The sequence below is a fragment of the Taudactylus pleione genome, unplaced genomic scaffold, assembly GCF_031769625.1.
Source record: "Taudactylus pleione unplaced genomic scaffold, aTauple2 ptg000706l, whole genome shotgun sequence".
NCBI classification, from domain to species: Eukaryota; Metazoa; Chordata; class Amphibia; order Anura; family Myobatrachidae; genus Taudactylus; species Taudactylus pleione.
Window position 1 is genome coordinate 324,504 of NW_028285108.1, and position 72,089 is coordinate 396,592.

General features: G+C 43.5%; 1 protein-coding gene and 1 long non-coding RNA gene across 2 annotated transcripts; both read left to right on the plus strand.

Moving 5' to 3' along the window:
- The first annotated feature begins 28,637 nt into the window (after window positions 1-28,637).
- GPR61 (G protein-coupled receptor 61) lies at window positions 28,638-32,589 on the plus strand. Its single transcript, XM_088456452.1, has 2 exons — window positions 28,638-28,707; window positions 29,267-32,589. The coding sequence occupies exon 2, from the start codon at window positions 30,087-30,089 to the stop codon at window positions 31,410-31,412; it is 1,326 nt and encodes a 441-aa protein (XP_088312578.1). The 5' UTR covers window positions 28,638-28,707; window positions 29,267-30,086; the 3' UTR covers window positions 31,413-32,589.
- A 19,945-nt stretch (window positions 32,590-52,534) lies between these two features.
- LOC148477609 (uncharacterized) lies at window positions 52,535-58,508 on the plus strand. The gene is made up of 3 exons (XR_015872493.1): window positions 52,535-55,008; window positions 55,293-55,385; window positions 57,520-58,508. It is a non-coding gene; the product is annotated as an uncharacterized LOC148477609 (long non-coding RNA).
- Window positions 58,509-72,089: the final 13,581 nt, after the last annotated feature.

Sequence of the window (72,089 nt, forward strand, 5' to 3'; positions counted from 1 at the left end):
AGTGTTTTACATACAAATTGGGAATCCCTGTTGGCAATTGTAATATAATCCAGGCATTGATCTACACAATTGGATTTGTCTGAATCCAAACAGGTTTTAGTTTCATACCCAGACAGGATGGTTTAGTTTCACAGCTGGAGATCACATTTGCATTGCAGTCTGAAACTGAGAGTGAGGAATGATATGTGTGTGTATGTATGTATATATATATATATATATATATATAAATATATAAATATGTTAAGTCCATCATAGATGGAATCTCATGCATAAACACCACACATTACGCACAATTAAGCTGCTAACATGACGCCCAGTAGCGAATGCACAATTATTAGCATCATGCGATTGCATCTTTCACCATTTCACATACACACATTATGCTTAAGACCCAGAATGAAAATACCGTTTAGCAGCTAAATGCGCACGCATCTGTCCCCAGTTAACTAGCGTCTTCATATCAAACCCCGAATACTAACACATTACATATTCACACATACGGTTTAATAAGCTTTAAAGTATATGATTTAAGTTGGTTCAGTTAGTTTAAATGCTGAGAAATAAAGATATTTGATAACTAAGGTTTTATACATGCTAAACAAGTCGTGTTTGGTTTTGTACTGATGCGTACTCTTTTTACAGTATTCCGGTGTTATCGGTGGGGAGGTCGCATCATGAATTCTCAAGTTATGGATCGCAGAGGCTACAAGCAACAAAATGTATATTTCATGAACAACTGTTATGATGTTACAGGGGGCGGGAAGGGAAAGACACCCAGCTGTTAGAGGCAGGTAGAGTCTATTTGAACCAGCCTGTTAAATGCTTTGTAACAGATGCTTCTCCCCTGGGAACCAATGACATCAGCAGCAAACTTCTCTATTGTCCTGTCTATTCTGGGGGGGTATAAATATGTGTGCTCAAACGCTGGGTTCTTAGTCTTCATGCTGAATGCTGAATGACGATGGGTCTCTTGCTGATGCCTATGTTCGGGTCCGGAAGCACTGCGTATGTATACTGTACTTGGGTCTGTATAATTCCTTTTGCGCCTAAATTGTGTCTGGATCAATTGCGTGTAACTGTCTGAACTTTTACTTAAATAACACTTGTGCTTTGGAACCACAGATTCCAGGCCTAAGTCTTTATTTACTGTATGACTGCGTACGCAAATTAGCGTCATCCTTAGAGGTTTATAGGAAGGATTTTAGAAGGTACAGGCAGGGGTATATAGAGGTTCTTTTTAATATCGTTAGCTGTTAGTGACTGTAGGGTAGGGGTAAGAGTTATTACAGTGGCTGTAGTAGCCTGTGTCCAGACTCCAGGCTGTACTGTTAAGTGGCTTTTGCCCATCTGCTCCAGTGTAAAAAAAAGTAAATTTAATATATATATTTTTTTTAAAGTATAATAAAAGGGAAAAAAAATAATATATTATAAAAAAATGTTGTCTTGTATCCCACTGGGCAGAAGTTCTCAGTGTGTGTAAACACCGTGAATAATTGGGCAGTAGCCCTCAGTGTGTGTAAACACCGTAAATAATTGGGCAGAAGTCCTTAGTGTGTGTGTAAGCACCGTGAATAATTGGGCAGTAGCCCTCAGTGTGTGTAAGCACCATGAATAATTGGGCAGAAGCACTCCGTGTGTGTATACGCACCGTGAATAAATGGGCAGTAGCCCTCAGTGTGTGTAAGCACTGTGAATAATTGGACAGTAGCCCTCAGTGTGCATAAGCACCATGAATAATTGGGCAGAAGCACTCAGTGTGTGTGTACGCACCGTGAATAATTGGGCAGTAGCCCTCAGTGTGTGTCAGCACCATGAATAATTGGGCAGAAGCCCTCAGTGTGTGTGTAAGCACCATGAATAATTGCCAGTAGCCTTCAGTGTAAGCACCGGGAATTGGGCAGAAGCCCTCAGTGTGTGTAAGTACCATGAATAATTGGGCAGTATCCCTCAGTGTGTGTAATCACTGTGAATAATTGGGCAGAAGCCCTCAGTGTGTGTGTAAGCACCGTGAATAATTGGGCAGTAGCCCTCAGTGTGTGTAAGCACCGTGAATAATTGGGCAGAAGCCCTCAGTGTGTGTAAGCACTGTGAATAATTGGGCAGTAGCCCTCAGTGTGTGTGTAAGCACCGTGAATAATTGGGCAGCAGCCCTCAGTGTGTGTAAGCACCGTGAATAATTGGGCAGTAGCCCACAGTGTGTTTTCAATTTTCTTCAATATGGATCACGACAACCAACTGAGTGTAGAGAAGAAGCAGCAAGAAAACGCTAGCAGTGCAGCTGCTGGAACCAGTCATGATGACGATACTAGTCGTTCACTATCATCTAAAGCTGATGCTCAAGGGCATAGAGGCTTTAAAAAATTAGGGTATCTGAAATAAGAAAATTGAGATTTCACACGGGTAAACACAAAAAAAAGGCTGAGGCATTGGCCTTTATATCTTAATGGTGGTTCTGCACCTGTCAGTAAGGCATCTTCTGCCTCTAATGATGACAATGAAAGACCTTTTAGAAGAAGTATAAAAAAACCTGAAAACTACTAAGGCAGTAGATCAAACTGTGCGTTCAGAAACACAAATGTCAGAAATGCCTGAGGAGAATCTAAGTGTGTCCATGAGTGCTATGTGTGAGCCTGACCTTTCAGAGGAGCCGCCATCCACAGTTTCTGCTCCCTCTGTATTTGTGGGGATGAGCAGCATAAGTATTGCTGATGATATAGAAATTGAGGATGCCAACGTGGAATTGCAAGAGGATTAGGAGGATATTCCTGTAGCTGTGTAAGTCAGGCACTGGTGGAAGCAGCTCTTTGCCATGATAAGAAGGCCATTGTCATGGAATTCTTTCTACCCAAATCCTGACATTTGTCAAGCCATTTGTAGCCATTGTGGAACCACAGTAAGTAGAGGTAGGGACGTTAAGCATCTAGGAACCTCCACGCTATTCCATTATCTGCAGCGAGCTCATGACAACTATTTTATAAGAACAGAAACTGGTGCTAAAAAAATAACAGCAAGCAGTCCAGCATCAGCTAGCTCCCTTCTCTGTACTAGTTCCAAGCATCTGCAATCTCCACCGCCAACACCCTCATCCACAATATCCTCAGTAATGATCAGAGGCAGTCCAGCATCCAATTTGCTAGGTGACTCATCCCCTTTCCAGGACTCCTCAGAAAAATCCTTGACCGCTAGGCCTGTTGCTGCTGGGGTGGATCTTCAGCCCAGAAGTGGACCAAGAAGACTACTAGTAGTAGTTTAACAAAACAATTGACTGTTAAAGAATATCTTGCAAGGGGAAGCAAGTATGACAGCTCTCACCCAGTCGCGCAGTGGATAACTGATGCCATGACAACTATGCTGGTATTAGATCTGCATCCAGTATCCACAATTAATACTGTGGGTTTTACAAAGTTAATTGAGGCCTTGTCTCCCCGGTACCAAATTCCATCTGTTTCATTTTAATCGAAAAGCCATTCCTCGGCTGTACCAGGACATTAAAAAGAACCTAATTATTGTAGAGATGAGCGGGATCGGATTCCAGAGATCCGAACCCATCCAAACTTAGGGGATCCGAGTCATATCCGAGCCGGCCCGGGTTTTCCCGTCTGACTCGGATCTCAAAACATGATCATCCCGCTGTCGGATTTTCGCTGGTTTTGGATTGTATAAAAGGTTCCACGATCGCCGCCATTTTTCATTCTGGCAGTGGAGAGTGAAGAGAGAGGGGGCTGTGAAACTGAATGTGCTGTTGCTGACGCTGTGCTTAGGGGCTGGCTACTGTTGTCATTGTCACTCAGGGGCTGGCTGCTTATGTCCATAGGGGGTGGAGCTGGCTGTTTTCCATATATAGGGGCTGGCTGTTGTCTAGTCCACTCCATAGGGGCTGGCTGTTGTCCATAGGGGCTGGCTGTTGTCCATATAGGGCTGGCTGGCTGTTGTTCTGTCCATAGGGGTTGGCTGGCTGTTGTCCATAAGGGCTGACTGTGCTGCTGTGTTGTCCAGGGGGTGCTCTGTCCATCAGGGGTGTTCTTCACCCCCAGTGTGAAAAAATATATATTTTATATTTCAGTGTGTGTGTGCACGTTAGCCATACTTATCAGCAACGTAGGTGTGCAGGGGTGCTGTGCTGCCTGTGTCATTTATCAAGTGGCTGCTGCCTCATTCAGGGGTGCTTCTCCCCAGTGTGTGTGCGCATTAGCCACATTTATCAGCAACATAGATGCGCAGGGGTGCTGCCTGTGTTGTTTATCAAGAGGATGCTGCCTCGTTTGGGAGCTCTCCCTCCCAAGTGCTCCCCAAAAATGAATTCAATCAATCAAAATCAATCAATGTGGTTTTTTTTGTGTGTGTGCGCGTGTTAGCCACACTTATCACCAGCAACGTAGCTGCGCAGTGGTGATGCCCGTGTCATTTATCAAGAGGCTGCTTTCTCGTTCAGGTGCTCTCCCTCCCAAATGCCCCCCAAAAAATTAAATCAATCAATCAATCTGGTTTTCTTTTCTATGTGTGTGTGCGTTAGCCATGGCAACACAAAACGCCTCTGCTGAGATTTGCATAAACATTTTCAAAGATGAAAATAGAGGATATGGCTTAAAAAATAGAATAAAGCAGCTAAAACTGCATTCTCTGATTATAGTATCCCTACTCCCAGTCCCTGCCCATGGCCCCTCTACCTGAATTTCAGCGAGGCAGAGGGGCAACTACATGCAACCGTATTCCAGAGTGCAGCTGCTCCTCCTGTAGCCCAGATCAGAAGATGTGTACGGGGTGCGGTGATGACATGGACTAAAATGGAGCTCACATCCTCTAAAGTGGACAATGAATCCCCAATCTAACAGGGCGCACAGCTGTAATTTATACACAACACAGGATGGGATGATTATATTGGCTTGGGTGATGGTATAATCTGGGGTGATGTATGCATCATCCTCTTCACACAATATTAATTTGCTGGAATCCACCAATACAGGTGCCTCTGTAATTTTTGCACATAATTGACAGTAAAGGTCTTTCTCGTAGAATTTGTAGTTCATTTTGATGGACATCATCTTTTCCACATTTTGGGGAAGTAGTCTCAGGCCGATTACTGACAAGGTACCTGGCTGTGCTGAAAACTCTTTCTGAGTACACACTGGAAGGTGGGCAGCTCAAGTAAAGCAAAGGCAGTTTTGTGTAAGGGCCTCCAAATTGCCTCTTTTTCCTGCCAATAGTGATTTACATGTATCTCTTTCAATTCAGATCTGTGTCCATTGGGAAGAAAAAAACAATGTCTTCATCCCTACTGGGATGAAAATCCACTCCCAGCAGCAAGCATGGCGCTCAAGAATTCCGAAGAAAGACACAACTTAAGGCCTTAAATTAGGGGTAGCCAACCTTGGTCCTCGAGAGCTACTAACAGTTCACGTTTTCCAGACCACCTAGCTGGTGCACAGGTGTATTCATTACTCAGAAACACATTTAAAAAGATCCACAGGTGGAGTTAATTATTACACTTGTGATTCTCTGAGGAGACCTGGAAAACATGCACTGTTGGTAGCTCTTGAGGACCAAATCATAGATCTTATGCTTGTCCAGATATCTGTGCTGGTTAAGTGGCATTTTGAGGCCACTAATTATGTTTTTTTAATGTCCCTGTACAGGTTGGGAATTGTTCAATGTGGAAGCTTTGCAAAGGATTATTTTACAGTCAATTGTTTTGGAATGCAGTATTCCTGGTCCCCTTCTGGGATGAAAATCCACTCCTAGCAGCAAAAGTTGGTGCAGGATTCTCAAGAAAGACACAACGTAAGACCTGAAGGGGTCAATGTAATTTACTTAAGTGAGAGTTTTTAGAAGTGCGTTTTAGAAGTGATGTTGCTTGCCCATAGAAAATAATCAGGTTCTAGCTATTATCTTCTAGAAAGTGCTAGGTAAATGATGTTAAGTAGAATCTGATTGGTTGCTATGGCCAACATCACTTCTAAAATGCACTTGTAAAAACTCTCACTTTAGTAAATTAAATTTATACCTTAATATCTTTGTGCTGGTTAAGTTGCATTTTGGAGGCCACTAACTAAATGCTTTTTTAATGTTCCTGTACAGGTTGGAAAATGCTTCTTCATGTTGAATGCACTACTAGAAGAACAAGTTATCTCCCAGTTTTTTCCAACAGAAAAGGAACTCTAATGAAGATACAGGTCTGATATCAAATAAAATGTGGCTACCTACTCCTTTGAAAGGTTGCTATAAATGTGGCAGAAGTAAATGTATCACTTGTAATTACATTAGTCACAAGATACATTCTTTCGTCTCTCACTCCTTAAATCAAGAGTACAATATTGATCAATTTATCAACTGTTCATCCAACTTTGTTATCTATGTTATAACGTGTAGGTGTGGCAAACAGTATGTAGGTCGGACAACACGGAATTTGAACACTCGTTTGGAACACAGGAGAAATGTCATTAAAGGCATAAAAACACATAGCCTCTCCAGACATGTTTGGAGTGAACATAATGGCGATGATAAGATGTTGAAAGTTACTGGCATTGAACATATTCCTGTCACATGTAGAGGAGGTGACAGATATGGTATACTTTGCAAACGCGAAGCTTATTGGATTTTTGCCCTGCGTACACTATTTCCCCAAGGGCTAAATGACAATATAGAACTAAATTGTTTTTGATAGGAAGATAATAGTCACTCTATGTACATCCCAATTATTCCTTCTTTTCCCCTACCTCCTTTTCATTTTTTCTGGCTTATTGTCACATCTGTATTTAGGAATATGGTCATAAATTTTTTATCTACACACGTATAATCTTTGTGTGGTCTACACAACATTTGATCATATCATTTTTTCCTCTAGGCAGGATGTTGCATGAAATAAAAATGTATAAAGATTCAATCCATTTTATTGCAAATTATGTAATGTTATATATTAAACCTAGGATTATAGGGCTAAATATACTAGCAGCATCCCCCCTCTCTGTTATTACTAATATCACTATATATTAAGGAAATTGTAGACTTACTCTCTCACAATTTATCTTATTTATATGTAAAAGTATTATTAAAAAGAAAATAAAAGAAAAGGAAAAAGGGAAAAAAATAAAGGAAAAAAAAAGAAAAATTCGGTTATGGCTGGGAATTGAACCTGGGTTGCCACAGTGCTAGATAGATGCTCTGCCTTTGAGCTAGTCTCAAGCTGCACTGACTGAATGGAGAAGTGCAGTCCTTTTAACTTATGTTATTTATTTTTAAAGGAAATCATTCTCAATGCCAATTAAATTGATACTCTTTGCTGAATGCTGAATACTAAGTTAATGATGGTACATATAATATATAACTGTTATTGTAAACATATTATGATGTTCTGTGATACATATATTTTTATGAATTAATTTAACTATTAAGTAATGTAGATTACGATGAATTGAAGTATGGAAACACACTTGCACAGGTGATCCAGGTGCGATTTGATTATCATGAGCTCCTTATTGGATGACCTAAGTTTAAAAGCACTCACAGGATCATATGGAAACCTACCCTCTGACGAAACCGCCATTCAATACAGCGGAGAAACGCGTAAGGGTTTCCCCCTTCAATATACCAACTTGGTCTTCTTTTTGCTCCGGCAGCCAACAGTGATTCAAGTACTGCAGTGCATTTGCACAAACAGCGTGAGGAGTAACATCCATATCTTGGCATGTAACGACCATGGAATACTTGCAAATGTACAGAGAGAGTTCCCCTCCACATCAGCTGGTCGGCGGTAAGCATTAGTATCTTGCACAAGTGGGGGAGAGCTGATTGCTGTTAAATATACCGACAGACGAACTCTGCTATTTGCACTTTGGTAAACTGTCTTCTATACTAACACTCTAAAGATCAAAGCATATGTTGCTGCATGAACTGCTATTTGCACTAAAACAGACTGTTCTCGATGGAAACATTCTAAAGACCAAAGCATATGTTGCTGTGTGAAGTGATCCATACTAATCACGGTGATCAAAACTACAAGTGGAATTAATTATACTGACTAAGACTGTGACTGGAATGTATTAATGCTTTGTCCTATATGAGAGGAAAGATATATTATCTGTTACCATTACTTGATTAGCGCTGTGTGGAGCTGGAGCATATATGGCTATATAAATATTGTATTCACTGTATGTTAGAGACACCTACTGCAGGGATGAATCTCTTCTCTTCTATACATACAAGCCAACTTACATATTTTTTTCCCAATTGGTATTTTATAAAAAAAAAAAAAAAAAAATTGTGTGTGTCTATATATTTATCCTTTTTATTTTTTCATTATGTGTCAGATTTATTGAAATTTTTTTTTAACCGTGTTAATAAATTGCTATATTCTTTTAACTAGCGCTCTTTGTCTGATAAATTGATAATAACCATTAATAACACTGATTACTAGTGCTATGAGATGTATATTAATTGATGTCATACTCAGATTATTTATATATTTTTAACTAAGTGGAAATCACAGATTATTCACTATTAAGAGCAGCTTTATTCTTTTTTTTCTCAGCATTTTATTATTGCCAAACCATCATTACAAGTTGTGAGCGCCCGAAATACATATAGTCTGTGCATATACATACTATATTGGTATTTACATACTCCAACTCCCTCAGGCTTCTCTTGAATAATAAAAACATCTGTTTCCTGATGTGCCATGTTGGAAGTTGAACTGCCACGTTTTTGTGCCACCCACTGCTGCCGCATAGCTTAGTCAGCCAGCTAGCTTGGTGCAAATTTTGGGCCTAAACTCGATGAAAACAATATAGTGAGCTGTGAGTTGGTCACAATTACTGGAAATGAGTGGAAATAAATGTTATTGTGGTTAAATATACTGTATGAACAAAAAGAGGCACATTTTATGTGATTTTAGCGGTTTTTATGATTTTTTAAGAAAAAATCTAGATCCAAAGCCAAAACTGAAAAACAAAACACGGAGGTGAGATTTTGGCAAAACCAATCCAGATCCAAAACCAGGGGAGATCCAGATTCTAAACCAAAACACGGGGGTTGGCGCACATCTCTAAATTATTGCTCTATGGCAAAATGCCATTGTAAAAACTGTCCAATTAACCACAGATATGTGGACAAGTGGTAGTGGGCAAACTAAAGATTACATGACTGTGACAGCCCACTGGGTGGGTGAATCGCCTTCAGCAGCAGCATAAGCAGTATCTAACAAACAACACCAGCTCATTCTGAGGCAGGCTACTCTGTGTATCATCAGATTCAATAAAAGGCATACCGCTGACAACCTCTTAGAAGAGATATCATGGAAATATGGCTTACCCCACTTGGACTCTCCTCAGGATTTATGATTTCTGATAATGCTACAAATATTGTGAAAACATGACAGCTAGGTGAATTTCAACACATCCCCTGTTTTGCTCACACAATCAACTTCATGGTGCAGGTTTTAAAAAATGACAGGGGCTTGCAGGAGATGCAGTCTGTTGCCCCAAAAATTTCAGGACATTTTTGGCATTAAGCAGCAGCATGCAGGAGATTGCAGCACCTACAAGAACAGTTTAATTTTCCCTGCCATCAACTAAAGGAAGAGGTGGTAACAAGGTGGAACTCCACCCTTTATATGCTTCAGTGGATGGAGGAACAGCAAAAAGCAGTCCATAGCTATACAACAAGCCATGACATTGGGAGAGGAGGGGGAATGTACCTTAGCCCAACACAGTGGAGAGTACTTTCTGTCTTGAGCAAGGTGCTCAAACCATTTGAAGTAGCCACGTGTGAAGTCAGTGCTGACACTGCTAGCTTGAGTAAGGTGATTCCCCTAATTAGGCTTTTAGAAAATCAGCCGGAGAAATTGAAGGAGATTAAGCAAAGCGAATCTGCAAAGTATGCCGGACTTGTAGATCAAGTCCTTTATTCGCTTCGCCAGGATCCATGGGTGGCCATGATCTTGGAATCTGATCACTATATTTTAGCAACCATGCTTGATCCTAGGTTTAAGTTGTATTCTTTGTCTTTCTTTCCAACTGACCCAGATCTTAAAAGATGCAAAGAGCTATTGGTGAGCAAGTTGGCAAGTGTCACAAGCACTACATCTCCTCCTTCAATTACCACAGTACAGAGTCTTCTGTAATGGCGGATTCCAGCGGGGATGAATTAATATTGTGTGAGAATGATGTACACACTGATGAGTGTGAGGATGGCAATGACGATGACATCTTGCCACTGTAGAGCTGTTGCATTAAGCCAATTGGTAGCTTGTTATGTGGGAGCCCAAACAAACCAAGCATTTCAGCCACAAAAGTGGCAGTCCCTGTCGCTGAAGTGCTTGGTTTGTTAAAGTGTGCATGTCCTTTTTAATATCCAGCATAAGGGTGGATGGGAGGGCCCAAGAACAATTCCATCTTGCCCTACCTTTCATTTCTGCCACTGCTGTGTGGCAAGGTTTCATAGATGTGCTTTAAACTGTGGTGTCTGTGCAGCTGCGCCGCTGCTTTGTCACTTAGTAACCAGTCAGCTCACTGCAACCTTTGGCCAATAATGGTGAAAATAATATTATAAGCTGTGAGGTGGTCTAAATTGACTGTAAATGACTGGAAATTAATGTTATTAAGGTTAATAATACTCTAGGAACAAAAAAAATATGTGATTTTAGCTTTTTTTGTAAATTTTTGTAAAAAATCCAAAGCCAGTCATGGCGGGTTTGGCAAATCCAAAGCTGGGTGACGAATCAGAGCCAAATCCAAATCCAGCAAAAATGGTCCGGCGCACATCCCTAGTTTGGAGGAATGCTGGTTCTGGTGCGTGTTTGAATGTGCTTAGGAGGAAGGTCAATACTGCAGTGGTGAGGTACATGTTGGAGAATGGTGGTGGTGTAGTGGAACATGTGTGGATTCAATTCCGGCATTAACATTTGTATCGTGGAGATGGCTTACATCTTAGTCCTGCGTGTTTGGCTTTTTAAAATTTTTCTCCTGTTTGAGGTGTTTCTGGTTACGAGGTTGAGTTATGGTGGCGGCGCATCAGTTTAGGCCTCGCTTGGCGGAAAAGAACGGCACTTTGAGTTAGTTTATGTTAATAGTTAGGCTTAGTGGGTGCGCTCTCCTTGAAGTGGAGTAAGGCAACAGTCAATTGTCCTGGACAGGAAATGGCTATACCACCTGGACCGGTGGTTGAAGGTAAAGAAGAGTTGATCACCAATGCTTGGCTTGTGTGTGTGTGTGTTTGTTTGAGCTGTTTGGTTGTTATTGTCCTGTGCGTTCTTTTGTGCCGTCACCATTGTATTATTAACTTATAGTCTAAAATGTAATGACTTGTCAAAAATAATTTGACAAAAATTTTAAACGCCAACACTGTTGTCTGTGTCTTTATTTAAGTTTCATTGTATTTAACAAGGTTATTATATGGTAACACAATTTACTGTGCATATGAAGTAAGGAAATGCACATTTTGCGATTAGAAGTTTACTCTGCATTAGCCCCAATGTTGGAATATTTAGCTTTTATAACTAATGCGTATCACATCGCAATGAGGATTTTTAAAAAAAATACACATGTTAATTCACTGTGTGAAAGGACTGTGAGCATTTGTCACTTGCCTCACACATTTGCCTGTCTTTTATTCCAGATGTCACACAACTGTATCTGTCCTTGTCTCTATCTTTATATCCTGCTGCCAAGCAACTGTCATTCTCTTTGTCACTGTATCCTGCTGCCAAACAGCTGCCTCAGTCTGTCTGTATCTTGCTATGACATATAACTATCCCTAACTGTATATGCTGCTAATATACACATAGCATTATTAGCTGACATTACATAAAATGGTGTTCTAAAATCCTAGAAACATATTTCCCTTTGTTGTCAACAAATGTATCCTTGTGATACACCGCTGTGACAAGGCTGCAGCCTGCAACCAACCCTTGGTGTCCTGCTGCCTGTCACTCAAGCACCTTTGTTGCTGCTCCAATTTTTAACGGATGTATTTTTGGGTTCTTGTGTCATAGCAACGCGATCATGTGACAGTTTTGAATATTCATGAGCTTCCTCACGTTCCCAGAAGCAAGGGACTCTGGGAGACTACTCGCTGGGGAGACATGAACCTATTAACTGTCATTATCATTATTTATTTAGAAGAATGGCGGCCTGTTCACAATGTGTGTACACAAAGTAATACTTAGCACAACAGAAATGACATTTGCATACCATATATATTCCTCTGAACGCAGCACCTCAGCCTTCAGGAAAAGATGACTTGAAAGTACTTAAAAGCCTGCAAGCGAATTAAGACACCCCCCTCCTCAGCGTGGGGGTTCACCTATGTCTGTCAGTAGCAGATTTCACAGTAGAGGTGCTCACTACACCCTGTTCAAGTCACACACACTCACACATGTAGGCAAATGCTATCTTTGTGTGTATTGTGTTATCATACTGTATCCTGTATGTCTTCATGTTTGTGCAGCACTGCTCAATATGCTGGCATCTAGGTAAACAATAAAACTCACTGGGCCTGATTCACTACCGTACGCAACTGCGATTACGCACACAATCGTTCGATTGTTGCGTAATGCGCATGTGTATGCTTTGCAGTGCGCGAACTAGCCACTGCGATCGGGAATGCGATCGCAGAGGCTATGCAGACCCATCACAGAGTGATTGATAGGATGTGCTGTTTGGGGCTGGTGACAGGAGGCTTGTCGGGGAAACACAGGCATGCCAGTGCTGTCGCACACCATTTCAGGGGCGTGCATATATTATCCACTGCAACGGTCTACGCAGTCTGAGGTCTCATAGCGTACGTGGTTGCAATTTCTGAGTAAGGTCAGAGCTTGTGCAAGTGTGCGTGCGGCTGCGATGGTACTCGATTGTACCAATGGTTTCACAGTCTTGCTAAAGTACGTATGTGTGCTGAGTAAAATGGGCGTCTCTGTGTAGTGCTGTGAGGGTATTGCGATCACAATGTATTAGCAATGGATTAGCATACTATGGCAGTTGAACTGAATGCATAATCACTATTGCATACGCAGTTGCGTAAAGTAGTGAAACTGGCCCTTTGTGAAGTCTGTCCAGATAGCTTGTGAGATATCAGTAAGAGCAGGGCCGGCTCCAGGGGTAGCAGCGCCTTGTGCAGGATAGGTAATAGTCACCCCGAAGTTGTGCACGGCCAAAAATGGGGGCATGGCCTAATTACCATAGGTCACGCCCCCTTAATGACGTTATTTGGGGGCGTGCCCGCATGGCACTCTGTCACTAGCTGGGCTTCCCCCAGCCCTCTCTCTGCACTGAACAGATGCCGCATTCATGCGCGCAGTATCCATTCAGCTAATTCAGAGTCCGTAATAGCCGTAGAGCTGTGGCGGTGGGGGCGCCAAACCTCCTGACTGGGGGTGCCAAACCTCCTGACCACCAGCGGGACACCCGAAAAGGGCTGAAAATCGGGATGTTGGGAGGGGTGCGCTCTCTATGGGATGGCTCCCCTGTTCAACATCACTGGCCCTGAGTAAGAGTGCGATTTGTGGGCAACTTATTATTCAGTTAAATGCCCCTGTATTTAACACAGACAATTTTGAGCATGCCATATACGGGCCTCAAACCTCATACAGCACACATCGTACACACTGCGCGATCCAATGGCGCAATGTGTCGTTACAAGCTACATGTAACGGTACTGCGTTGTTCATTGCATCGTCCTATCTGCTGTGCAAAACAGCAGATGAGCTGATGCCATGAAGGACCGTCGTGAATGACGGACTGGATGAACACACTGGGCCTGATTCAGAGCCGGACGCTCTGACCAGAGCGCTCGCTCTGAATCAGTGCCCTCCTTCTCTTTTTTTAGAGCGGCCTCCTGGCCGCTCGCATAGTTGTGGGTGACCACCCACAGCTATACCGAGCGGCGAAAAAGATGGTCGCGACGGTCTTGACCATCGTGCTTGCGACGAGACCCTTGTGGTAGGGTCTTGTTGCCGCAAGCGCTGGAGTGCTTTCAGCTGCCAAAAGCACTCCCACTGACATCACTTGTGATGTCAGTGGGGCCGGCCCCAGACGGAACGCCTCCGTCTGGGCAGCCACGCCCCCGGCATGCCCACCAAAGGGGGCGTGCTGTCACTCACCATCGACAGCACGCCCCCTTTGGTACGAGACCCATAGCGACGGCTTGGCCGTTGCTATCCGGGTCTCGTGCATGCGCACGACGGAGCCGGGTCCGTCGTGCACATGCGCACTGTGCCAACATCGACCCGCTTGCGAGCGTTCAGCGCTCACGAGTGGGTCTGAATTAGGCCGACTATTCGATGCGTATGAGATATCGTTCTGATCCGTATCGGAATGATAATATGAGATATGGTAAGAACTTACCCTTGTTATCTCTATTTCTACGAAGTCCATAGGGTTCCACAGGATACCTTGGGGTATAGGTGATGACGTCAGGCATCGGGCACCATAGAGTTAAGTTTCAGCCTCCCAGGATGCACTAGGGTCCCCCTCCTATACCCCGCCCCCGAGCCAAGGCATCTCAGTTAGGTACCAAGCCATAGGTCGGAGGAGGAGAAGGAAGAGAGAGAAGAAAGATCTGGACACACAAGAATCACATTCTCACCAGAGGGAGACGAAAAACCGGTGACCAGAGTAAAGCCCATCTGCAGCACAGGTGCGACAGGGCGGGAGTCCTGTGGAACCCTATGGACTTCGTAGAAATAGAGATAACAAGGGTAAGTTCTTATCATATATCATATTTTCTACTTCAGGGTCCATAGGGTATCCACAGGATACCTTGGGGATGTCTCAAAGCAGTATCCTTTAAGGGTGTAGACGCTCCTGTGCTGAAAGGAGAATCCGCCGCCCAAAGGAAGCATCCTGAGAGGCAAAGGTGTCAAACACATAATACCTCACAAAGGTATGGACAGAGGACCACGTAGCAGCCTTGCAGATATGGACTGCAGAGGCACCACGTCGAGCTGCCCACGAAGGACCCACAGACCTAGTGGAATGAGCCTTCACAGAAGGAGGAACCGGCAGGCCTTCATGAAGATAAGCTTCAGAAATAGCCATATGGATCCAGGCTGCGAAAGTTTGCTTTGAAGCAGGCCAACCCTTTTTACGGAAGCCATAGAGGACAAACAAGGCGTCCGACAGTGTGGTCAACATAAGTCCTTAAGGCCTGCATAACATCCAAAGTGGCCTCACCCACTGAAAGGCCGGGTGAGTTAAAAGCTGGAACAACTATTTCCTCATTAACATGAAACTGGGAAACAACTTTGGGAAGAAAATCAGGACGAGTGCGTAGCACTGCCCTGTTCCCATGCAAAATCAAGAAAGGGGGTCTACAAGAGAGAGCCCCTAAATCAGAAACACGTCTGGCCGAAGCTATGGCCAGAAGGAAAACAGTCTTAGCTGTAAGCCATTTAAGATCTACTGAGCCCAGTGGTTCAAACGGCGGTCCTTGGAGAGCTCTCAGGACCACAGCCAAGTCCCAAGGCGCAATGGGTGGAACAAAAGGCGGCTGAATTCGCAGAACGCCCTGCATAAAGGTGCGTACATCAGGGATTGTAGCAATCCTACGGTGAAACCATACAGACAGGGCAGAAACCTGCACCTTCAAAGAAGCAAGGCGAAGCCCATGGTCTAGTACCGCTTGTAGGAAGGTGAGTACACGAGACAGACGAAACTCCCGCGGTGCATATCCTCTCGGTCGACACCACTGGAAGAACGTATGCCACACGCGATGGTATATTTTCGCGGAAGACGGTTTCCGAGCTCTTAGCATGGTTCGCACCACAGAGCTGGAAAACCCCCTGGACCTTAACATGGCCGCCTCAACAGCCACGCCGTCAAAGACAGCCGAGTCAGGTCCGGGTGAAGACAAGGACCCTGTGACAGAAGGTCTGGTCGGAGCAGTAAGCGCAGAGGACTGTCCACGGACAGACCCTGAAGGTCTGAGAACCAGTGCCGTCTGGGCCATGTGGGAGCTATCAACAGGAGCGTCCCTCCTTCCTGTTTGAATTTCCGGATTACCCGTGGAAGAAGGGAAACCGAGGAAAGAGGTAAACAAACCGGAACGTCCACCGGATGGACAGAGCATCCACCAGAGACGCCTCTTCGTCTCTTGTGCGAGACCCGTACACTGGCAACTTGTGGTTGTGCCGGGACGCCATGAGGTCGATCTCTGGAAGACCCCACCTGTCCACCAGCAGTTGAAAAACGTCCGGTTGCAGGGACCATTCCCCTGGATGAACGTCCTGGCGACTTAGAAAGTCCGCCTCCAAGTTTAGCACTCCCGGGATGAAGACAGCTGATATGGCCGGAAGATTGCGCTCCGCCCATACCAGGATCCGAGACACCTCTACGAGAGCCGCCTGACTTCGTGTTCCTCCTTGCCGGTTTATGTAAGCCACGGTGGTAGCGTTGTCCGACTGGACCTGCACTGGGTGACCTTGGAGAACCCGATGTGCCTGCTGGAGAGCATTGAAAACCGCTCGGAGTTCCAAGATGTTTATTGGAAGCTCTGCTTCTGCCGGAGTCCACCTGCCCTGGAACTAGTGTGGACCCGAGACCGCTCCCCAGCCCTGAAGACTGGCGTCCGTTGTTAACAGGACCCAATTCGCCACCCAGAACGGACGACCCCTGTTGAAATGGGTCGTCTGCAACCACCAGGCTAGAGAGAGGTGAACCTCCGGAGTGAGCACCAACGTCTGGGACTTCAGACTCTGAGGCAGTCCATTCCATTTGGACAGGATCAGGTGCTGCAGAGGTCTGGAGTGAAACTGGTCATATTCTACCATGTCGAATACCGACACCATGGAGCCCAGTAACCTCATTGCCAAGTGCAGAGACACCCGGCGGCTCTGCAGACAACTGCGCACCCTTGACTGTAAGGCAGAGATCTTTTCCCCCGTCATAAAGATCCTTTGCTGTCCCGAGTCCAATAAGGCTCCGAGATGCAGAATCCGCTGAGATGGGATCAGGGTGGACTTCTGCCAGTTGATCAACCAGCCGTGCCGATGCAGTAGCGCAATGGTCAGGTCCAAGTGGCGCAGAAGGAGCTCCGGAGATCCTGCCACTAAGAGAAGGTCGTCCAAGTACGGTAACATGCGGACTCCCTGCAGCCGCAGGGAAGCCGCCATGACCGGCATCACCTTGGTGAAAACCGTGGTGCTGTCGCCAGGCCAAAAGGTAACGCCCGGAACTGAAAGTGGTCGCTGCGGATTGCAAACCTGAGGAACTGCTGATGGCGCAAAAGAATAGGGACATGCAGGTAAGCGTCCTGTATGTCCAATGACACCATGTAGTCCCCAGGTTCCAGCGCCAGAATGATGGACCGAAGGGTCTCCATCCGAAACTTCGGCACCCGCAAAGACTTGTTGAGAGCTTTGAGGTTGAAAATCGGACGAAACGACCCATTGGGTTTCTGCACCAAAAAGAGATTGGAATAGAAACCCTGGCCCCTCTGGGAGAATGGAACAGGCACTATAACTCCAGCCTGGAGCATAGTGTGCAAGACCTTCCGCAGCTCCGTGGCTTTGTTCCCGGTCTGATGGTAGACCCGTGGTGAAGAATCGAGCTGGGGGTCTGTGCCGGAAGGAGAGGGCATACCCGTGTGATACCACCTCGAGAACCCAAGTGTCCGTCGTGGTGACCGACCAACACCGGGCGAACTGCAGCAGGCGGCCTCCCACTTTGGGATCCCCCAAAGGGAGGCCCGGACCATCAGGCCGCAGGCTTGTCATCTGGCTTAGGGGCCGGACATCTGGTACTCCAGGCCTGCTTCCGGGGCTTGGCCGATTTCTTGGGGCCAGCCTGTCGGGGAAAGGACTGTGCTTTAGGCCTACCCTGGGCCCTATAAGGTCGAAAGGATGACTTACCTGAACCGGAAGGAACTGCAGCAGACGGGAGACATGCTGATTTGGCTGCCGCCAGCGTGGCTACAATTTTGTCCAGGTCCGGACCAAAGAGAACTTCTCCGTTAAAAGGCAACGCTTCCAAACCCTTTTTGGAATCCGCATCCGCCTTCCAAGATCGCAACCACAATGTGCAACTAGCAGCTACAGCTGCCAAAGAAATTCGAGACGCCAGGGTACTAATATCCAAAGCCGCTTCGTTGATATAAGTGGCCGAATCCCGGAGATTGCCGATCAACTCCGTCTGCTCAGCCGAACAGTCGGAATTGAAGGACGCCTCCAACGTATCAGCCCAGCGCTCCATAGCTCTGGCAACCCAGCAAATGGCCATAGCTGGCCTCGCTGCCCCCCCGCAAGGGAATAGACGGACTTCAGGCAGATCTCCACCTTGCAGTCCGTAGCATCCTTAAGGGAGGACATGGATGGCATGGGTAATGTGGCACTACGGACAAGGCGTGTCACATGAGAATCCACCTGTGGAGGGGACTCCCACTTGGCAAAATAATTGTCCGCAAATGGATACGCCACTGCTAAACGCCTTTGAGGCTGATATCGTTTGCCTGGCTGTTTCCACCCTTCCTCTAGATGGTCAACTAATTGCCCCGAAAGAGGAAACACTGTGGTATCTCCTTTAACATCCTTGAAAAAGGCGTATTTGGACTTTGATACTGGAGGCTCCTCATCCTCAATAACTAAAGCAGTACGGACTGCAAGAATAAGGCCAGGTATATACACCTTAGACTTAGCGTCCGACTCTTTAGGACGGGGAGGTTCCTGGTCAGAAAGATCCAGAATCTCCCCATCGTTGGACGTCCCGTCGTCATCCTCATAAGGAGCAGACAGAGACGCCACCGGCCGCTTGTGAGGCCGCATCACAGACTCCCCTTGCAACACTTCTGACAACTGCTGTACAGAGCTTGTTAACGAATTAACCCACGCAGGCTCATGAGAGACCTGAGGAGGGGAAAAAGGGAGACTGTGGGGTACCATCAATTGTCTTGGGAAACCCTGCATGGGTGACGACACCACTGACTGCTGGGACAAACCCATCTGAGTGAAGGCAGGCTGCGGAGCTAACTGGCCCACAAGGGTTGTAAGCGCATAACACCGTCGACATAGTCCCTCCGCACTACCGTCCCCCTCCGCTATAGGTACCTTGCATGTAGTATATAAAAGCTGGAGAGGAAAATCACTTTCAGACATAATGGTAAGTATGTGACCCCTCTCACTGATACTCGTTAGTATAGTGTGAGACCACCCTGCAAGCACCGCACCGCAAGGGCTTTAGCAGAAAGAACAGGGACAGTTAAATGCTAACAGATAGAAAATTAAAGTACAGGCAGCAGACGCTAGCATAGGTCACATACAATGCAAAGAAATCAATTCCTGCACTATCAGCGCTGATCCTCAACTACACAGACTCAGAGCCTGGTAGGACACAGCGCTGCATACACAGACCTTAATCCAACGGAGGAGAGGTATGCAGGGGGACCCAGACCGCGATGCCACCGTTCATCAGCGTGCAGCAGCACTCACCATGCTTCTTCCAAAGATGGCCACCGAGGAGCAGAGAGGAGGCCGGCCTGGGGGAGGAGCGCTGACACAGGACCAGTCAGCTAGAGCAGAGAGGGCTGTGTGCAGCGGGGGAGGCGCCGGCTGTGAGACAGGGAGGGCGCGCTCCCCTGGCATGCATTTAACCCCTGGGACGCCGCAGCGCCACCACTCTGCCGCAGTCCTTCTGTCCCAGGGGGGTAGTGGAAGCGCAGGTTAGAACCTAGCTCCACGCTGCAGCCAGTCCCCAGGGAGCCCCCTGCCTGGGGACTCGGGACCTGTGTCCCCCTTGATTCCGGCCATGGTCCTAAACATCTGGGGTCACAGCTAGCTGGCTGTGACCCCAGATGCCTACCAGCATCCCCGGATCAGTAACGGCGTTCTGGTACCAGCGGGGGTGTAGGGAAGACAGCATGGACGTCAGGACTGACTGTCCATGCTGTACTTCCAGATGTGCATCCACAGCTGCATTGAAGAAACTTCAGGGGCTCTTCATGGCCCCCCTCTAACAGGTGCATCTGACTCCGGCCGGGCACCAAACTAAACTGAGATGCCTTGGCTCGGGGGCGGGGTATAGGAGGGGGACCCTAGTGCATCCTGGGAGGCTGAAACATAACTCTATGGTGCCCGATGCCTGACGTCATCACCTATACCCCAAGGTATCCTGTGGATACCCTATGGACCCTGAAGTAGAAATATGGTATTATACATCGTATAGTGTGTACTCAGCTTTATACAGATTTACTTGCTCTTGCATAAGAACCATGATAATTCTAGCTATATGAAGCTAGGTGTAATTGTTAGTTTAAACAACTGTGCAAAAAGATACTAAATGGTTTAATTTGACCATTACAACTAGCTTCATATAGTTAGCTTTAGAAGGTTTCCTATGCAGGCGTAAATAGCCATGTTAGGTATGTGACTGTGGTGAATGAAGTTGGGAGTTCTAGCACAGGGTATAGCATGCTGAACAAAATATATTTTTAATACATGAAAATGTAAAAGAATGTGCACATATCTCGTGTATGTGTGCAGGAGTCAATCAACTGAGCATACCTGCCAGCCCCACCACTATACATCAGTAAAACATTGGATATCGTAGAGAAGGAGTTGAAGTTTTCTGTCTCAGAAAAAGTCAAGGAGGGGGGGTTGGGCACTCAGAAACCCCCTTGCTTGCATCACTGCACAACATGATCTTTGGAGTCTCTTCCATTCATATCGGCAGAGCCAGGTCAGGGGGTCATTATGATGACGTCATCATGACTAATTCACGCCAAAGCCACGTAAATTCAGCCTCCAGCTTCAGTTGGGGACTTAAATTATCATTGGTGGCATTGGGGCACCTTAAACTATAATTTCTTATTGATCGTAATGTAATTTGCCGATAAGAAATTATTGTTCTTGCAAATTTTCAAAACCTTTCTTGCTGGCACAGTGACTCAGATAAGAGAGGGAAAAGCAGGACCGTAATGAGGGGTGCGTGACCTATACCACTTCCCAGGTTACAAGGCCCAGAGGGCGGCACAGTAGATACCCAATGGCCAGAGCCGTAACTAGACATTTTGGTGCCCTGTGTGAGAAAGAGCATCGGTGCCCCCCTCCCCCCCCAAAAAAAATGCCTGATATGATTTAGGACCTCATCCTTAGAGAAAGGATAATTATAATAAGTATATAATATATATAAATACAATATATATATATATTATTTTGACGCTCATTTTGTACTCCCCCTCCCCAGGCTCGTTACTGTATTTGAATATGTATTTTATATGCACACACCTGCTGCTGTGCCGGGCAGTAAATGGGGACCTGCTGGTGCTGCCGTGCTGGACGTCATCGGGGGACCTGTCTGTCACTGTGACCTTCAGTGCAGTTCTCATTACTCGATGTGGCGCTGCCCACTACACAGTGTGTACTTGACCTAATAGCTCTGAGTCCTCACCCTAGGCTGGGTCTGGACTCGGGAGTGTACACTTCAGTGTAAGAGCCGGGCACCGTGCACCTCTATTGATATATAGCAGCGGCGCCCGGCATATAATGATTGTGGTGGGTGGCCGGTTCCGCCCTTAGGGCTGCTACGCTCTGTGCGGCGGCACTGGCCACACCACCAGGGGCGTATCTATATAGGGTGCAGAGTTATGCAGGGCACACGGGTCCAGGGAGGCCCCGCACCGCACACCCTGCACCCATATTATTTTAAACTCACCTGTCCGTGGTCCTGCGTTGGGTGTCAGCGCTGACAGAACACTGGAAATTGGCCACCATGGACATTTTTCCGGCGTTCTGCGCATGCAGAGTAGACTCTGGGCACACTCTAGTTCCCAGAGTCTACTAATGCTCCGGTTGCTGTGCAGCCGCGTCAGTTGGCTGCCAGCCACCAGGGAGAGAGGAGGGGGCTCCGCATGGGGAATGCACATGGGCCCCTCCTCTCTTAAGACGCCCCTGCGCACCACCTTAGTTACGGCCCTGCCAATGGCACCTGTTTACAGTTTACAGGGTGCCTTGGGAGTTACTCTGCTGCATAAAAAGCTGTAAGACACGTCTTTAGGATGTGCTAGACACCCATCCTTCTGAGCTGTGTAATGTCATTCTGAGCTGTGTAATGTCATCAATCAACTGTGCCATGGGTGGGATGTGCTGGCAAAGTATGCCTCTGAGCCTTGCTATGGCACTGGTAAAAAGTAAAATGATAACTTAAGCTACAACCTTAATGCCATTGACCTGCGTATGTGCAAGTATAGGTTGCCGGTGAGGTATGCAAAGATCCTTCCCCAGCGAACAAGTTGCAGGAATGTCATACTTGCCTACCCTCCCGATTCGGCCGGGAGCCTCCCGAAAATCGGGAGAAAAACCCCTGCAGCAGGGGAGGCCATTGACGCGATTCACGTTATTTTGGCCCTGCCCCCTGCTTCACAATGCCGGTAATCTCGGCCAAAATTACGTGATTGCATGGCCACGCCCCCGCTCCGACCACAAACTGCCGACCACGCCCCCTATGCAGGTCACGCCCCCCCTTCTATGCCGATCTGGCTGAACCCTACCGTAAGGGGCAGCCAGCATTTCGGCAACCCTGACAAAAGGTAGTTTATAGGCTACAATGTCTAATGCCATCTAACGAATAGGCCCTTTTCGTAGTCACTATAAAAGATTATGGGGCATGCTTTTGTGAAATATGATATCTGCGTCAGTTCCCTTATGATAAAATGCCCCAATCAGGGGCGTATCTATAATGGGTGCAGGGTGTGCAGGGCACAAGGGTCCCTGGGTCCAGGGGGGCCCACACTGCACACCCTGCACCCATAGTCTTATACTTACCTCCTGAGCTGGCGCTGCAGAGCAGCAAAAATCACTGGGAAAATGGCGGCAGACATTTTCCCAGTGACCGGCGCATGCACAGTACTACTGTCCCCGGGAAAACGGAGCGGGCACCAAGCCAGAATCTACAGTACACAGTGGGACCACCGGAGAGAGGAAGGAGCCTGCACTAAGTCTGAATGTGGGCCCTCTCCTCTCTTAAAACGCCCCTGGCCCCAATAAATAATGCTTGTATAATTTACCACAATCACTACATTATTAAATAGGCCCCTACTGTGTATAATTTTCATTAATAAAGGTGATTGTTAATAAATATTATCTGAGAGCGGTCTCATATAATGGAGAAATGCACCATAGAAACTATACTGGACTGTGTAGAGACAGCTAACTCACACATCTGCACATTGCTGGATGAGAGAGTTTCAGAGAAGAGTACACATAGTGACAACCTTCTTCAGGATACCAACTTGCTCTCGGGGGTAAATTTAATAAAGTGAGAGTTTGTAGAAGCGGAGATGTTGCCCAAAGCAATCAGAGTTTAGTTATTATCTTCTAGAAGGTGCTAGTTAAATGTTAAGTAGAATCTGATTCGTTGCTATGGGCAACATCTCCACTTCTAAACACTCTCACTTTAGTAAATTTACCCCTCACTCTGAAGATTCTAGCAAAGAAATTGCAGAACACTGACAAGATCCGCCATCAAGTGGCAGCCTGGCTTCAGGGAGATTGCCAGATTCTCTCTGGAGTGCAATACTTTTGGGTCTCTCAGACATTCTAGGATATTAGGCAAGTATGATACCAGAATTACCGATATATCCATATTTCCCGTAAATTTCCCAATCTAGGTCACATTTCATGAAAATAAAAAAGCAAAACTGAAATTGGAAGCACTGGCTGTATCTAAGCATGTCACATATTGTGCCATGGGCTCATAACCCCAAAGTAACATACCTGGTCATCGAACTAGCTGTTAGTAAATAAGGACTCTTGGTCAGTAGAATTCAATTTATTCAACATGCACAGTACTGCATACTGAACAGCACAAACTTTCCCAAAGGAAATATTAAAATCTGTTGCTATTACTGGACCTTATAGCTAGAAATATATGAGAGAAGTTGTGGCATATAGAACTCTTTAAGGTAAATACTCATCTACATCTATAAATACAGATTTGCATCTGATCACATTTTATTCACTTGTAGATACCTATCTGTTTTTACGCACTTTTCACACATTACAAAAGTCCATAGAAAGTGCAGAAACAATATAAGTCAGACAAGAGTCACTGGTTCTGTTTTCTCTGCTGCTTTCTAAAATTTCAATAGAGTGTTTCAAATTTTATAGCTCAACATCGTCTATTTCTCATGTGTTAACACACTACTAGCAGAACACATTGACTTTGATTCGATTATTGGCAAGTTGGCCTACTACATAAGTGGGCACATTTGCCTCAGACTACAGATTTCTGTTCACAGCTCCATAGGGTGGCATGCATACAAAGTCGGCGAGTCTGGGGTGAGATGAGGTGCCACTGCCAGCATTTCCACACCGTTGCAGCGGCACTTTGATTTCCTCGCCCCTATTGAATTGACCATGTTGTATTTCATGATTTCTCATTTTCCCTGTGCGTGCATGTAACCAGTATATTCTTAAAGGCCGAATATTTAATTATACCTGAAGGAGCATAGCTGTTTTGTCTTATGCTAGGTACACACTGACAGATACATTGGCCGATCAATCGATCGGCCAATGTATCTGCTGCACGTCGGCCAGTATGCATCCACAATACGACGACGTTCACCGACGTATCTTATTGACTGTGCTGCACAGCCGATGAACAGATATGTCTGCAGACCGCCCATACACACACATGGCAGCCGCCAGGAAGGGGTTGGGGCACGCCCCCGACCTGGCCGCCGGGTCCCGCCCCCCGGCCACCAAGACCCGAGGGCACAAGCAGATGATGGCCGTTCAGTGTGTATGAACGACCATTATCTGCAGATATATTTGCAGATCACTCGATCTACAGATATATGTCAGGTATGTACCCACCTTTACTCCATACATGCCTACCCTCCCGCTTTTAGCGGGATCCTCCCGATTTTAACCTCAGGCTCCCACTGTCCCGCAAACATTGCCACTACTCCCGGTTTTTCTATCGACCCCTTTAAAATTAGCACTGCGCATGCGCAACGGGCGGAGCCTACAAATGGAGACGTCACTCACAATGTGTGAAGTGAAGGCCGGCCACCGTGGGGTTATGGACAGCGGTGGCCGTCTATTTACACAGTACCTCTCTGACAGAGGCTTCAGCAGGAGACGCGACAGTGGTGGCCCCTTGTACCAACATGCAAGGTGGTGCTGGTCCTTTTAGGGTCCTCTTGGTCCTCTTCAGGGGCTGGCCCTTCTTCTGCCTGCGGCTGTCAGGCTGTCCCTCCAGTCTCCTCGGCGGGGCCTTCCTATTTATGGGCGTCAGCAGCAGCATGAAGCCCTCTGCGACGGTGGCTCCTTCCCTCTGGTCCTGGCAGCAGGCTCCTTAGCAGTCTTCTTGTCAGCGGGCTTTACTCTGGGCAGCCGGCAGCTGATGGGGTCTTCCTCCGGGTCCTTCTGCTCTCCCAGCAGTTCCCGGCAGCAGCAGCAGCAGGTCAGTCCCTACTCCCTATATCTACTCATGTAAGTGTGTGGGTGTGTGGTGAGTTCTGGTAATGTGTGTGTGCATGTAGTGAGATCTGTTAGTGTGTGTGTGTGTATGTATGTAGTGAGATCTATTAATGTGTGTGTGTAGTGAGATCTGGTAGTGTGTGTGTGTGTGCATGTAGTGAGATCTGGTAATTGTGTGTGTGTGTATATAGTGAGATCTGGAAATGTGTGTGTGTGTGTGTGTGTGTGTGTGTGTGTATGTAGTGAGATCTGGTAGTGTGTGTGTTTGCATGTAGTGAGATCTGGTAGTGTGTGTGTGTGTGTGTGTGTGTGTGTGTGTGCATGTAGTGAGATCTGGTAAATGTGTGTGTGTGTATGTAGTGAGACCTGGAAATGTGTGTGTGTGTATGTAGTGAGATCTGGTAGTGTGTGTGTGTGCATGTAGTGAGATCTGGTAATGTGTGTGTATGTAGTGAGATCTAGTAATGTGTGTGTGTGACAGATATTAATGTCAGTGGGGGAGCTAGGGTATCAGATTATAGGAATGTATACACCCATAGGTGGAGTTAGACACGCCCTTTGGGTGGAGCAGACCACACCCCCAAAACTGCACGACGGGCTACGCGTGTCGCTTTCTACAATCTCCCTCAAAGTGGTTTCCAAAAGTAGGCAAGTATGCTTTACTCTGACTTTCCATTGTAACGGTAATAAACATTCATTGTTATGGTAGACCCCCCTCCCTCCCCTCAAACACAAAAACACTTCAATTAGTTAAATAAAATGATGAAAATCTCATTATGTAATGCAGAAAATGAGTTCCTTTAAAACATGTTGTGAATGTTCTGATTTGACCCCTGTATGTAAATCATACTTGCCTACTTTTGAAAAAGCATTTCAGGGAGATTGTGAAAGCATCACCTATGAGCGCGGCGGTAAAGTGGACTGTACTGCTACATCTGAGAGGCGTGTCATAACATTGATTTACATCCATATGTAAATGAGCCCCAAAGCAGTTAGTAAGATCTACGTGTTGATGAAAACACACTGATACTTCTCAGAAAATACATGTAGCCATAGGGATCATTGTGCCTTATACCCAATGCAGGGAAATTATACTAGTGATCCCATTTGAATGTATATATCTTTGTTTTTTCTAATAGATAACAGTGTCATAATGGGGGTAAGGTGAAATGAGGGAGATTGGTAGACTTATCAGGGAAACAGGGAGACTGCTGCTATTTCAGGGAGTCTCCCTGACAATGAGGGAGAGTTGGCAAGTATGATGTAAATGCAGCTGTGCACTTTATTTATATTACCTAGGGGACTGCAAGCCAGCCATTAAGACTAGAGGATAGATTTACTACTCGGCGGTTTGTCAAATGATTATATAAAGTGCCAACAGAAATAAATACTGTACTAAACCAAGCTAGTTTAACATTAATTATTTATTTAGCCACTTTAAAGCTACTGTATTAGTTTAAGCTGCAGATCATCAGTGGGTTTGATAAACTGCCCATTAGTATAAATAAATGACCTAAGGCAGAGGTTCGCAAACTCCGCCATTACAGTCCACGTTTTAAGGATATCCATGCCTGAGCACAGGTGACTTAACTAGTACCTCAATCAATTTGATTTGATTTCATATGGGTTCAAGCATGGATATCCTTAAAACCTGGACTGTAATGGCAGAGTTTGGGAACCTCAGACCTAAGGTGTTTACTAGTTTGTTCAATGATCCCTAGTTTTGCAAGTATATCAGATGCATTTGTTAGGCAAATCAATGCAGCAATACATGGTACATACAAGAATAAATGACAGTATGTACATGCATTTGTCACAACACTGCTTTTCTATACTTTAAAGATGGCAATTGAAAACAAACGGTTGGTGCTATTTCAGAGGTACACGCAGTACATGCGCGGAAGCGATTTCTTACGGATTTGCATGCGCGAAAATATGCAAATGTCAGCTTGAGCATTCAGTGCAACAGACGGAGTTAATCCTGCAACGCTCACATTGCATACCTGAGCAATACTCAACTACGCTGTCAGCAAATAAGGTGGTGTTGGCGTCTCAGTTCATTCTACCATCCTGCGCGACCATAGGGCTACTCAGAAGGACGATTATAGATGACCTGCGACAGTGGCTGAGTACGTGTACGCATTTGCTTGAAATTGCAATGGCCCCAGTGGGCGTTTTAATGCTTGTTCAAGCGACATTAGCATATTTTCGCATAGCAGCTGCGTGTGGGATCGCAGCTGCGATTGCTTTAGCGTAGAAATCTGAATCAGGCCCAGAATATTATGAGGTACAGATGGGTCCTCATACACCGAGAGGCAATATGCCATATGGCGCAAGATGTCCGACGTGACTGAGCCGCTCTAGCGTTCCGTCTTTATATTTACATTTTGCATCTTATTCACTTCACTGCCGTAGCGAAATACAACTCACAATATACTAGAGATGCTGGGCTGCAACTTTGTACATGTACAAAGTCTTGGATGAGGCACAATGGAACATTACGTGAGAAAAAACTGCAGCCGCTACATCATAGCACTTTGTATACAGATTCAGACTCATTCACACACAGGTGTACAGATGTCACACAACAAACTGATCACTGCAATCTAGTAAAGTAGTTTTAGTCGCTTCCAGTTGTTTTATTTATGCGAATTAGACGCACATTTTGACCCTCAGTTTTAGATATTACAAAATATAGTAGAGATGTACTAAGCCTTGGAGAGTAATAAAGTGGAGAAAGATAAAGTACCAGCCAATCAGCTCATAACTGTAAGTTTTCACACACAGCCTGTAAAGTTATAGTTAGGAGCTGAATGGTTGGTAGTTTATCTCTCTCCAAGGCTTAGTACATCTGCACAGATCTATGAAAGACACTCAATTTGTTAAACTTATGGCCTTCTTTGTTCTCTAAAAAACAAAACAAAGACAGGGCATACATTTAACAAATTGAGGAAGTGTCTTTCATATACTGGAGTGTATAATACTGTGTGTAAAAAATGAGGCCCTGTCTCTCTACCACATCAATGTACAGGTCCTCATTCTATTTAAGTAGTACATGTATAAAATCCCTCAGTGATTAAATTGTGAGTGCAAGAGGGAAGGACTTGGTAAATGTGTCAGTGTCATTCACAAGGGAGAGAGGATCCCCCATTGTGACATCTACTTGGTGATGCTGTGTTAATCTGAGTGACTATAGGACCCTGTGCCTGTCTGCTCCCTCACTGCAGTGCTGTGCATTAGATGGTTAGGGGCTGAGCTGTTTCTCTAGTCTCCTGCTCCCTGGATGCAGCTTCGGCTCCTGCAGACAGGTATGTGGGGAAAACAAGTGGAATCTGAGAATAACCCTAAACACAGTGGCAGTACTGCCATAATGTCGGCTCCAATGAGGGTCAGTGGAGCTGGCAGATGTCCCAAATGAGGGTGGGAAAAAGATGTACATTCAGGTGTATAGCTGTAAAAATGGTTGGATATGCAGGTGTCCTATGGGGGAGGTGTGGGAAATATATTATTACATATATAGAGTCATGATTTAACAATAACTCATTATATACAGTACCTATATACATTCCTGTAATGTCTCTCTCTATAAATATAATATATAATATTTATGTATAATCTCTGAATAAATATATATATATATATATATACACTATATATGTACAGTATATATACATGTGTGTGTGTTTGCATGTATATGTTATGTATACCTTATCTGCACCCTCTCTCTCACTATCTCTCTCTCTCTATATATATACACATTACGTTAGTATTGCTCCATAGACTCTTTTTCATACTGAAAAATCCTGCATTCGGTTGCTTATTATATCCAGCACACTGGGATTAACCCTACATGCTTCTTTATTCCAGGTCATATACATCAGCAGAAAGCCAGAGAGCAGCCTGTGTGGATTTAAAGGAAAAGTATCTCTTTATGAAGACCTTTTAGTGCACAGCCTTCACTGTAGACAGCACCTATGGATACCAGCTCAGAAGCCCCTATCTGACATCAGAGTATATACCGGAAAAGTAATGATTTGCATGAAGAAAATATTTATTCCAAGGAAAGGTAATTAACTGGAGGGAGTAAATAATGCTGCCTTATTACCGAGTGATTACCTGCAGAATAAAGAGACACTGGGCTATACACTGCGTTGAGGAGTAATGATCCGTTGTAATAAGACATATGAAGATTACGATAAACATCAGATTGGATTAACTGTCTGTAGCAAGGACCAAAATGCCCTAATAAAGAAATAATATTCTGCAGGGATGACGGCAGTATATCTAATCCGGGAGTAATGCTTTTTGAATTGCAATACTTGGCAGTACATTATTGCACTCGTACAGGAAACATCTGTATGTTACAAATATTTACCCGAAATGTGACAAATCGCAAAGAGTACTTCCTTCTCTCCCCTCTTCCCTTGTTTCATCTTGTCCTTTTCCCTTCATTCCCCTTTATCTTTCCCATTTTCTTTAACTGTCACATTTATCTTGTTTATTTACTTTTCTGTGCCTCCACCCTCGCCCTTGTTCCCATTTGTATTCCTTACCTGTGTACCACTCTCAGTGTGCCCTCTCTTTTTTTCCACTAATTCTCTCAGGTCCTACCTCGCTCCTCGGGGTATAATGGGTGATGGTCCCATGAGAAAGAGGGTGATGGTGACCTTTTACCCAAATCATCCTCATGGATACTTCCCTTTCCTCTCTCACTTGGAACTTGTCTTTCAATGCTTCAGGGAGCCCTATTACAACAAATTCCCAATATGGAGTCCTTTTCATCATGCTTCTTATGGATCTATTGGCAGTGGCTGGGAATGTGGCTGTCATGGGTGTCATCATGAAGACTCCATCCCTCAGGAAGTTTGTTCTGGTCTTCCACTTGTGTGTGGTGGATCTCTTGGCTGCACTTACACTTATGCCCTTGGCAATGTTGTCAGGGAGTGGAGGCACTTCCTTATTTGAGGGCCAGGGATTGGGGCAGATGGCCTGCCGTGCCTACCTGTTCCTGAGTGTTTGTTTGACCAGCACTGGCATTCTATCAATCTCTGCCATCAATATTGAGAGATATTACTACGTGGTGCATCCCATGAGATACCAAGTCAAGATGACCATGGGACTGGTCAGTTGGGTACTAGCAGGGGTCTGGATTAAGGCCGTGCTCACATCCCTAATCCCTATTTTAGGATGGAACCCTCCTGTCCCTGGACATTGCAGCCTGCAGGGAGGTAGCAACAGTGTCTTCCGAGCAGGATTTCTTCTCTTTTACTCTTCTTTTTACTTCTTACTGCCTCTAACCATCATCATTGTTGTCTACTGCAGCATGTTTAAGGTGGCACGAGTAGCTGCCCTCCATCAAGGACCTCTTCCCACTTGGATGGACACCTCCCCTCAGCGCAGGCGCTCAGAATCTCTCAGCAGTCGTTCCACCATGGTGACAGGATCAGGAGCCACACGTGGAACGCCTCAGCAACGAGTGTTAGGTGGTGGTGGTGCAGGAAGTGGTGGGAAGGCGGCAGCTGTACTGGCTGCAGTAGGGGGTCAATTCCTTATGTGTTGGCTACCTTATTTTGGCTTCCATTTATATGCTGCACTGCGCTCTCCTCCTCCATTACCTGGATCACGAGTGGAATGGGCTGTCACATGGATGGGGTTTCTTTGCTTTGTCTCTAACCCAATATTTTATGGCTGCCTGAATCGTCAAATTCGTGAAGAGCTGGGAAGGTGGGTTGGCTGTTTCTTCCAGAGGGGAAGTGCAGGGGAGGATGAGCTTCGATTGCCTAGCCGAGAAGGCTCAATTGAAGAAAACTTCCTGCAGTTCTTGCAGGGAACTGGCTGCCACCCAGAAACTCGAGCAGCTGTCCACATCACCCCTAAAGGTGAACAACCTGCTGTAGACTTCCGTATTCCAGGGCAGATTGCAGAGGAAACTTCAGAATTTTTAGAACAACCATGGGATTTGACAGCAGCGGGCAAAGACTTTACTAATACTGGCCCATCTCCAAAAACATGACCCCTAGTACAACTTTCCCTGCTCTTGACAATCTCCTTAAACAAAGTGTGGTATAATGCAGAATCCTTCCCCTTAAATAATGCTATCACTCTGCGACAAAAAGCCACCCCTATCTCCATCTTGATTATAAGTACACCTTCAGAATCCTCCTCTGTTTGCATATTAGGTAGACTATAGTAGCCTTTCTTTACATGTGCCAGAAGTAGGGGGCAGACATTTTGCTCACTCTATATTAGGAGTAATTATCTGCACCCTTACAAGCTGGAAGTAAGTATATTAATATTGCCATAAGCCTTGGAAAAGTTAATTAAAATGCAAGCTGCTACTTGGACAGCCAGAGTCCTATGAATTATAGTTAAAATTATATAGTTCCTGTGTGGAAAAAATTATAAGATGAATCAACAAAACAAGTAAATTTAATAATTTACATTTTAGCTTAAATAGGTTGCAAACCTTTGTACATCCTGCTTGTTAGACACATCTCTAGTCAATGAGCCTTTAATTGGTGATCCTACATCTCGGAAACATCCCCCTCCATTCTTACCAGGCTGTAAATGTTTACTGTTAGTGCTGATAGGCAGAAGGGGAGCATGCTGTCAGTGTGTAAACTGGGTGGTAGTGAACGTGGCACTAAAATGGGTAGGAGAAGTGGGTGGCCCATTCAAGAGTTGTGTACCCTTCTTGGGTCCTGCAAACTGATACATCTCTTCTCTTCCAGCTATTAGCAATTAAGTATGTGCAGCTTAATTTCAAAGTTAGCGTTCTAAGAATGACCCCACAGAAAGACTTCATGGGGTAAGGTGTGCCTAACTATTAAGGGTTTATAAAGGTGGGCAATCCATTTACATTTTAAAAGCAACCCATCATAGTATACAGTATATAGTGCATTTGTTTGTGTACGAGGTATTTACCTAATGTATGAATCTTTCATTTTAGATTTTGGCCAAAAAAACAATTACACCCAAAACTATCCAGCAGAATACCAAACCAATTTTACAAGTAGACTGATTGTACTTGTTTGTATTTTAGCGCATGTGAAAGATGATTCTTTGACTGTGGTGTCACATCTGGATTTGGAATATAAAAATGCAAACCTTTGCCAAAAAAACTAGTTGCTGGTTGCAGAAACTGAACAGTGTTTATGTTTGTACCAATAAATGTGTATTTTTTAAACTTCTTCTCCTGTGGTCCCGCTCCTTGGCGCCCGAGCTGTAGATGAACATGCAACTAAGGGTTACTAAACTCTACTGAGGTGTTTGTTTTAAAATTCAGATTTCTTTTTCACTCATGATTAATACAACATTACAGTGGCTCTCCTGGGATGGGTAAAACTACAAATACATTGCAGTCCCTTCATCACTTTATTCATATACTCAAATCTATGTTTGGGTTGGGTATGGGATCCCGGCGGTCGGGATGCCAGCGGTCAGAATACCGCCACAACCACGTAAGTATACTAACCCTAAACTTCCCCTCACACAGTCTAACCCTAACCTCCCCCTCGCAGCATAACCCTAACCTCCCCCTCGCAGCATAACCCTAACCTCCCCCTCGCAGCATAACCCTAACCTCCCGCAGCCTAACCCTCCCCCTAGTACCTAACCACTAACACTCCCCCTAACCCTAATTTACCGTCGGAATGCCAGCGGTCGTGATTCTGGCACCAGTATTCTGAACGCCGGTAATGCCAACTACATCCCCTATGTTTCATACTATGGTTCAACAATTTATTTTTTGTAGGTTAATTAGTAATAATTATTAGTAAATGGTAGAGCACTTATTATTTATTTAATTATTACCAGTTATTTATATAGCGCACACATATTCCACAGCGCTTTACAGAGAATATTTGGCCATTCACATCAGTCCCTGCCCCAGTGGAGCTTACAATCTATATTCCCTATCACATGCACACATTATACACACATACACTAGGGTTAATTTTGTTGGGAGCCAATTAACCTACCTGTATACAGTCAGGTCCATAAATATTAGGACATTGACAGAATTTTCATATTTTGTCCTCTATTCACCACCACAATGGCTTTGAAATGAAACAAACAAGATGTGATTTAACTGGCTCACCAATGGTTTGCATCTTGTGGTGAACCCTCTATATTCACTCTTGTGAAGTCTTCTCTTGATTGTTGACTTTGACACATATACATCTACCTCCTGGAGAGTTTTCTTGATTTGGCCATCTGTTGTGAAGGGGTTTTTCTTCACCAGGGAAATAATTCTTTTGTCATCCCCCACAGTTGTTTTCCGTGGTCTTCCGGGTCTTTTGGTGTTGCTGAGCTCTCCGGTGCGTTCTTTCTTTTTAAGAATGTTCCAAACAGTTGATTTGGCCACACCTAATGTTTTTGCAATCTCTCTGATGGGTTTGTTTTCATTTTTCAGCCTAATGATGGCTTGCTTCACTGATAGTGACAGCTCTTTGGATCTCATATTGAGAGTTGACAGCAACTGATTCCAAATGCAAATGTCACACCTAGAATCAACTCCAGACCTTTTACCTGCTTAATTGATAATGAAATAATGAGGGAATAGCCCACACCTGCCCATGAAATAGCTTTTGAGTTGATAGTCCCATTACTTTTGGCCCCTTAAAAAGTGGGAGGCACATATTGAAACTGTTGTAATTCCTACACTGTTCACCCGATTTGGATGTAATTACCCTCAAATTAAATCTGAAAGTCTGCAGTTAAAGCACATCTTGTTTGTTTCATTTCAAAACCATTGTGGTGGTGAATAGAGGCCAAAATCTGAAAATTTTGTCAATGTCCCAATATTTATGGACCTGACTGTATTTCTGGAGTGTGGGAGGAAACCGGAGCACCCGGAGGAAACCCACGCAAGCACAGGGAGAATATACAAACTCCACACAGTTAGGGCCGTAGTGGGAATCGAACCTACGACCTCAGTGCTTCTTCTGATTCTTTTGCAAGAGCAAATAAATAAATAAATATAGAACACTTATTTTTGTTAGTAAAGCATTACAGGCAGCATACTAAATTGTGTTAGATAGCAAATATGCTTAAAAATAATAATAACCAACAAGGGGGTTTCTTAAAGCTTGATTTAGGAACAAAGCCTTAACCAGATACTCTTTTGTAGTTGTATTGTTTTGCATAAATAACAAATATGGTTGTGTCTCAAAGTGTTCCCTATTGCCATGATCTAATAAGATTGAGATTAAAAGTATATTTAAAAGGTTAAAGTGGTATTTACAAACTATAAAGAAACATTACCTTCATCCACCACACAGTGCTTGTTTCAGGTATACTCAGTACAGCAATAAGTATACAGCAAGAAATTTTTAAAATAGAGGAGTGTAGCACAACATGTCGACAATATGTCCACACAAGAATGTCGACATGGTCTGAAAATCCTCAGAATGTTGATATGACGTTAATAACATTGTGCTTGTTGACAGACATAGCGGTTCACAGAATTTTAGCCCTAACCTTATCCTGACCGCATTACAATGTTGACATTATGTCCATGTCAACATAGTGAATGTCAACATTTTTACTATCAACATTTATGTCGACATTCTGAATCAGAGGTGTAACTATGGTAGATGGCACCCAGGGCAAATCTGAAAATGGCGTCCATGGAATACTTTTCTTAAAATTCTTATATTACCATTCAACTAAACACACAATGGAAATAGATTAGGGAAGCATTATTGCAAGGCAAAACTTCTATATGTTTCACTGTTGTGGAATGGAAATTTTAAATAAACTGTCTATTATGAGAGGGAAGGCAGGTTGGAGTATTAACCCCTTTGCTGCGGAGGACGAGTGGGGCTCATCCTACCAATATCAGTTAAACTTTGGAAGATGAGCTTCACTCGTTCTCCAGAACAGAGGGTGTAGTGTCTTCCAAAATAATTTACCCTCTTCCTACAGGTCCAGTAAACTGGATAGGACTACATGCAGCAGCCGCTGGTAAATTTGGAAGCACATGCTCACGGCAGTACTGTTTCTAAAAAAAAAAATTTAAATAGTGGAGGGAATTTAAGTCTCTCTATTTCCCCAAAGATATCACAAGGAAAGATGTGAGGTACCCTCGTTTGAAAGAGGTGATCCCCTCTTTCAAAGAGTATACCCATATAAAGGTTAAAGGTCACACTGATCACCAGACATTAACCCCCTGCACTACAGAAAAAAAATGTGGTCCAGGCATGGTGGACGATCTCTCCCAACCTGGCTACAAATAATTACGGGGATCACTTTTAAAAAGAGGGTGATCCCCCCTTTCAAATGTTGGGGCCCCTTAGTAACTATTGCCTGGTGATCATATGTGATGTTACCCCACGCTACAGAAAACTTAAGTTTTCCATATAAGGGAAGAGGGTACTACGTGCCCTATCACCCCCATAATGACAGTTGCAACCGAGTGGGCACCCTTATTTGAAAGCGGGGAGTGCCCATTTTCAAATTATGTAAGCTAGCTATCTAGAGGGATTTACCCTGGCACCTAGGACTACAAAATGATTAAATTGTCTAACATTTATATCGTAACAAATCAATAAAATTTACCAATAATATGTCAAAGAATGATCCATGTTATATTTGTATAGGTTATCATGTCATAGTTCTGATTTTATTGTACTGGATAAAACCCTTCTCTCATATTTAATTGTCTAATCATGTTATGGGATCGAACAGGACGGTGAGGTGAGCAATACCTCTTATCTGTAGGTCACAGAAATGCTGCAGGAACAGCATGGGGACCATATTATATTACACACTGGGCCTCATGCAGAGATGTACGTAAACCTGATGTTTAGCGAACATCTCCGAGGGTGGGGCCTGAGCCGCAGCCTGACTGACAGACTGAAGACGTTTGGGGGCATTGCCGACCTTCAATCCGGAAAACAGTGGCTTGTCGCCCCCCGTTTCCTGGGAGTTCCCGGCCTTGGTTGTGGAGCTGCGAGGGCCAATCTGAATCAGGCCCATTATACACTGTATATTAAACAGATATTCAAAAATCTTTTACGAAGATGAGGATTTATCCTGTTGTAACCATTTTCTCTCCTGTGTAATATACTTGAATATGCTTATGTATCTCGGTAGCTTATTTAAATATACACTCAAGTATCTTTCAGACATATGGCAGAAATGTAATGTGTTTATTGACCTGTTCGACATTAGGTGGCCAGAAATACGATAATATTACCTCTATTTCATTTATAAACTGGATAATGTTGAGAAGCACATACCTGTCCCTCTTAGTTACGTTAAGTATAAGGACTCTGGATTCTACTGTTCGCCTTAATTTCAGCATTGCCGGAGATGTTACAGGAAGGAGACAGCGGTGACATGTAAGTGTGGTTCCGTCTGCTGAGTCAGTTGTATAGCAGCACCAGCAGGGTCCAGTGAAGGCACACTGCTAAATGATGTCATCAGGACCTGGGCACAGAACTCCCTGATGTTATAGGCTAAAAATCCCGGAGCTGAGTCTAGCATCTGATCAGTGTGTCTCCTCCTATGGTGGCATAGCCACACCCACACTGCTGCGACACTCCCAACCCCATCCATAGTCGGCGCAAAGTTTCTGGGTCAACCATAGGCAAAACTTCACTATATCGCCCTTGCCAAACCCCCCCTCACCCAATATACTCTTCCCAGCCATAAAACCATACCAAGTCTTGAGAACAATATTTGAGTGTGCACAGTGTGGTCATTAGAGCCCAATGGAGATTCCTTGTGCCCTGGTTGACCAGTCCGATACTGTTTAGTTGTACTTTTTTTCACTGGCCCTAATTTGAGGACAGCTACTAAACCCTACTTTGTTGAGAGAAACTCAGCAATGTGAGGGGGGTCCTTACCTTGAAGCGAGACCAGGAATATAGAGCTTTGAGGGATTTGCATTGACCCTAATTCGTAATATGTTATGAAGCAGTGCCCCCAATTCATAATATTCCACGCTGTAGTGCCACCAGTTCATAATATGCCACGCTGCAGAGTCCCCAATTCATGGTATGACATGCAGCAGTGTCCCCAATTAATAAAATGTCACACAGCAGTGCCAAAAATACATCATTGGCAACATATCAGTGCTCTCAGTACATGATATGCCACAGATCAGTGTCCCCAATACATGATATGCCACACATCACCATTCAAGGGGATGATACCAAAATAGTAGAGCAGCTCTGCTATTTTGGTGTCACCCATTCGGATCGTGTCACCCGGTGCGGCCCACACCCCCTAGTGTCTCCAATTCATTAAGTATACAATAACACATGTAAATATAGTGCATTTGTATACCTAAGACCAGTTTGATGCAGAGGCAGTCAGAGGCTAAGGATTCAGTGAGATCTCAGTGGGAAACATGATATCCAAGCCCAAGTGCCCAGATGCCCAAGTGCTCAGTACAGAAGGTGGCGCAATACAAACCTCCTCCAATCCAAAGTGCTCTCATCTGAAGGTCAGCATGGTGTTTCCGAATAAGGGCAAGACACATTCTTCCATCAGCTAAAATAACCTAGTGTGAACACTGCACATCCTGTCTGTAATTCTATTAAACATTGTTGTATAGAACACCCAATATACCCATTCACCTCCATTTACAATCCCCATTTGCTCCCAGCAATCCATTTACCTATCCTGCCAGCATCCATTAACTCTTTAGCACACATTTTCTTTCCCCACCCAGCAGCCATACCCCTCAAGAATCCATTAACCAATTTCCCCCACACAGTATCCAACAACCTATTCCTATCCAAAAACCAGCGTCGGACTGACATAAAGGGCCAATCGGGGGAATGCAGTAGTAGGGGCGCATGTTTAAGGGGTGTGGTAATCCACCAGAGGGGGTGTGGCCAGCCACCACAGTTGCTTGGCTAACCATTAGGCAAACCTTGGTGTAGTTTTTATAGAAGAAAACCAAGAACCAATGTTTTTTAGTGGTCCTGCTCCAAAAGGTAACTGACCCTCCAGTAGAGTAACAATGTACAATTCAGTGCACAGTCTGGAACATGAGCCCTAGAGGGCACTCAGGCAGAAGGGACCACTGGGGATTTCCCCTGTACTCCTGTGGGCCAGTCCGATCCTGCTAAGAACCCATTAATCAGTTTCCATAAAGCTCACATCAACACCCATTAATTTATTCACCATCAACACCCATTAATACACTTACTTATCACCAATATCCTTCCCCCCACGAACACTCATTAACTCATTCATTAATAAATTTCAACATCCAATTGCTCATTAACACATTCACTTACCACGCTTCATTCAGCAGCAGCTCCTCATGTATTCTGGGGGCCGGAGCTTGTGATTGACAGGCTGGGACTCAGAGTGAAGGAGAGGACTGGAAGAGAGGGAAGGGGTGGCCACCACACTGCCTGCAGGACTCCAAAGCTAGGTACACGCTGGAGCGGCAGGCATTTGTTCCGACATCTGAATGAATGCCCATCAATAGTGGTTGTGCATCCACACTGGATGACTTTATTGAATGATGCAACGATCACCATTATGCTATTCATTAACAATTCATTGACCGCTAGTGATATCGGTAGGTTTGATGTGCAGTTTATGAAACCTGGCGACCGTCGCTAGCGACTGCAGGAGAGTACAAACATGCCTACACACAGAGCGATATAGGCAATATAGGCGATATATATCGTCCCGACATCGCTCCAGTGTGTACCTAGCTTAAGAACTGACTTATCTCACTGACAGGTTAGAGTGCAAGTGTGGGGGGGGGGGGGGGGGAATGTCAGATAATCCAGAGCCACAGCTTTTATTTATGATACGTATGTCAGTGACATCCTTAACTTTTGTGCTTATCATTGCAACCCAGGTGCCGGCACCCTAGGCCCTGCCCCCATGCTCCACAAATGGGTCAGGGCAGAGTGATAGTGGTACAGATGTGCTTACAGGCTACAGCCCTAAGCCAATCGGCGGTAACTGTGTCTCTTCCTATGGTGGCATAACTATGCCCATGTGTGAGTGCCCCCTCGCGTTGCATCCAGGGCACTTGCCCCATAGCTTATTATCCCACTGTTCTGAATGTTGACATAATGACTGCATGCCCCATAGCATACTTACCTACTCTCTCGAAACCTGCATGAAAACCATGCAGGCAAAGATTCCCAAACTCCGCCATTACAGTCCAGGTTTTAAGGATATCCATGCTTGAGCCCAGATGTTTAAATCAAATTGACGGTGATACTAATTAAGTCACCTGTGCTCAATCATGGATAGCCTTAAAACCTGGACTGTAAAGGTGGAGTTTGGGAACCTCTGCATGCAGGTAAAAAGCACATGGATGGAAAGCTTCCCCCATCAGCTTTCATCATCCATGGAGTATTTGATGGAACAGGTTTGGAATATGTTGTGGGCATGTCACATCTCTAGTTATAGCTTCATTTTAATTGTCCCCCAGCTCTGATATGATCCACTGAAGTAGAAGTGACATTGCAGATTCCTAACAGAAATACAGTCACTTCTTGAACAGTTCTACCTGGTAAAAATGGACTAATCCTGGACCAAGTTGTGTGTTTGACTGCAAATGAGGATGTAATCACTTTTTAATTTTTATTTACATTTCCTAGTACCAATATCACAGTTTTTTAACCACTGTTAGATTTTACCTGTCTCTCATCTTCAAACCATTGATTTGAGCATACAACCCGGCTCTCCCTGAAATAGTAGTGATCTCCTTGACTCCCTGAATGATCTAGCAATCTTCCTGGGTCCCCCTACTGTTGTCTTGATGCCCCAGTATCAAAACACAATAAAAGTGCAAGATTGGAGCGCTATTGATATACAGTTCAGCTTCCGATTCAAAGTTGCACACAAAATACCAGAAATGCAAATCCTTTCCAGAAAAAGCTTCTTCTGCTAATTAAATACTTAATTTCCCCAAAAGTGGGTAATATAGATTCCTTTCTTTAGAAAAAGGGGGGAATAAACATAAAAAACTATTTTTCCAAGACCAAAAAATGTAACAATAACACAGTCTCGTTTTTTACTCTCAGAACTAGATTCCAATATGTCCCGTAAAAACTCCAATAAGGGAAATACACCACAAATGTCCTATAACTCAGTCCCATTAGTGGTTCTCCTCAAATATATGATTCACCAGACATAAAGGTTCTTATGTTCAAAAAAGCTAAGTTTTTTTATTACAGTCCTCAAAACACATTCCTTTAAAATGTCACGAAATAAAACAATAGGAGAGCAAGAAGAAACAAAACTAACCAGGGAGCTCACCGGACCCACGGAGGCAGAAAAAATGCTGTGTTGATTTTCTCCTAAGGGCTTAGTTCTTCATCACAACTACCGTTCCTTACTCTTGGGTTACTGGCTATCCCGTGCTCGGTTATATCAGCTGACTTGCACGTTCTCAAGGGGCGTCTCTCCGATCTTCTATAGAGACTTATACAAACCCCGGCAGAAATTTCTCTGTTTGCAGTTTGCAGCTTACTTTTGCTCTCAAATGTAGTGAGCTCATCCTCTATAAAAAGCGACACGCTCAACTTTCTTTTTAAAAAGAATAAAAGTCTTCAAAGCAAATACTGGATCCTCCTGCTGTCAACGCGTTTCGATCCAATAATGGATCTTTGTCAAGGCTCTGGTGGATACGGTTTGCTATGATTATTTATAGCACTCCTAAGATCCGGTATAGTCATTCTGGGGTCACATATAAAAACACATATGTCAGGGTTATCTTAAAGTGGAATACTCTCCTCTAAAAAAATAATATTCAGAATTTAATAAAGTGCAGAATACCAGAATGCAGAGATCTACACAATATGACGGGACACATTTAAAACACTACAAATATAAGAAGACACTTCTAAAACACTAAAGGAAGTGGGGGGATATATATGCCTAAAAAGTTTTTCAAGAAACTAAAGCAAAATATCCTGCCACTTATTATAAGTGAATATTCAATGAATTTTCTCGGTTTAACAATATATATTGAAGAGTCCAAATTATTTACAAAGAACTTTAGCAAGCCAACTGATAGCAATTCCTTTGTTAATATAGACAGTAGCCATCATCCAAACTGGCTAAGAGGGATACCCATTAGCCAGTTTGTCACATTAAAAGAAATTGCACAAATGATACTGTCTATAAGGAACAAGTATGTGTTATAAAAAAAAATTTTTTTAGATAAAGGATATGATAAAAATCACTTGGAAAAGATATTAGAAGTATCAGAAATTGATAGAGAAAAATTACTCAAAGACACAAAAAGGGGATTTTTCATGTTCATTTGTAACTACATATAACAAGGACTTTAGAAAAATTAACACTATACTAAGAAAACATTGGGGGATCATAAAAAGTGACCCCATTCTGAAAGAAACTGTATTAGAAAAGCCTACCATTATTTGCAAAAGGGCACCAAATATAAAAAATATATTGGTACGGAGGGCAACACCCCCTTCACAGGGAATCAGTACGAGAATCAAATCTAAAGGTTTTTACCGATGTGGTCTATGCCTTGGGTTTAAGAATTGTAAGCCCTATAAAGGTAGTAAAACAGAAACTTTCAGGTCAAACTCAACTAAAAAAGAATATAAAATAAACCAATTTCTAACATGTAATAGCGCTAATGCTTTCTATTTAATACAATGTAAATGTATGAAACAGTATGTGGGAAGGACGAGCAGACTGCTAAAAGTTAGAATGGGAGAACACATTCGAAATGTTCGTAAAGCACTGGAAAGTCACCATATGTCTGATCACTTTAAAGCACAACACAACTGTTCAGTAAATGACATAATTAACTTTAAAGCTATTGAACAAGTTAAAGGTAATTGGAGGCAGAACAATATAAAAGACGCCCTAGCACGCACAGAGATGCAGTGGATATATGAGTTAGAAACTCTAGAGCCGAAAGTGTTAAACGACGAGTTTGAATTAAAGTGGCTTTCTGTAAAGATATTAATAAGTGGCAGGACATTTTGCTTTAGTTTCTTGAAAAAGTTTTTAGGGATATATATCCCCCCGCTTCCTTTAGTGTTTTAAATGTGTCCCATCATATTGTGTAGATCTCTGCATTCTAGTATTCTGCACTTTATTAAATTATGAATATTATTTTTTAGAGGAGTGTATTCCACTTTAAAATAACCCTGACATATGTATTTTTATATGTGACCCCAGAATGAGCATACCGGATCTTAGGAGTGCTATAAATAATCATAGCAAACCGTATCCACCTCAGCCTTGGCAAAAATCCATTATTGGATCCAAACGCGTTGACAGCAGGAGGATCCGGTATTTGCTTTGAAGACTTTTATTCTTTTTAAAAAGAAAGTTGAGCCCGCTACTTTTTATAGAGGACGAGCATACCACATTTGAACGTGCAAGGCAGCTGATATAACAGAGAATGGGATAGCCAGTAACCCAAGAGTAAGGAACGGTAGCTGTGAGGAAGAACTAAGCCCTTAGAAGAAAATCAACACAGCATTTTTTCTGCCTCCGTGGGTCCGGTGAGCTCCCTGGTTAGTTTTGTTTCTTCTTGCTCTCCTATTGTTTTATTTCATGACATTTTAAAGGAATGTGTTTTTGAGGACAGTAATAAAAAAACTTAGCTTTTTTGAACATAAGAACCTTTATGTCTGGTGAATCATATATTTGAGGAGAACCACTAATGGGACTGAGTTATAGGACATTTGTGGTGTATTTCCCTTATTGGAGTTTTTACAGTACATATTGGAATCAAGTTCTTAGAGTAAAAAAACGAGTGTGTTATTTTTAAATTTTTTGGTCTAGGAAAAAGAGTTTTTTATGTATTTTCCCCCCTTTTTCTAAAGAAAGGAATCTATATTACCCACTTTTGGGAAAATTAAGTATTTCATTAGCGGAAGAAGCTTTTTCTGGAAAGGACTTGCATTTCTAGTATTTTGTGAGCAACTTTGAATCGGAAGCTGAACTGTATATCAATAGTGCTCTAATCTTGCACTTTTATTGTGTTTTGATAGTATTAATTAAGCACAGGGGTTATGTGTTAATTTGTGCAAAGGAGCTGCAGTTGAGAAGCGCATTGAAATAGAACCTTCTTTTTAAAGAAATATATTTGATGCACCAGTAGCCTTATTCCCCACCCCTGTGCCCATAGGTAATCAGCAGGAACTGCGATGGGGACCAGGTTTGCCCTGAGTTATGCCAACCTGTTTATGAGTTGGTGGGAGGAGTCATTCATATGGTGTGGGCATGACTTCGGGGCAAACCTGGTCCTTTGGCGCAGATATATAGATGATGTAATTTTCATCTGGAGAGGTGAGGAGGAGACATTAAAAGAATTTTTGAACTATATTAACAGAAATACGAATAATTTGATATTCACTACTGAATACAGTAAGACCTCAGTCAATTATTTAGATCTAACAATCTAAATTGAGAACAACAGTAAACAAACTAAAACCTATCAAAAGAAAGTGAATGTTAATAGCTATATTCTGACATCAAGAGGACACCATCAGAATTGGTTACGTAACATACCTTTGGGACAATTTAGAAGACTAAGACGTAACTGTAGCAATCTGAACGATTTTGAAATCCAAGCTAGAAACATGAAAAAACAATTTCTAGATAAAGGTTACAAAGAGGAAGCTTTAGACACTGATCTACAAAAAATAAAGGAGATGGACCGAAAACCCATCTTAACATATAAAGATAAAACAAAGAATGATGATAATAAATATAAAACAACATTCATTACTCAATATAACAAAGATAGTAAAGAGCTAGAAAAAAAAATATTACGTAGACACTGGCACATCCTCTTGGGAGATGAAGACCTGGCAGATATTCTACCTGAGAAACCAAGGATAGTGTACCGCAAAGCAAAAGATCTTAAAGTGAAATTGACTCACAGTCATTTAGCTAGGAACAAGCATAAGCAAACTACCCTTTTGGGAGCAACAATAAAGAATGGTTTTTACTATTGTGGCACATGTACCAACTGTAAGAAGTATAGAAAGATGACAAAGAGAATATGTAATTTCATCTCTGTTACAAAAAAACAATATGAAGTGAGAGAACATATCACATGCCGAAGCAAGGGGGTCATATATCTGATTAGTTGTCCCTGTGGTTATCAATATGTGGGCAGAACAACAAGATCTTTGAAGACAAGAATAGGAGAACATATAGGGAATATAAGGAGAGGTTTAGAGACTCACAGTTTATCTAGACATTTTAAAGAAAAACATCAAAAAGACCCCACAGGATTGGACTTTATGGGAATACAATTGTTACAACCCAACTGGAGAGGAAGAGATTATGAAAAGAAAATCAACAAAGAAGAATTAAAGTGGATTTTTCTTTTAAAAACACTCAAACCATTTGGATTGAATTTAGACAATTAAATTAAATTAGTAATCACAGGTTGAAAACTGACAGATCAAACTGAGATTTCATAACCATTCCTCACTTGTAGTGCCTATTCTTCCTTCTACCTTCCCCTCCCTCCCTTCACTTTCCCCATTGCAAATTGTATTAATAAGTAATATATTTCACTATGACGATACAATACGAATTAGTGAAATTTAATGACTATCCCTAAGTTCAAACTATCATCTATTATTGTCATCAATACAATCACTGGTTAAATAAAATAATATATGCACAGAAATAACAACTTTACGCAGAATAAGATTTTTTTATTTCATTATTTTTACTATTTTTATTCTTCTTATTTTTCATTACACATACATATATTTTCTTTTATACATATATTTGTTACAATCATCTGCATGTGCTATTTTATAAGGGCTTGTGCATACAGTGAATTATTGAGTGCCCTTCATTATGCGCCAAACAAGACAACACGCCTAATTGAACAAGTCTGATTAGAGATTCCATTTTTTTTATAATATCCCAATCAGTTATGACATCATAGAGACAGTCTATTTAAGAGACATTTCATCAAAGAACTCACATACTTCCTGATGAAGACCCTATAGGGTCGATATGCGTAGGAGCCAGCTGCACAATTCTAAACTACACTATCCTCACAACGAGACTACTCTTGCCGGCTGACGCGGGACTAACACGTGACCCGGAAGTCAGAGGACTTGCAGGGTCCAGAGCGCGCGTGGACAAGCCGAACAGGAGCGAAGACCATCGGGCAGATTAACCACAGAACAAGACAGATAGGACAGACGGAGTGGATATAACAAGCGACGCGCGCATGGTGAGGAGACGACGCAGCCGGGTAAGAGCACGGGACACGTGAGTCCAGAGGATTAAGGCAAGACTCTGAGTGGAGGGGGCACCTGGCTGAGTGTTTTCCCTGAAGGAGAACACAGGCTAGGATTGTCTCCTCTCCAGACTAAGCTACGTTACCGACAGGACAATGGACAGATCCTTGGGAGAGGTGGACAGCCGTTTACCTAGTCAATTGTGACAGCAAAGTCCGGAGTCTATATTTTTCCTATTTTCCCCTTCATTCCATACTCCCAGGTCTCTAACTTACCCGCACAGGTACCTTTTTGTCACCACCAGTGTGAAGACCTTATGCATGCCAACGGCAAGTTATGTGACTATTAATTAAAACTAGCATCTTGTTACAGGATATTAATCCAATTTAGAAACTTTTTTTTATCAATAGGGGAGTGTGGGACGCCATACCTCTCAAGACTGTTATATTCTTTTTCTTTTTTGTTTAAAGTGATTAGTACATTTTTTGTAGGCACATAGTTTATGCCATACACCTTAATGTACTATATACGGTTTTTGTTATACTGATATTCCCTTTTTTATTTATCTGATATCTTATACCAGTAAAGAATTATTACTATTAATATTGTTCCATCTTTTCATTTTTTTATGGCACATTACAATATTTGAGTCAGACGTGGGATAAAATTAATATATAACATTCATTAATACCTATTAATGTCAGGCACAACTCATCAAATCACTATATTTTGTTTATGTTCTGGAAAGGATTTGGGTATCCTTTGATTGAGTTGCTGCCCAAACACCAAGTAAGCGCAGGGTTTAACAACGTATAAAATCAGCAGAGCCGTAACTAGACTTTTTGGTTCCCTGTGCCAGAAAGAGCATTGGCAGCCCCCTCATTTTTCAAAGGGACATAATGCCCCCAAAAAAGGGCCATGGCTTCATGGGGAAGGGCCATGGAAGAGATAGGAGAGGCCAGGAGATGCTGGGGATGAAATAAGAGGAAGCTACAAGTGAAAATGATAATAACAGAAATTTGACAGGCCCAAACAGTGCCCCCTGACCTGTGGTGCCCTGTGCGATGGCACCTGCCGCACTACCCTAGCTACGGTCCTGGTAATCAGTGCATCACTGTAGCATTACCCCAACTCCCCCGTCATTCATATGTCTCCACTAAAGCAGAACCACCTACCAGTGGCAATGGACCGCCCATAGTGTCAGAACCCCTAATGTAGTGTGCAGCAAAGCATGTCTCAGGGGGGGACTGATCATGTATCCCCCTGCTGCAGGTGATCTCTGCAATGGCTTCCGTTCCCCTCTTTGCACATTTCGATATTACAGCAATCTGTGGTGCTAAATGGGCATGTGATGTGGATAATCACAGACATCATAGCTGGGGGGCGGACCAGCAAGAACTGAATAATAGTGGATAGAAGAGTAGGAGGGCACAGTCGCATGTGATGTGTCAGTGAAAGTCCGTCTGGCTGCCTATCCTATGTGACCATACCAGTTTTTTAGTTAAACAAAGTGTTAACCCTGGTTGGGAGAAATACCCCCCTCCCACCCTTCCAGGTTCCCAGACAAATGTCCCTCTCTTGGGCGGCTCTAGGGCTGAGTGTGCGCAATAAAGTGATGACTTCATCACTCTCCGGCCATCATAGAGGTAACACTGGGGAAAAGAAGGAGGATGTGTAATACAAGAAAGTGGCTTCCGCTCTTCAGCACACTGATGGCAACTGTCGAAACCGGATAATTGGGTAAGACAGAATCTGTTTGCAATCTAGAAAACCTGAAAGACGCCATCTTGCGAATGGCAGCAAGACTCCATTTTAGAAAAAGAAAGCTTACACAGCGCCATCTTGCCAAAAATACATAATACCAACACACAGCGCCATATTGCTAAAAAGTCGCAATTTAGCTATTCAGCACGCAAAGTTGCTAAAAAAGTAACACGAACAGCTTTTTAATAATCTTCCCCAACACATACCGACAGTTTTCAGCACACATAAAAATGACTTCCCAACATGATAAAATCTCACAGCACTATTTTGTAAAAAAAATAGATAGCCTTCCCTCAAACGCATGCAGACAGTGTTTAACACATAAACACTAACTTAACACGACACAATATACCGTGGTGCTATGAGCATTTTTACATAAGAATATATGAGCTGTGGCAATTGTAATGTAGCCTAGCTATGGAGCTACACAATTGAGTCCATCCCCACAACCAAAACAAGCAGAATAAAGAGTGGGGCTCTGACTGCACTGCTGGGAGCCTCCACCCTGTATGAGAACTAAATTCACTGTATAAACACATTTTGCAATTGCAGTTTAAAAACATCAGAAAAATGCTTGTGTGTGTATATATATATATATATATATATATATATATATATGTGTGTGTGTGTATATATATATATATATATATATATATATATATATATATATATATATATATATATATATATATATATATATATATAATGTGTGCATGTGGCTCATCATGCATGGACTTACGTGTATAATATCACACACAGACTTGTATTTGAAAAGTAGCAAAATTCCCTGCAACTCATAAACACAATGTTAAACAGAACACAGTCAGTGTTAGAGTTTTATTAATGGTATAATTAGAACACAGCGCTAATTAGCGACATCTTGTGGTTTTAGAAGATATAGGCAGGTTTTGTCTTAGAGGTTCTAGGCAGGTGAATCTTAGAGGTTTATAGGCAGGAAGGTACTAAAGGTTTATTTACGATTCAACACTACATGGGCCGAATTCAATTCAGTGTGATGTTGAACAGCCGCGGGAGGGAGCTCCCATAGCTATTCAATTCAACATGCTGTTCGCCTGGTCTGGAAGCAGGTAAGTCTGAGAATGCTGGTTCTCACGACTTAACCTGGGTATTAAGGCGCAGTAACCGCCATTCTCCAACTAAAATGCCGGGCGTGCCCGGCACTCTTATCGGATATCCCCAGTGGGTACGAGTAGAAATCCTTTAGCCGCCCAAACAGCGCGGTGTGTTGAAAAGCTTCGAGAGCTCCCTCCAGCAGCTATTCAACATCGCATTGAATTGAATTCTGCCCATGAGTTGAGGTGTGCCCAAGGATGTGTGATAAATTATAGAGGATGTGTGATGAATTGCATGCACTTAGTGAAAGGTAGTTGGTAATTTAAGCTGCTAGAAAATAGTAGAGTGCATCATATTTTGATGCACAGTACATACCCTCTTCAGCACCGCATCCATAGGTGTTGCTTTACAATTATTACCCTGGTACCCACAGCCCTGGGGTACTAGGAAGGAATCAATGCTATTCAGCACTGGGCCTCTTAATTCCAGGTAGGAGGATAGCACGTTCGTTTGATAGTGCAGGCCTATGGAGAGTGGTAGATCATGGGGTTTCTTTAACTTTTTTTTAGCATCAATGTACTGGCAGCTATCCCACCAGCCACAGGCACCTCTATTGTTCTGCATTTGTTTGGGTCATGTTTGACGATGACTCCTGAACTCAGTGCTTAGTATGACTGGAAAAATCAGGTTGGTGTCTTTTGATGACTTCTATTTCTATTACAGATGGCAATTAGAATCTCAATGGAAAATCACCAGTTTTCAGGTTGGGGTTGGATTCTATTCCAATAAGTTGTAGCTTATTCATAATCTTTGAAGTGAACAACAGCTAGTTGTTAGGATCTGAGGTATGTCATTTAATTTATCTCTTACTCCTAAACTAGGGCAACTAACACTTGGCTGCTTATGTGGGCGTAAAGGTTGCTAATATAGCAATGTTTATTATACATGTCCATGTCCTGCTTTGTATTGTAAGTCACTGGTTACTTATTTGTTCATGTACTTTGTAAGGCGCTGCGGAACACTTGTGGCGCCATATAAATAAATGATGATAATGGTAATAATAATAATGGTTTAAGGTGATTTACACCAACAGAGTCCAGCAACAGTCTTGAAGGCTGGAATCCTTGGCTGGATGTGGCCTTTGGGCCGTGTAGCAGCCTTTAGACTGAGTAGCAGTCTCTGAGCTGAGCAGCAGCCTTGACGGCTGGAAAACTTAGCTAGATGTGGCTTTTAGGCCATGTTGCAGCCTTTGGGCTGAGTAGCAGTCTCTGGGCTCTGTAGCAGCCTTGAGGGCTGGTAAGCTTGGCTAGATGCGGCCTTTTGGCTGTGTTGCAGCTTTTGGGCTGAGCAGTAGCCTCTGGGCTGTGTAGCAGCCTTGGGGGCCGGTAAGCTTGGCTAGATGTGGCAGATAAGTACTAGTGTCACTAGAAAGGAACAGGCGTTGGTACACAGGATTGTGTACTCAGGAAACAATAATGTGGCCTGTGCCACCTGGTTGACACAAGCAGCTGATGCTGGAGTGCGGCCTGTGCTGCCGAGTTGACACAAGCAGCGTACGCTAGAGTGCGGCCTGTGCCTCCGAGTTGACACAAGCAGCGTACGCAAAACTGAGCACCCTTGGAGACAGTTGTGCAGCCTGTGCTTCCGAGTTGACACAAGCAGCGTACCCTAGTGCCACCGGGTTGACACAAGCAGCGTACGCAGGACTGCACACTTTTGGACACAGTGCTGTCCATACCGCCTGGATGACACAAACGACAGATGGTATGCGAACTGTGCCGCCTGGATGACACAAATGGCAGATAGATTGTATGCGAACTGTGCTGCCTTGATGATACAAATGGCATTATAACAATCTTAGACAGGAAAACTTGAGCTCAACTGGATAACAGGAGACAATGCCAGAAACGGAAACAAGAAAACTCTTAACACCGGCATCAGAGCAGCGTTCGCATCAGGAGGAAATAGATGCCGGAGCCAATATTATGGATCCCGAAATGATGGACAGGTGGCAGGAGGAGCTTCAGCAAATGCTCGCCCGGCGTTCGCCTCGCCCTGCATTCGCAATGCGGTGGCTTGTGACACTAGTATATTTTATACTGAGACCATTAATCAGGTGTGTGCTGATGGCAAAACTGGATAGTGAGTCAGCTTTTTGACTTTTAACAGTACACCCACAAAGCATGCACTTGGTTGCCGATATGAGCACATATGGTTTATTTGGAGGCTTTGAGTACCTTTTTGTAGGATGGGTCATACGTGAAAAAACTGGTTAATAATATGGGGTCATCCACTATTTCTGTGATTTGTTATGCATATGCCAGGGGATTCTAATTATTGTGAAGTTGTAGTGCCCAGCAAGTCAGTCAGCTTTTCACAGATATAAAACACTGCATAGTAGAGCTGTGTGGATCGGTTCTCCAGAAATCCAAATACACGTGAATTTTGTGAATCCAGACAGATGCAAGTCGTGGAACTGAGGGCCTGATTCAGAGCCGGACGCTCTGACCAGAACGCTCGCTCTGAATCATTGCCCTCCTACCTAAAAATGGAGCGGCCTCCTGGCCGCTCGCATAGCTGTGGGTGACCACCCACAGCATATGCGAGCGGCCAAAAAGATGGTCGCGATGGTCAAGACCATCGCGACCATCGGGCTTGCGACGAGACCCTGCGGTAGGGTCTCGGTGACCGCAAGCCCTGGAGTGATTGTGGCTCTATCAGAGCCAAAATCACTCCCACTGACATCACTAGTGATGTCAGTGGGGCCGGACCCAGACGGTAGGCGTTCCCATGGGAATGCCTCCGTCTGGCAGTCACGCCCCTGGCACGCCCACCAAAGGGGGCGTGCTGTCAGTCACCATCGACAGCACGCCCCCTTTGGTGCGAGACCCGGAGTGATAGCTTGGCTGTCGATGTCCGGGTCTCGCGCATGCGCACGATGTAGCTCCCTCCATCATGCGCATTGGGGTAACATCGACCCGCCTGCAAGCGTCCTGCGCTCGCGAGCAGGTCTGAATGACCCCCAGAGCTCCTGAGGAGAATAGGATAGGAAATCTGAGTTGCAGTTCTGATCTTTTCGCTGATAAAACAGGAATATGTGAACGTACATATTCATTCAGCATCTCACGAAAATATATGCATGATTATTTTACTTTATTTTCCTGCACTGCAATTTAGAGTATATAGAAATGATTGAGAATATATATATATAGTAGTTGTGCGAGTTGCAGAAGGCCGCATTTGTCTAATGGCCTCAGGCCTAGATAAGGCCTTCCCTTATCTCTCTAAAGTAAGCAAGTGTGTGTCTCATGCAGCAGCCATCTTGTTTGATATTTTAGCTAAAAGCATGTTAAATTATGTATTACAAAGTATGTAGAGATTACTGTTTTATTTCTCTGAAAGTGTGATTAACTGCAGAGATATGTAGGTTAAACTACTATATATATATATATATATATATATATATATATATATTTGTCTTAACAATAAGAATTATGGGTTTAAAATGTATCAGTTTTAACATGTGTAGGATAGCTGGCAGCAAGTTTCAGTTACATAAACAAATGAGTTAATTCAAGATAGCATTTGTCTGCAATAAGCAGAAATGAAGGCTAAATGGGCGATTATGTTAGAATTCTACATGGGAGCAAAAAGATAACACGGAATAGTGTCAATATTAAGCTAAAGCACAGATGACCAATGAGGGCCTAGCACGTACAAATATTAATTAAATTAATTGTACTAATTGGATTAACTGGAGGTACAGACAAAATTAGAGTATAAAACTCACCAGAGAAAGAGGGAGGGGGGGGCAGTCGTTGAAAAGAGGAGAGAGCATAGGACGAGGTTCGGGGGTGCCGTTGCCGTTATGTATGTATGAAATATTGGCTGACTGCTATCCTGCTATTCTCTACTGGGTGTCACAAATTTATTTTACAAGTATTCCCTACTGCTGTTGGTATAATTTATGTTTATGTTGTAAGTCTGCATTGGCAAACTATATGTATGATTAAGCGGTCTTTAAGTAAAAGCATTGTCATTTATTTTAGAATCTGTATTTGTGTGAATAATTTCATTACTCTTTATAACAAGTAAGGTTTGTAAGTAATCCAGAACTATTGCGTTATCAATCATGGAGGCCATAAGATAGCAGTGTATGTAACATGGGAGAAAGTTGTGTGCATGTGTGTATGTTTGACTGACCTTCACGGCAGTAGTGTCGCAAGAATCCTACCCGAGTATCGCTTCTGGCTGCCGTTTGGAGTTGGGATTAGAATAGGGTGCTCTGGCACTAGTGAATAACACACACTATAAGGCCATAGATAGCAGTGTATGTAACATTTATGAGTGATCCATCAAAATAAGGTTGCACATACTTTCTCTCACCTTTCCTCCTTCCCCTTTCTTTCCTTTGATGTAGACCCCTGATTGGGTGGTCAAGGTAGATGTGTTTTTAGTTGTTTGTATTTTGCTGTGTTAGCTTTAGCAGACAGTTTGATTAACATAGATCAGTTTCTGCTGATATTTTATGATATATGTAAACTTGAGGTGTTTATTCCTGAATTTTAAATATTGTTTAAGATTTGTTTTGTGTCAGATAAATGTTTAGATTTTTTTGTTATTAAGTAATTATTTAGGGGTTGGGGTGATAGGCATTGGTGACATAGGTTTTTTTGGACTTTCTTTATTATCTTTTATGAAAGGTGTGTAGAGAGGCATGATTCTGGTTATGTGAGTTGCAGGGGCAATATCATAGACAAAGGGAGAAGTCCACGTGGCTAGTGTGAAATTAATCTGCAGATATCTGATAATAGAATAATATTGATGTGAAGGTGCTGATCTGATAACGAAGGACAGATACCACAGGGTAGGTTTTTAGTTACAGGTGGTGTGAAGGTGCTGATCTGATAACAAAGGACAGATACCACATGGTAGGTTATTAGTTACAGGTGGTGTGAATGTGTTAATCTAATAACGAAGGACAGGTGATACAGGGAAGGTGTTAATCTGATAACAAAGACAGATAGCATGGGTAGGTTTTTTGGGTTTTTTTATTTTGACACACATGTCACAATTTGTTTTTTTTTAAAAAAAGGTTAATCCCAGTTGGTTTTTTAAGTGGAAACACTGTCTAAGTATATGTATGGGATTGAAGTGAATTTTATGTAAGTGCTATAGAAGGTATGAGCAAGTGATTTGAATATGCAGAGGTAGTTGACTGTAGCCTGCAATAAAGCTACAGAGTGTGAAGCACCAGGATGGTAATGGTTGTTTGAATGAAGGTGAAGGAATTGGTTTGGTGAAACGGTTAATGATACACAGGTAGGTTACCACAAATTGTATTGTATCCCACTAACAAACTTATACTTGCAATGAGAAACATTAATTCTTTCCAAGTGTAAAGCTTCTTTGAGACTGGAAAGAGTGTTCCTATTTCAAGGTCAGTAGATTGGCTGGTGGGAAAAAAAAGGAGTTTTATTTTTGCAGCAGAAAAAAAAGTCTCTTGTATATGGCATCAAGTGGGTTGCCAAGAGTTAAGGGGTTAACCAAATCATTTAATAAATAAATGTTTAGAGTTTGGCAGTAGAGGATTGGGAATGAGGTTAGCGCAATGCGGGATCTAGGGAAAAAGAAATGCATATGTGATTAGGAATGATAAGTATGTATGCAATTATGAAAGACTTGTATGATGATGAGAGTGTGAAATTTGTTTCTAAATGATGTGAATATGTCCAAAATGGTCACCAGAACCACCAAAACCTTTCCCAATGTCTGGCACACTTAATCTGTCTGTTTTAAGAAGCATTTAAAGCAACAATTATTTCATCCAAATTGGCCAAAAATAGAGTCAAACAATTGTAATCTCTCACAGTGTGGCAACAAGAAACTACACAATAACACCTACAGTGCAGGATGGCAGTCAGCCAACGGCACCCCCTGCCCTCACAGCTCTTTCCTCCCCTCCTGCCCTCTGTCCCCAAACCCTCTTACCTCCTTCCTATAGAAATGTTGTTTACTTCTCCTGTTTTGTTTTTTTATTTTGTTTTATTCAAGATTTGTACCTCAGAGACTGCTGTCTCTGATGATGACAATGCTAATGTAACGCCTAAGTTTACTCCTTTATTTATGCTTGCTTTTCCTAATCAACAATACCAAGATTTGTACCTCACAGACTATTGTCTCTGATGACGCTGATTTAATGTCTAAGCTTACTGTTATAGTTATGCCTGCTTATTCTAATCAACAATTTGTTTATGACCATTCCCCAGAAGTGAACTGTTAAATCTGATTCAGCTGATTCAATTGATGATTATTACTGATGTCCATGTCCTTCCTGCAACTAATCTCACTATCATCAGCAGGTTCAGTGTGTCCTGGATACCTTGCATTTACCTAACCATTTATTGTTTGAGTACTTCAGTTTCCTGAGGAAGATACCTAGATGTTGTCACAGGAATCTGTCATCATGTACAGCATCGTTCACAGCAATGAAATTGTGCAGGAATTTATGCCCAGATATACAGTAGTATCCCATGTGTCGTTGAAGGTGACAGAAGTACACATTTTACAGGGAAGGTATTACAAGCAATGTGTCAATATATAGATATAACAAGAAAAATTGAATGTGTAAACACTAACATTAAGTACAAAATTATCTAAGATGGGTTTGGACTGCCATGAGTTGGCTGGAGGCTTTACCTCTGGTTTTGTATAGCATTTGCACCACTCCAACGCAGCAACTTAACCTGTCCACTTATGAGCTACTTTTTGGAAAATTCTGCCCATCCTCATTGTAAGTCCAGCAACAGACTTGTCACTGTCATATAATTTAACTACGGACTGTTATACAATTCTCACAGCTTCTGAAGACTTTGCAAGAAATGCAAGGAAAGCTTATGAAGAGCCTCCCAGAGGGACCTTGTCATGGAGTCCAGCCTGGAGACTATGTAATGGTGAGAAATTTCTTATGTTCTGGTTGTCTCATAGATCAATGGCAGGGCCCATTTGAGGTCCTGCTAACACCCTCAATGTGGCTGAAAAGGACAATTGGATTTACGCATCTCACTGCAAGAAGGTTTCCAACCTGGTGGTGAAGTCAGTTGCAGCAAGAGAAGACGCAGATAAAGACATTGACTGTAACTTAAATCTAACGAACTTATTTGATGATAGGCCTGATCAGAGCCACAGTTCAGACCAAGATAAGGTCCACAGAATCGGGGACATTCTTAGTGGTATTCTGCGGATTGTGGGCAAAGAAAAAGAAAGATGGCTATTGGTGATCAAGTCTCTGTGTATCCATTGATTGAGGCAGTTATTTTTGTTTCATTTTTAATTTTTTAAATTTTTCTAGTGAATGAGGGCTGTCAAGGACTGGTGGCTGACGATGTGGAAGGTTATCGTAGGGGTACTGCCGGAGTCATAATGGTGGACTCCACTCCTGTTTTGAATCCCATGGTCATAAGGGATAGGGTATTAATCATATTAAGCGCTATTAAAGATGCACACACTCATTTTACTACTGATACGCCCAGGTATAGGTACGGATTAGAGGAAGGTCAGAAGACCGATGTGAAAAATTCTTAATAGCCCGTATGTAAAAATAATTAGAAGGTTTGAAAAAGAAATATATAAAAGTAACAAAATGCAGGTAAATAAGGTATCATACTGGGAATGTAGATAAGATACATCTGGTGAAGTATCGGAAAAGAAGAGCCATTACAGTGAGGAAAAGGTGTGGAAGTTTGCCTCACAATTCCAAAATGTATACAGTATGTGAATATTGTGGTTTAAACCAGAGAAGAGGTTGCAATGGTGCAAAGATAGCACCTCTATACAAACTGACACTTCTTCCCTGGACACTTACAATGAGCTCATAGGAAGAACAATAAGGTTGATTGTTGGGTATGTAGTCACCATGTCATTCAGGGAATGTTGTGTTAATGTCTATCTCATTGCACTCAAACACTTCACTCACTATGTGGAACACACACTTGAACCTAATAATGTTACAGGTTCCCTACGTTTAAAAAAAATAAGGTATCCAAGGTATGACCAGAACATCATGTGTATTAATAAAATGGTATAGGAGCTGAGGGTACTTATTTGGAAACTAGTGTTTGTAACACAATCTTACAAAGAAGACCTTTCAGAATTAAACTTGTTTGGGGGATCTTTTAGAGATCATTATATACACAAAACCTAATAATGAATAATGTGTGAGTGCATTAATAAACTGTGTAATGACAGAAGGAATGTAGGGGTACAATAAAATATACAGTCATCATATTGCAGAATGTGACAAGCAAGAAGAAAGCTTGGATGAAAAGAGTGCCCGTTGTAATGTTCCGTATGATGCTTTTTCAAACACATTGTCTAATAGACCATGACACTACCACATGGGTTATATTATGTGTGTGGACATAGGGCTTATAAATGGTTACTAGTGAATTCTTTTGGAATGGGTCTTATAAGAACATTGCTACCTGCTGCAGTGGTAATACAATAGAAAAATCTAAAAGAACATAAAATAATTACTGTGTAAAAACGATAAAAAAATACAGATACAAATGGTATATGAAAAGTACAAGCACCTCTTTACACTGTCCCAAGGTTACAAGGTTGGTTTGGGATTTGGTAACACAATAACATTTGGTACATGGAGAATAACTGCAAATCAAAGAATGATACAGGAATTAAGAGAATTAATAAACAATATCATGGACATTGTGGTAAGAGAGCTTCAAGCAATAAAACACTGAATTAATGCAGCACAGATTATTCTACAGCTGCAACTTCATGATACTGTGTTAGTTTGCAAAAAGTATATGGGTTAAAGTGTTATACATACATCACAAATTCTTCTGATGCAGAAGAAAAAATAAAATAAAGATTGAATGAAGTTACTCAGGTTAAAAATGAATTTGCTGAACAAATAAACGTGATGGTGTTATTCCCAACATCAGGTTCACCTGATGAACCCTAGTACCTGGTTCGCATGGATCGGAAATTGGTTGGTCAATGTTATGCACACATTGGGAAGTTTAATATTTTTTGTTATAATAATGTTGTTTATTTTATATATTTTAGTGAAATGCATTAAGAAGAAATCAGACAATGCAATTTATGAGAGATATGAACTTTCTTCGGAGTTATGTTCAGAATATTCAGAGGATGGAACTGATAAAACAGGAATACGTGGACGTACATATTCATTCAGCATCTCACATGATTATGTCACTTTATTTTCCTGCACTGTAATTTAGAGTATATAGAAATGATTGAGAATATATATATTAGTTGTATGAATGCAGAAGGCCATATTTGTCGAATGGCCTCAGGCCTAGAGAGGATAAGGCCTTCCCTTTTCTCTCTAAAGTACGTAAGTGTGTGTCTGATGCAGCAGCCATCTTGTTTGATATTTTAGATAAAAGCATGTTATATGATGTACTAAAAAGTATGTAGAGATTAGTGTTTTATTTCTCTGCAGGTGTGATTAACTGCAGAGATATGTAGGTTAAACTACTTTTTATATATATATATATATATTGTCTTAACAATAAGAATTATGGGTTTAAAATGTATCAGTTTTAACATGTGCAGAATAGCTGACAGCAAGTTTCAGTTACATAAACAAATAAGTTAATTCAAGATAGCATTTGTCTGCAATAAGCAGAAATAAAGGCTAAATGGGCGATCATGTCAGAATTCTACATGGGAACAAAAAGATAACACAGAATAATGTCAATATTATGGCTAAAGCGCAGATGACCAATGAGGGCCTAGCACGTACAAATATTAATTAAATTAATTGTACTAATTGGATTAACTGGAGGTACAGACAAAATTAGAGTATAAAACTCACCAGAGAAAGAGGGGGGGGGCAGTCGGAGAAAAGAGGAGAGAGCACAGGACGAGGTTCAGGGGTGCCGTTATGTATGTATGAAATATTGGCTGACTGCTATCCTGCTATTCTTTACTGGGTGTCACAAATTTATTTTACAAGTATTCCCTACTGCTGTTGGTATAACTTATGTTTTTTGTTGTAAGTCTGCATTGGCAAAATTATATGTATGATTAAGCTGTCTTTAAGTAAAAGCATTGTCATTTATTTTAGAATCTGTATTTATGTGGAATTATTTCATTACTCTTTAGAACAATTAAGGTTTGTAAGTAATCCAGAACTATCGCGTTATCAGGTCATCCACTATTTCTGTGATTTGTTATGCATATGCCAGGGGATTCTATTTATTGTGAAATTGTAGTTCCCAGCAAATCAGTCAGCTTTTCACAGATATAAAACACTGCATAGTAAAGCTGTGCAGATCGGTTCTCCAGAAATCCAAATCCACCCGAATTTTGTGAATCCAGACAGATGCAAGTCGTGGATCTGATCTACAGAGGAGATCTGGATAAATCTGAGTTGCAGTTCTGATCTTTTCGCAGTTCGGATATCAGATTTTAAATTCTTATATCGGATTTTGGATTGTATAAATTATATGAGTTTACCTGCTTTTAAAAAAAATGTATACATTTTTTTTTATTTAAAACTCAGTTTCAAAACCAAAACACAGAGGGTGGTTTTGCAATACCAAAACATGAAGACGAATCAAGGGAATCGGTATGAATGACCGCCGGTTCAAATACCGACAGTGGATGCCCGATGGAGGAGATCCCGACAAGGAAAGAATTTAACCTAACCCTCTCCCTCCCTAGCCCTAAACTACCCCCTAGTGCCTAACCCTAATCCCCCCTGTAAGTGCCTAAACCTAACCCCGCCTTCCCCGCAGTCTAAACCTAAGTCTCACGGGGGGTGCCTAACCTTAACCTCCCCCCGGGGGTGCCTAACCCTAACAACCCCCCGGGGGTGCCTAACCCTAACCCACCCTTCCCCTAGCCTAACTAACCTCCCAGGGGAGGTGCCTAACCCTAAGTCCCCCCAGGAGCCCTAAAATCTAACCCTCCCCCCCCGCATGGCTGTCCGCGCCCGGCTTACCTTAGTTCGATATGCCGGGCGTCGGGCTCCCGGCATAGGGATAATGACAGGCGTCGGGATTTCGATGCCTGTCATTAGGCATCGATTAGTCATTAGACAGCCTGTCGGGATTAGACAGTCGGGAAGCCGGCGGTCAGCATTGCGACCGTCGGCTTCCTGACTGCATCCCGAATTAAGATCCAAAACAAACATGGGGGTCAGCGCACATCTCTACTACATAGTGTTGACAGCACATGAATAAATGAATGGATTTAAGGAATACATATTTACAGGGATTGGGGCAAAATGATTTGTCTGAAGCAATTGCAGTCTTTATTAAAGAAGCTCCATTTTGTCAACAGAATTATATCTATAGGCGAAAGTTTTGTAGGAACTTAGCAATAGCTTCCAGGTGAGTACTATAAGCAAAACATTTCACTCACCTAAAGGCCCCCATACATCAGAGATTGATTGCAGCAATTGTGCAATTCTGCAATCGATTGAAAAAGGGAAAGATTTTTATACACAATCGATTGCAGAATTGCCACAATCGATTGAAAAAGGGAAAGATTTTTATATACAATCGATTGCAAATTGAATTATTGCTGCAATCAATCTCTGATGTATGGGGGCCTTAAGAGTTTAAGTAAGATTTAATACTGAATAGGCCCCTGTGTGAGACAATTTTATTGGAATGTAATGGCAAATCCCTCTGTCTAAAGCAGAACTTCTGAAATTCATCTGAGCGCAAATCCAGCAGGTACATTAGTTTTTGGTGCATGTGGAAGAATGGCTAGATGCTTGGTGAGTATGAATTATAAAAATTTGGACTTCATTTAGTCTTTTACAAATGTACCTTCAATAATTTTTTGGAGTGAATTGATAACTGTTAGCAACCAAAGCTGTTTATTTAAATTCAGATAACATCGTTGATGGATAAGCTACTACAACTAGAACTTTGTGGACTCCATAGCAACATTTTAAAGGGGCTCCCAATACTTATAGCAAAAGAGACACCACTTTTCCTAGCAGTTGTACATTTTATGCCCCCTAAATCCCTTGTCCCATTATAGTTGTGCCTCTCCTCAGTGCGGATCCAGGGGGAGGGGGAGTGTCAGTCAGTGTGATCGCCCCACCCCGAAGTTAACACTTTTCACCTGCTCACTACTGCTGGTCACAGTATAACAGCACATCATGCTGGGAGAGAGAGAAGACTGCTACTGCCAGAGGTAGTAGGCAGGTGAGAAGTGTTATGGGGAGGGGGGGGGTCGCACTGATCACCCCCCCACACTCTGGATCCACCACTGCCTCTTCTTTATCACTACTCTGAGCTGTGACTAACGTTTACAAGGTTGGAATACCTTCAAGTTGTATGTTTGCTCTCTCAGGGCTCTATTTACTACAATCCGCATATTGAACGCACCCAGTGTTAAGCCCTGCCCCCCGTGATCATGGACCCCCCTCCCTTAATAGCACTTACCTGAAGTCATCGGTGCTCAGGTGATGTCTTCCATGCCTCCGGTCAGCTAATGTCTTTTAGAGCAGAGTAGGAGCCCGGTAACCGGGGGAGACCCTGGATAACGCCACCTCCAGGTGGTGTTATTATCACAGGGCTTTCCCCGGTATTTGTTTACAATTTATTTTTAGTAACTTTGGTCGGATCACATTTCCCATTACAATTATGGGAAATGCGATCTGATTACTAAAAATAAGTGATACTTAGGGGTTGGAGTAGAATATTAAGAATTCTACTCCACTTACCCTGTAATAACTACAGGTGATACACCCTTTTTCACTTTATTTTTGTAAAAATAATGTTAATAAATAGAGCCCATAGCCTCATGACCTGATTACACATAGCATCCCATATTTAGCCGCAGTGTACACCAGTACACAGGGCCTGATTCAAACCCGCTCGCATGCGCACGAGGGAGCCGGCTCCGTGATGCGCATGCGCGAGACCCGGATAGCGACGGCCAAGCCATCGCTATGGGTCTCGCTACAAAGGGGTTGTGCTGTCAATGGTGAGTGACAGCACGCCCCCTTTGGTGGGTGTGCCGGGGGCGTGGCTGCCCAGACGGAGGCGTTCCCATGGGAACGCCTACCGACTGGGGCCGGCCCCACTGACATCACAAGTGATGTCAGTGGGAGTGCTCTTGGCTCTGATAGAGCCGAAAGCACTCCAGGGCTTGCGGCAGACGAGACCCTACCACAAGGGTCTTGTCACAAGCCCGATGGTCTTGACCATCGCGACCATCTTTTTGGCCGCTCGCTATAGCTGTGGGTGGTCACCCACAGCTATGCGAGCGACCAGGAGGCCGCTCTAAAATTCTGAGGGATGGCCCTGATTCAGAGCGAGCGCTCTGTCAGAGCGTCCGGCTCTGAATCAGGGCCACAGCACACCATAAAATCCCTCAGTATACACAGGGTCCTCCCTAATACTATACATGGCACCACCTCTAATGCCAATCTACAAAGCACCTCCCATAATACTCCTCAGTATACCCAGTGACCCCATAAAACTCAGTATACATAGCACCCCACCAGTACCACTCAGTATACAGGGTGCCTCCTTAATACCTCTCAGCATAATAGTGCCTCCTCATAATATCCCTCAGTACAAGCCGCACCACTAAAATAGCCCTCAGTATACACAGTGCCCCCATAATACCCCTCAGTACACATAATGCCCCCAATTATACCCTTCAGTACACACAGCATCCTCCATTATACCCCTCAGTACACACAACGCCTCCATACAGTATTACCCACCAGTACTCCCTGGGATGATGACACTTTAATGCAATTGTGAGGAGAGAAAATAGCACTAATCCATACATAAATGGAAAAAACCTGTGTTGAAGATCAAAGCTGTGCAGGGGAAAATCCAAGTAGATGCAGGGGCACCAGAAGAAAATAATCCCAGGACCAATTTTGTTCTTGTAGCTTGCAAAAAAAGGTCTGGGCAACAGATGTAGAAGTCCTTCCCAGATCCACAGTGACATGGAACTGTCATGAAGTAAGGGGAGGGATGGGACTAAGGGCCTCATTCAGAGGCGGTCGGAGGATGCAAGCGGTCGCTCAAAAACTGGGCGGCCGCTTGCATCCTGACTGGCCGCCTCTGTTTTGGTCGTTAGGCTGTGGGTTGATCATCGCGACCATCGGGGCTTACGACGAGACCCTAGGGTAGGGTCTCACTTGTCGTAAGCCCCGGAGAGCTTCTGGCTCTGTCAGAGCCGGAAGCTCTGCACTGACGATGTCAGTGGGGCCTCCCCCAAATGATCCGTTTGGGCTGCCACCCCCCGGCCCGCCTTCCAAACGGGGCGAGCTGTCAATCAACATAGACAGCTCGCCCCGTTTGGAAAGAGACCCGCTACTACTGGCGCTGTCGGTCGTAGCGGGTCTCACGCATGCACACGAAGGAGCCGGCTCCCTCGTGCGCATGCGCACTAGACAAACATCGAGGCGGTCGTAGACCGTACGGCCGCCTCTGAATGAAGGCCTAAGTGAGTGATCGGCCGGAATTGCAAAGCTGCAAGCAGGTAGCTTTGCAATTCTGTCCTTGTAAATATGCGAATGTGTATGACACCCCTGCTGCATTTGTGATCCCAGCACTGCGACCGAGGTCGCAGGCTGGGATCACCATCGCGACCATCGAGACGCAGCCCCTGGGTAGACTTCTCACAGTTATCTCCCACCAGTCGCTGGCGGAAGTAGCCGCTGCTAACGAAGCGAGAAACAAGTCCATAGCCTAGCATAGCATATAGTGTAGGGAGCAAGATGAAGGTGAGTCCTATGGTAGATTATTATTATCCTTTAGATATTTACCTACGATGGTCACGCTATGCACTCTCCATCCAGCCATGCCACCTTCCTGCGTTCATTGTATTACCCAAGTGTTCAGCATTGATGCAGATGTAAGATGGGTGCAGGGGATGTGGGCTCCGAGGAGCCTCCTGAGCCTCTGGGCCCATAGGTTTGGCACCCATGTTACCTAGTTTCGCCCCCTGGCTTAGGCTCTTTTGTCTGATAACAACATTTGGAATTCACTGGGGGTGTGGTACACTGAACACATGGTTTACGCATGTGTTTGTCATCTGTTCACACGATGAGACTGTCCTGGGATGGCAGGACAGTCCCTGAAAAACAGAAGGTATGTTTGAGCTGTCTCATCTGTCACAAATACATGTTATTTATTTTTACTTATAAGTGGTAGTTTGGTAATACAGTACATGAAACAGTTTATACACCTTCCACTTCCAGGTCTAAAAATTGTGATTGTGGTTTGAGACTTTGCACTTGATCAAACAGCAAGTTGTCAAGTCAATATGTAATCATTATCTTGACAGAATGTCAACACCATAATGTTGACATACAGCATGTTGACATGTTCAGACTATTCACATTCACAATGTTGACACTGATATAATGTTGACATTGTCAGAATGTTGACATTTTGAATGTTGACAACCAGAATGTAGAAATTATGTTAGGGTCAGGGTTAGGCTGCAATTAGGGATAAAGGGCCTGATTCAGACCAGCTCGCAAGGGCTATGCGCTTGCGAGCGGGTCAATGTTAGGCCACTGCGCATGCGCACGCCGTAGCCGGCACCGACGTGCGCATGCGTGAGACCCGGCTAGCGACGGACGCTCTGAGCTCTGGGTCTCGCACCAAAAGGGGGCGGCTGTCGATTTTGATCGACAGCTCGCACCGTTTTGGAGGCATGGCATGGGGGTGGCTTCACAAACGGAGGCATTCCCATGCGAATGCCTGCCGTTTGTGGGCGGCCCCACTGACATCACCAGTGATGTCAGTGGGAAAGCTTCCGGCTCTACTAGAGCCAGAAGCTCTCTGGGGCTTGCGGCCACGAGACCCTACCACAAGGGTCTCGTCGCAAGCCCGATGGTCGCGATGGTCTTGACCAACGCGACCATCATCCTGGCTGCTCGCAATAGCGGTGGGTGGTCACCCACAGCTATGTGAAAAAAAAAAAAAAAAAGCCCTGATTCAGAGTGAGCGCTCTTTCAGAGCATCTGGCTCTGAATCAGGGCCAAAATTAGATTAGGATTAAACTGCAATTAAGGTTAATGTTAGTCTTCCTTTAAAATTCCTTTATCAACATTCTGACTGTTGACATTCACAATGTCAACATTATGCCAGTGTTGACATTGTAAATGTTGACATTCTTAAGCTGCATACACACACAACGATTTTTTTAATGAACGATTTTAGTAAACTATTTTTTCCCTTGATAAAATTTACTAAAATCGTTTACTAAAGTTGTTCATTTACTAAATGTCATGAACGATTTTTATGAACTACAAATGATTTTTGCATATTCCCTTAATGAAAATCGTTGAGTTGACAAGTCTGACTGAACTACAAACGACAAACTACAAACGTGAACGCGCATGAACGATGATCGTTCATCGTTTGACTCAGAAAGTGAACGATTTTTGCCATCAATTATCAAACGATATCGTTTAACGATAATCATTAAAAAAATCGTTGTGTGTGTATGCAGCTTTAAAGTTGACATAATATACCACACCCAACAAATCTCCCATAAGGCTAATCAAAATGACAGTTCAATTGCTGCTTAAGTGTTTACACAAGAGTCAATTCTATTGTTTTCAAGCTTGAATACATGGATTTGTTAGTCAAGGTGACCACAACTATTGCATGCAAAAATTAGTACGATCTCATACACAGGGTTGGGCTGATCTGTGACATTATGTATTAATTATTAACATTTACTTATCTAGTGCCAGCATATTCCACAGTGTTTTACAATTAGGAGCATAGTAACATAATCAGACTGGGTACTAACAGACAGAGGGCCTAATTCAGACCCGCTTGTGAGCGCAGGACGTGCGCAAGCGGGTCGATGGTGCCCTAATGCGCATGCACACGATGGAGGGAGCTCCGTCGTGTGCATGCGCGAGACCCGCACAGCGACAGCCAAGCTGTCGCTCGGGGTCTCGCACCAAAGGGGGCGTGCTGTCGATGGTGACTGACAGCACGCCCCCTTTGGTGGGCGTGCCGGGGGCGTGGCTGCCCAGACGGAGGCGTTCCGATGGGAACGCCTTCCGTCTGGAGCCGAATCCATTGACATCAGTAGTGTTGTCAGTGGGAGTGATTTTGGCTCTGATAGAGCCAAAATCACTCCAGGGCTTGAGGCCACGAGACCCTACCGCAGGGTCTCGTCGCAAGCCCGATGGTCGCGATGGTCTTGACCATCGTGACCATCATCATGGACGCTCGCATAAGCTGTGGGTGGTAACCCACAGCTATGCGAGTGTCCAAGAGGCCGCTCCATTTTTAGGTAGGAGGGCCCTGATTCAGAGCGAGCGCTCTGGTCAGAGCATCCGGCTCTGAATCAGGCCCAGAGGGCCTGATTCAGCAAGGAACGCAGTTGCTAATACACACACAATTGGCCGATTCTTGCGTTTTGCGCATGCGTATGCATCGCAGTGCGCAAACCGGCCACTGCGATCGCAGTGACTACGCAGACCCATTTCAGAGTGATTGACAGGAAGTGCCATTTGTGGGTGGTCGTCCAAATGCAGGCGTGCCAGTGCGTTTCAACGCCATTGCAAGGGCGTGTATAAATTAGCCACTGCAATACCATACGCACAGGGACATTTCATGAGAGAAGGGGGCCTGCCGTATGCAGTCTCCGTCATGGGCCCCCTCTCAGTCCGGCGGTCTGCTGCACACTGAGTGACTAGAGTGTGCCCAGAGTCTATAGCGCATGCGCAGGTCACCAGGAAAATGCCCACGGCGGCCATTTTCCCTGTACTGCGCATGTGCAAAATGGCGTGAAAATGGCCGCGGCTGCCATTTTTCAAGCGTTTTTACAGTGCTGATACCAGCGCCCACGTGAGACTCCAGAGAGGTAAGTATAATACTGGTGCAAGGTGTGCGGTGCGGGCCCTCCCTGGACCCAGGGGCCCTCATAGTGTGCACTGAAGTTAGCAATTTCTGAGTAAGGTCTGAGCTTGTGCAAGTGTGTGTGAGGCTGCGATGGTACTCGATTGTACCAATGTTTTCGCAGTCTTGCTAAATATTACGGATGTGTGTAAGGTACAGTGGGGCTCCTCATGCTCTTGTACCCACAATTAAAAATAAGATTTCTATTTGTTAGACAAGATTATTTTAGTGAGAAAAAGGGTAGAAAAAGTGTATTAAAAAAAGTTCATTCAAAAAGCTGTTCCCTATTCGTCTCGCCACAAAAGTACTTGAATTTGCATTTTCAGTGGTAAAGTTATGGCAAAGTGCTTTTCGAGGAGCACTTTAAACAATGTAATAACATTTAAGGGGGTATGCTTCAAGCCGCTGCGTGATTATACTCAGGGGTGTCTTAAGAGAGGAGGGGGCCCGTGTGCACTCCCCTTGCGGGGCCCCCTCCTCTCTTCCCGGTGGCTGGCAGCCGACTGACGCGGCTGGCAGCCGACTGACGCGGCTGGCAGCCGACTGACACGGCTGGCCAGCCACTGGAGCATTAGTAGACTCCGGGCACTAGAGTGTGCCCGGAGTCTACTGCGCATGCGCAGTGTTCTGAGCAACGCTGACATCCGCCAGACATCAGATAGACTCTCACTGGCTGCTGCATCCACGGAGGGAGCCGGGCTGGAGCTGACTCATGAGCTCCGCCTTCCGGCTCCCGCAGTGAGTGATAGGAGAGACGTCATGACATCTCTTCCATAGTACTGAGCGGGAGGACAGAGGAGCGGACGGTGGCAGGTGAGGAGCGGGGATACAGATAAGTATACTGTGTGTGTCTTAAATCGATGTAAGAGGGGCACTGCATAGGACGGACCACTACTGGGGGCATTACATAGGGGGGCACTGTATATGGGGCACTACATAGAGGGGCACTGTATATGGGGCACTACTGGGGGCACTGGCACTACTGGGGCACTGTATAAGGGGCACTACATAGGGGGGTGCTGTATATGGGGCACTGGCACAACTGGGGGCACTGCATAGGAGGACCACTACTGAGGGCACTGTATTAGGGGATCTACTGGGGGCACTGCATAGGGGGACCACTACTGGGGGCACTACATTGGGGGGCACTGTATATGGGGCACTGGCACAACTGGGAGCACTGCACAGGGGGGCCACTACTGAGGGCACTGTATAAGGGGATCTACTGGGGGCACTGCATAGGGAGACCATTACTGGGGGCACTGTATATCGGGCACTACTGGGGGCACTGGCACTACTGGGGGCACTGCATAGGGGGACCACTAATGGGGGTACTGTATAAGGGGCACTACTGGGGGAAGGGGGGTCTTTAATAAATCATGCTGATTATTTATTTGCCTGCTGCATTCATGTTTTTGTAGTGATAGAGGTGTGTGTATGTATGTGTGTCTGTCTGTGTCAGTCAGTGTGTGTGTACCCCTTCATAAGCTGAGTGGTATATATTACTGTAGTGGTCTTAAATCCTGTGTAAGCTGTATCCATCTCTCTCTCTCTCTATATATATATATATATATATATGCGTATTTTTATTTGTGGCTAAATGTTTTTTCATTGGTTCGGTAACCAAGGATTTGGAAACCCCCCTTTCAAAACCCTGCGTTTACCACTGTAACCATACTTTCCAACTCTCCCTGATTGTCAGGTCAGGGAGACTCCCTGAAATAGCAGCAATCTCCCTGACTCCCTGAAGTGCCTAGAAATCTCCCTGATTGCATCTTACCCCCATTATATAGCTGGTATATGCAATAAAAAGAGATATGTACAGTTCATTTAAATGGGATCATTAGTATAATGTCCCTGCATTGGTTCTAAGGCACTATGATCCCTATAGCTACATGCATTTGCTGAGAAGTATCAGTGTAAAATCCAGGTGCTTAAAAAGCAGATAAAAATATGTAACAATATTTTAAATTTAAGGTAGTTAATTCAATTGGTTGCTTCTCCTACTGAGTCCCTCTGGAGTACTCTAGATCCAATATACAAATAAATTGTTTCAACAACAAAGAGTGCAATACATTCTAAAATTAATTTAGATTTTTAATTATATGCAATCTATAAATTTTGTTTAAAAACACATAATACATTCAAAAAGAAAAAAAAACAATATAAAACATACTATGTATGCATAATCGTTGATCCAACATCAAATTATTCAAGATCTTTTTATATTAAAAATAAACAGTATACAAATATATACATGACATCACTTTGGGAAAATAATTATAGACACCTGTGTATATACATCTTGTCCTTCTGAAGAAACCGCTAAATCCCAACAGCGGAGAAATGCGTCAAGGATCGGGGACTCTGCCTGCTTGCTGTGCACTTACTTAATTCTTTGCATGGACAATAACGGACTTTGATAACAGCACACTCCCTCCCTCACTGAATTGTCTGACCAGCCCGATCAGCGGGAAACCGGGAGCGGTAAGATCCTGGGGTGAGAAGCACATTCCCCCTATTAATTAATAATAATACCGCTTCACGCAGTAGGGGCTGTTAGTCAATAATACAGACTTTAACAAAGGGAGGTTGGAGTGATATCGCTGCAACAATTTAACCTGCCATTATATAAAGGATTTTCATCTTCACATATCTCCAATAGTGGGTTTATGTAAGGCAGAATACAGTGTTATATGAAACCCTGCAAGAAACTTTTAAACTGACTTTATGACGTTTCCTTATAAAGATATCTCCTACTGTAATTGGGACTACCCATCTTCTGTAGGAGGATTCTCTCTTATAATATATATTTTTTTGATGTTGGATCAGCGATTATGCCTATATAATATGTTTTATATTGTTTTTTTTCTTTTTGTATGTATTATATGTTTTTAAATGAAATTTATAGATTGCATATAATTAATAATCTAAATTATTCTAGAATTTATTGCGTTCTTTGTTGTTTGAAACAATTTATTTGTATATTGAATTGTATGACACGCCTCTCAGATGTAGCAGTACACATTCACTTTAAGTTCAGTGAGAGAACTGAAATGACACACTGGAAGTCAGCATGGGAGCTGATATAAATAACACTAGAGGACAGCAGGAAGGCTGAAGCAACACACTGAGGAATTAACACGGAGAAACACTGGTGAGAATCACTGTCACTGGAGCAGCAAAGTTGAACAGCAGCTTCCTGTTCCTGGAGTCAGACTTAAATACCCTTAGGTAGCTGGTCATTGGATCAGAGGATCAGCTGAGAGACCACAGGACTACCATTGGGAGAGACTAGTCAGGTGATATGGACTAACATGGCAGTGCCCATGCCCGGCACCCCGGAAACCAGGACGCATGCACGGAAGCCCTAGCAGACCTTGTGGAAAATACTCAGTCACCACTCATCTCCACTCCCAGCGACTAAATACCTAAGCCCAAGGACGCCGGCGCGGAGGTGAGTAGCGGCTGATCCCAGGCCACATCCTGACAGTACCCCCCCAGGGTGGACTTCAGACACCTAGGAAGTGCACTAGAAAAACTTCAAGAACTCAAAACTTGAGACATCAGAAAAAAATAATTTCAGACTTGGTATGAGAAACTTGAAGTTTTTCTGAAGATTGGAAATCTACAAGAACTCAAAACTTGAGAAACCAAAAAAAAATAATTTCAGACTTGGTATGAGGAACTTGTAAATTACCAATCTTCAGCAGAACTTTAAGAACTCGAAACTTGAGACACCAAAACAAATGGACAGACTTGGTATGAGGAACTAGTAGATTTACCAATCTTCAGTTGATATCTGGTACGAAATGATGAATTTTTCTTCCGAACAGTTGTAGTTCTCATAGGTAACTTCTGGGGAAATATATGGCTTGGAAGAATAGACTCAGACAATAGAGGATCCTGTACTGTACAATCTGGAGAAGGGAGTAAAGTAGTGTATCTGAGTTTAATGTCTAAAGGTGATGAAGTCAAATTAGAACCTTTGTCAGAAAAGGTAACTGAAAACGGACACAAAGGAGCGAATTCTTTAATCAGAGCTCTACTGAAAAGGCCATTACATCTTGTAGAATTGGATCCTTGGACTCAATAAGTGGGTTAGCCCATTCCAAAGCTCTTCCTCTGAAGTTCATGATAAGAAACTTAACAAGGTTGGTGGAAGTGATACCACAAGAAGGATCGGTTTTCATTAGTGTGTCACAATGCTTAAGTAATGAGGTGTATTGGGGCACTTCTCCATCAAAAATTATGGACAATGAAGTGTCCGATGAGTCCTGAGTTACAGAATTCTTTTTAGGAACTGAGACAAAACAACTTAAAGATTCGTTAGACCGATGATTGGGTGATTCTCCTAAACTTGATTGAAGTTCTTCACTCAAAATAACACAAGACCCAAACTGAGATTCAGGAGAATTGGAATCAGAGACACCAGGAACTGTTGTAACTAAAGAGGATGAACTTTGAAGAGCACCAGAATGGATAGGATCCAGTGACAAGTAAAAAAAAGTATTAGACAAGTTATCGTCCACTGGGATGAAATTCTCTAAAGATGACTTCCCACTGGTCGAGGTATTAATTAATTCAAATAAACCAACTTCATCTATAATCTTAGTCCCGAAGCCCTTTCCTTTCTTCTGTTTGGACTCTCCTCCATCACGGCCTATGATGAGGTAATTGATCTTACTGCTAATATTCTCAAAGACTATGCCTCCATGGCTTTCTATTAACGTCTTGGCTTCGCTTTTCATTATATACTCTAAAACTCCTGTAAACACGAATGTTAGATGTTCCATGCATTTATCTGCACCTCTAAGAATTTGCTTGGCATCAAAAGCTTTAGCTGTTGGACTAGCTTTGGCTTCAGGAGACGAAGAAAGATCTGACGAAGAACATAACATTTTCCTGGTGCTTAACTTAGAACCATTTCCTTTCTGAAAAGTGGATACACAGACTGGAATAGACAAGTCACTTGAAACTTCCTTCTGAGACATGACATTGGAAACCCTGTGTTGGGGTACAAGACTTGAGACCCCATCTTGGGGTATGGGACTTGAAATCCCCTCTTGGGATGAGAAACTTGAGACCCCCTCCTGGGGTGAGAAACTAGAAACCCCCTCCTGGGGTATGACACTTAAAATAGAGACCCCCTCTTTGGGTTTGAAACTCCAAATGAAAACCCCCTCCTGGGGTATGAAACTTGAAACGGAGACCCCCTCTTGGGGTGTAAAACCCAAAATGGAGACCCCCTCTTTGGGTGTGAAACTTGAAATGAAAACCCCATCCTGGGGCATGAAACTCAAAATGGAGACCCCCTCTTGGGGTGTGAAACCCAAAATGGAGACCCCCTCTTTGGGTTTGAAACTTGAAATGAAAACCCCCTCCTGGGGCAGGAAACTCGAAATGGAGATTCCCTCTTGGGGTGTGAAACTCGAAACAGAGACCACCTCCTGGGGTGTGAAACTCCAAATGAAACCACCTCATGGGGTAAGAAACTTGAGACCCCCTCCTGGGGTGAGGAACTTGAGACCCCCTCCTGGGGTAAGAAACTTGAAACCCCCTCTTGGGGTGAGAAACTTGAGACCCCTTCCTGGGGTGAGAAACTTGAAACCCCCTCCTGGGGTGTGAAACTAGAAACTCCCTCCTGGGGTGAGAAACTTGAGACCCCCTCCTGGGGTATGAAACTTAAAACAGAAGAGCTTAAATCTGGAAGTTCAGCTTGTTCTTCAGGGATGACCAGCTGGAGTCTTC

What these genes read in the sequence shown, in the direction of transcription:
- GPR61 (XM_088456452.1), top strand. Translation starts at nt 30,087, where the DNA reads ATGGATACTTCCCTTTCCTCTCTCACTTGGAACTTGTCTTTCAATGCT.